General features: G+C 38.4%; 4 protein-coding genes, 1 long non-coding RNA gene and 1 pseudogene across 7 annotated transcripts in view; 5 read left to right on the top strand and 1 right to left on the bottom strand.

The window, feature by feature from the left end:
* Positions 1–2,770, top strand: part of LOC145489973 (isatin hydrolase-like) — a 3,539-nt gene extending 769 nt beyond the window's left edge. Inside the window, exons 2-4 of the mRNA XM_081469065.1 lie at positions 184–527; positions 1,037–1,208; positions 1,983–2,770. Of these exons, the coding sequence (XP_081325191.1) occupies positions 189–527; positions 1,037–1,208; positions 1,983–2,248 (777 nt within the window). The 5' untranslated portion in view covers positions 184–188 and the 3' untranslated portion in view covers positions 2,249–2,770. The remainder of the gene's footprint in view (positions 1–183; positions 528–1,036; positions 1,209–1,982) is intronic.
* A 2,258-nt stretch (positions 2,771–5,028) lies between these two features.
* LOC145490051 (isatin hydrolase-like) lies at positions 5,029–9,186 on the top strand. 3 transcript variants are annotated; one of them, XM_081469156.1, is made up of 5 exons: positions 5,029–5,125; positions 6,163–6,212; positions 6,458–7,515; positions 7,959–8,130; positions 8,579–9,186. In XM_081469156.1, exons 3-5 carry the CDS (start codon positions 7,171–7,173, stop codon positions 8,944–8,946), a joined length of 885 nt encoding a protein of 294 aa, XP_081325282.1. In that variant the 5' UTR covers positions 5,029–5,125; positions 6,163–6,212; positions 6,458–7,170; the 3' UTR covers positions 8,947–9,186. The 3 variants fall into 3 exon arrangements, with proteins under 3 accessions (XP_081325282.1, XP_081325284.1, XP_081325283.1); XM_081469158.1 differs by having other exon boundaries at positions 5,104–5,125; positions 7,162–7,515; XM_081469157.1 differs by lacking the exon at positions 6,163–6,212 and having other exon boundaries at positions 5,113–5,125; positions 7,162–7,515.
* Positions 9,187–28,385: 19,199 nt separating this feature from the next.
* Positions 28,386–30,544, top strand: LOC145490430 (uncharacterized). Its single transcript, XM_081469551.1, has 2 exons — positions 28,386–29,067; positions 30,027–30,544. The coding sequence occupies exons 1-2, from the start codon at positions 28,995–28,997 to the stop codon at positions 30,542–30,544; spliced, it is 591 nt and encodes a 196-aa protein (XP_081325677.1). The 5' UTR covers positions 28,386–28,994.
* Positions 30,545–31,069: 525 nt separating this feature from the next.
* Positions 31,070–42,616, top strand: LOC145491120 (fibroblast growth factor receptor 3-like). Its single transcript, XM_081470266.1, has 10 exons — positions 31,070–31,446; positions 32,136–32,400; positions 35,651–35,877; positions 38,000–38,184; positions 38,974–39,060; positions 39,258–39,449; positions 39,948–40,165; positions 40,616–40,656; positions 41,405–41,501; positions 42,008–42,616. The coding sequence occupies exons 1-10, from the start codon at positions 31,092–31,094 to the stop codon at positions 42,288–42,290; spliced, it is 1,950 nt and encodes a 649-aa protein (XP_081326392.1). The 5' UTR covers positions 31,070–31,091; the 3' UTR covers positions 42,291–42,616.
* A 17,092-nt stretch (positions 42,617–59,708) lies between these two features.
* On the top strand, positions 59,709–64,889 carry LOC145491126 (fibroblast growth factor receptor 3-like; annotated as a pseudogene).
* Positions 64,890–68,057: 3,168 nt separating this feature from the next.
* LOC145491168 (uncharacterized) overlaps positions 68,058–72,089 on the bottom strand; it is a 5,894-nt gene continuing 1,862 nt past the window's right edge. Inside the window, exon 2 of the long non-coding RNA XR_014049779.1 lies at positions 68,058–69,456. This is a non-coding gene — a long non-coding RNA (uncharacterized LOC145491168). The remainder of the gene's footprint in view (positions 69,457–72,089) is intronic.

Here is a 72,089-nt window from a genome sequence, read left to right as displayed (position 1 = left end):
TTTAGCAGTCAACGAGACGTTTTTCGTCTAATTACGTTCATATTGAACAGCACGGATTCTGGAGTCACGCACGGAGTCTCGTCACTTCTGCTGACAGAAAAAAAAAAAAAAACACTAAGGCAGCATGTGGCCAATAACATCTTTGAGGTCGCAGTAACTCATTTTCATTCGTTATCTCGACAGGAACCATGGCAACACTGATAAAGCTAGTATTGAGTGCATTGTTTTGGTTCCCAGTGCTGGGAGGTCCACTCAAACAAGAATGGGTTGAGCTATCGTATCCATTCAATAATGAGACCATTTATTGGCCTACTTCACTGACATTCAAGCATACTAAAGTATTTGATGGCTTTACTGATGATGGCTTTTACGTCTCAAAATATGACATAAGTGGTGCTGAACACGGCGGCACTCACTTAGATGCGCCGAGTCATTTTGGCGAGGGAAAATGGACAGCAGATGAAATTCCTCTTGATCGCCTCATTGGACCTGCAATTAAGATAGACATATCTTCCAAAGCTGCCGAGGTAGATGTAATTTTGTTGAAAAGTTGATTGGTAAAGAAACGTATTCAAGCATAATGATGTTCTGTTTTACGCTTCAAATTATATCATATTCAAAACCATTCTGTCCCCTTTCATGATAAGGTTTCACTACTTTTTAAAAGCCCAGTGCCCAGTTTCTCATGATGAGACGCGCCTGCAGAGAATCATGATAGATGTAAAACGTCCAAGACTTGGCGATGTGGAAAACCGCTATGTACTGATAAGTTTGTACCCGAGAGAAACGGGCGCAATATATTGTTGGCATACTTATACAATACATAAAATACCGAAATACGATAGATGACACGTGTGTGTTTCAAATCACATGTGGCCTGTAGTCGCAAAAGAGTTAAGGTCAGTTAAGAGTCGCTTGGCGTCTCGTGGTCGATACGTCATCATCTTTGAGGCATGAGTTTGCACGGACGTCCGAGTTTTCTAACACGCTGGTGCCACGATAAAATTAATGTATTCGTTCTTTTAATGTTATCAAGAATCCTGATGCCCAGTTGATGCCGAGTGATTTGGAGGCCTGGGAGAGAAAGCACGGAAAGATTCCAGATGATGTAATAGTGCTGGTGTTCAGTAATTGGGGAAGACATTGGCCAGACAAGAAAAAGTACCTCGGAACTGATACAGATGACTTAAGCTTGCTGCATTTTCCAGGTGCGAAAATGAGGAAACCTCTTTGCTGATTCACAGTGATTTCTGACAAATATTAAATAGTAGTGTATGATGGGAACATAAATCGAAACAACAAAGAAATGAGTGAAAATGTGTTCAGCTACTCATTATCTATCACAGATTAGTATAAATCTACTAGCATTCTATGACGAATGCAGTTTGCTGATTGGCTACGCTCCTCACTATCTATTCTGTTGTAGATAGTAAGCAGCGTAGCAGTGTGCGCGTATTACCAAAATGACGGTCGATTCTTTGTGTTTTCGAAGTGTCTGTGAAAAAGATTTAGATAAAGTTTTGACCGACTAGTAGATTTATACTAAAACAATTAGATTATTTGCTCTCCATTTGTATGCGCAATAGAAATCGAGAGCGAAAAATCTATAATAGTAATATATATGTTTTCGTTTTTTTTTGCACTGGTTAGGGGGGGGGGGGGGGGGAAAGAATGTTTCCGAGCCTCATTAGGGTGTAACTTTTAACCCTGGATAGGATACTAACTTTTCTCTCCCAGATTTCGATCATCCAGGCATTATGTGCTTTCTCTACCAATTTTCCGGCCGGTATAATATTAAACTGGCCACAGTGTGAGGTAGAACGATCTTGCCATTTTACGACAGCCAATACCAAAATAAAATATTCTTTGCATGTTAGGAAAACTTACCACATTCTCACTACATCTGAGCGCGGTACTGCAGTGAGAGGTTTCTATACGAGGCATCGATATTCCTGTTTAAAGGTACTGATTTTTTTTTGCAGGTATACACGCTAACGCCTCACGCTGGTTGGTCAAAAATCGAAGCCTAAAGCTTGTGGGAATAGACACAGCGTCACTTGATTACGGGCAAACAAAGATGTTTGAATCTCATCAAATTCTCAACAACGAAAACATCCCTGGGTTGGAAAATGTCGCCAATATGGATCGGCTGCCCGCTAAAGGTTTCACGGTGTACGCTGCGCCAATGTTCATCAGTGGAGGGAGTGGTGGACCATGTAGGGTGTTCGCCCTTTTGGACTGTGCTTGATATCTAATAAACTTGTGTAATGTTTGTGTAACCCGCTTACGGGTGTTATGAATTTCTTGTGAGAGACGCGCTATGAATGAATCAATTAAGCTTCATATTAAAACGTACTTTCTGTTAAAAGTCGCAGCCAAAGCCACCGTCGAGTGCAAGTAATTTTTTTTGTTTGTTTGTTTGTTTGTTTAATTGTTTTTTGTTTTTGTTTTTGTTTTTGTTTTCGTTTTCGTTTTCGTTCTCGTTTTTGTTTTTGTTTTTTTTGCTTGTTGTTTAATTTGTTTTCATTAGTCAGTTTTACTAGTTTCTAACGGACAGTTGTGCTGCGTAGAACAAACTGAACTGAACAAAAACAAAGAGAACTCTGGAATATACTCCCCAGCCGGAATGGGTATTAACTAGGAGGTTCCTCCCAAATGGGGTACTTATCTTTACATTTTCCCTAGGAAAGGAAATGATATATATACTAAAACCCGATCATTGGGTAATGCAATTCAAGAGTTTTCATTGGCTCACCCATCATAGTAAATAAGACGATTTTTATAACTCGGCGCTACGTGCCTCGTTGGCTATCTATCATCTCATATCCAGCGTGCGTTCGTGGAATAATTATCAAATGGAACCTACTATGAAAAGTCTATCTAATTTAATCCTCCCTCTATTTTTAAATCCACCGCTTCCCATTCTTCGCCCTATTCTCCGTTTTCGTCGACAACGTAACAATGATAATAACATTAAACATTAAAAATATTAAAAATTTTTATGGCGCGACTTTCTATGACGTGATCAATTGCACTTTATATCATAAACGTTTGACTCTATTACCACTGTTTTTTAACCATACCAAAACTTGTGTGCCGTATTCGTGCGCTGCAGGAGAAATGTAGGAGAAATTATTCACCATAACCTGGTTGTTATTCAGGCTAAATAGAGCGTCCTTCAGACTAACTGGAGCACTATTTATGTTAACCGAAGCACTACCTAGAAGTTTGGGCTAACTGGAGAACAATTTTGGCGAGAGGAAGAGCTATTTAGGCCACTAGCTAGAGTACTATTTGGGCCTATTAGAGCTTCGTTTATCCAGTACCTTGTTTGACTAGATCTTGTCTTTTATAAAATAACTGAGATACTACGCACGCTCTGATTGGTCAATAGAGTTGCTAAACCTATGTTCTATTGTACCGGTAAACCACGGTTCCCGATCTATGGCAGCTCTAGGCGGGAACTAGAGAACTCGGAACTCTAGCGATAACAAATGTAATAAACAGTTTTGCCTTTCACTGGCTGAGATATCAATAACACGAATATCTTTTCATTCAACATATACAAGGAAATTTGCAAGGAAAAACAGGACCAGAAGTTGGTCGTCATATAAAGCTTTTTATTTTTTTCCAGGGGGAAACTTTTACGCCGACTCCGGTTATGCTTTAAACACTTATTTCGGTGCTTTCCACGGTCTGTGGAGGACGAAGTCAGCTGGGCTTGACTGATCAATTTGGGTTGTCAAAAAGAAGGGAAAAGATTTCTTTCTATCAGACATTTTGAGGTTAAACTCAACGCATGCATGCATAACACGATAAATGAATTTGGTTTCCATAAGCTTAGCTTTCAAGCTTTCAAGCTTTCAAGCAAGTTTTCATTTAGCAAAATACGGAGAGAAACACGGACTTCCTAGCCTTCAGCATAAGTAAATAAATTCTGAATAAATTTCGGAAGCAGCGTTTCTGTTACTAACCTTTATTTCATCCACAAAACTTTGGAAAGTTATCATCAAACACTGGGTTAAATCGCTTCGCCAAGTACATGAAGTTTGGACTACTTGCACACTTTTCGTACAGCCTTCCACTTACGAATCCCTGCATTTCCCCGTCAGAATACTTTTGAGTTAATTAATATGCTTTTTGCCTTTTACCGATAACCTTTTCCTTTCATTTCTTACAAATTTCTTAGCGTGAAATGTTTTCGTCGCTTTGCTCTGCGAATTTCGAGTCCGGCGCGGAGTCTGTGTTTTCATTCTTTCGGTCGCTGTGATTGGTTTGTCGCGTCATCTCATGAGTTTGATGAGAATAAGCAACTTAAACCCAAAAGCACAATAAATTTTCCTTTCATTGACAGGCTTTTTCCATAGTTATTTCATGAAAGCGATAGACAACTCTTTCTATGGGTTTACCGGCGCAATAAACCACTTCGGATGTTGGGAGAACGCTCGAAAAGCTTGAAAATAACTCGCCTAACGGCTCGTGATTTGCAAGCTTTTCTCGTGTTCTCCCAACATCCCGCGTGGTTTATTGCGCCAGTAAACCCATAGAAAGAGCGGTCTATTGCTTAAATAAAACACGGAATCCCAATAGACCCAATAGAGAGCGTGGCTTTGTAAGTACTAGCGTTTGAAACTAAAAAAAAAAAACGACTAAACTTACTTTTTAGACTTCTCCTGTCTCAGTTTTGACACTTCGTATGCTTTCCTAAAGTAACTTCCGGGAACAATATCGCTGTTGTCTACGAGTATACACGTATAAAATTATTCATTATTTGATATCGTTTCACACACGTTTGGTTACTGTCAAACGTAGAATTGAGCGCTTTGCAATTGGGCTAAAATTATTGATCAGACGCTTGTTTCAACTCCTCAAAAGATATTGACCTCTTATTTTTCTATAGAACTCCTCCATTCAAAATGCTTGTTTATAAGTTTTATATTAAGATATCAGGTCAGAGTGTGCTCGGCTTTGTTTCAGTCGTAACCTATTTATATGTACTTAAAAGCACGCTGGCCGATATATATTTCTGTGCATAAATTACAGTCTATTTTAAGCTGGAGTCACACCTCAAAACCACCTAAACTAAACAGTGTTAGCTGATCGATTCACTATTCACCAACTGAAGGTAAGTTTTGTCTACAAATTCTATTGGAAAAAAAGGAGGCAGCAGTTTGATATCCATGTCTTAATTCAAGTTTGTTCGTGTGAAAGTTTCACTCGGTCGTTTCAAGTTTAATTTTTTCGCTGCTTGCTCAGTGCGATTAAAACATTTTGTAATTTTCACAGACGTACATTTACGAAAATTACACGCAACTTTGAAGTTATCGTTAATAGACCCAACGAACAGTTAACGAGCAATCTGAACCAGTCAAACACATTTTTGAAGAGCAAGTACGTATAGATGTCGTTTTCTCTTGTGATGTAACTTTATTGAGCCGCCGTCCATTCATGGACGAAAGGAAGAATCGCAGCGGTGGTTTTATGTATAGCCCAGGGCCCAATACAGAAATAGCAATCAAGAACAATCCTTGCGACTCACCATTTTCCCTTTAGGAATTCGTGCTGGATGTTTGTTGTTTAATGGTGAGGTAAACGGTACGCTCCAGGAAGAATTCGGTTTTTGACATGATGTTCTGACTAAATAATAGAAAACGTATAGGGTGTATATCTCAATAACATTTTACCAAAACCTTTATTTTATTTCTTTTTTTTTTTTTCGGAAATATATTTGCTTTATTTAAAATCGTTGTTAACCTAGAGTGAATAAGCGCCACGCTGGAAGCCCTTGAAATGCACACCAAGTCATGCAGATATGATGTGTTGTCAAGGGCTGATTTTGATTATCAGAATTCGCCTATGCCCAGTTGTTCTTTTGCATTAATGTACTGGTTAGGGAAGCTATTAGCAATTTTCCTTAATTAAGAATAAATTTTCTGTTTCACTCTCGACTTCTTATGGGAAATTTCGAGTCAAGTTTGATTCGCAAATGACTGAAACTGACTTTCACATACCACTTGCTAAAATTATATATTATTTCTTTCCCTGTCTGTAGCTACATCACACACTTTCATTGTTGTTGCTGGGTTCAATCATATTTATATCTTCACCACAATAGATATTGAGCACGTGTTCTTATCCAATACTCACTTTGCATTTCAATAGATCAGCTGTTGTGCGCTTGGTTGCAACACGTGTGGAATCAAAACAAAACAGTTAGTATCATGAACACTGAGACTTAGCCGGTCCCGGTCGGATTCGGATTATCTCTAATTATCACGTACAACACGTGCTTTAGTATAGGTCTTTGTATTCCTTATAGGCTTTTGTACATTATGCTAGCAGTTTTTCGAGCATTTTTGTGAGGCAAAAGCATTAAGCATTATTCGAGCATTTTAGTGGCATTTACCGGGGATTTTTTTTCCACAGAAAATATAAACATTTTTTTTTTTTTTACCAGAAAATGAAGGCTTTAACTCGAAATTGACAAAAATTCAAATGCCACAGTAATACAGCCGAGTAGAGACTAAGGAGAGGTAGCGGTAGTCAAATCAAATTAACGGCGGCCATATTTGGTTAGTCACCTTTGTGATAAAACACCCTATGTATGAGCATTAACCGAGCATTTTAGTGACTTTTTGGGGGAGTGGGGGAGGGAGGAGACCGAGTGTTTTAGTCAGAAAATTGGAGCATCAAGGTGGAGCATTTTAGTTAGGAAATTAAAGCATAGTGTACAAAGCCTAATTCCTTACTACACAACTGTGTTTCCTGTATATTTCGTCTCGTGTGTCGCAAAAGGCGACAGTCAAGGTAGATTTCAGGGAGGCGGTGGAGGTTATCCCTCACATTCTTGCTTCCCTCTCATAAATTCAATGGGGTTCACCAAATATTGGAAATTAATTTCCTATCATTGTTCTTAAGGCGTTTAATAATAGCAGTGCAGCGTCTACCAGACATAACTCAACATTTCATACGCAGTTGCAGCAAGTGTCAATGACTACTGTCGAATTTCTCGCGTCATGGGGTGTAAATGAGACCCCATTCCTGCAAGTTCCAGTTGTCTGGTTGTCACTGTTGGGTTTTTTATTGACAGCTGCATAGTAATATAGAAATTGCTCTATTCCTTATGGATATAAATCATCTAAATTGTATTCAATTTCTCAGCCAGGAAACATGAGAACCATTGTGGTGAGATTAGCGTTGTGTGCATTCGCTTTAGTTCCGAGGCTTCTTGGAAGGCCACTAGGGTCATCATGGATTGAGCTGACCTACCCATTTAACAACGAGACTATCTATTGGCCGGGAGATCCAACTTTCAAGCTTACCACAACATTTGATAACTATACGTCAGATGGATATTACCTCTTCATGTCTGTCATTAGCGCTCCTGAACATGGAGGCACTCATCTAGATGCGCCGAGGCATTACGCTAAGGGGAAATGGTCAACAGATGAAATCCCACTAGATCGCCTCATTGGACCTGCAATTAAGATAGATATATCCTCCAAAGCTGCCGAGGTAAAATTTATTCTGCAATCAATAAACGGGCAAAATACTAAGTAGAATGTGCTCTTGCCCTTTGTCAAAGGGACGCCTTGTAATCAACCGACAGTGGCCAAGGTGTAAAATACGCTCGCTTTATCTGCAGCAGGCACCTCCAATAAGAGAACGAGGACAGTTATACATCAACTGTTAAAAACATATATTAAATAATTTTAATAACGACCACTTCTGTTTACATTGGGACGGTGTTCGAGATTGGGCCGCTCCAGACCAAGAACTGCCACAGACGTTAGGACTGTGCTCATGTCTCAGCCTCTTCAGTTTGTTTTCTTTGTGTTTTCGATATTTTGCGTTGAATTGCGCTTCCCAGATCTTGGTTCCAGAGACAACTCTGGACCTCAATTTTTGTTGTTTGTTTGTTTGTTTGTTTGTTTGTTTGTTTGTTTGTTTTGCCATAGAACGCTGACGCCCAGTTGATACCGAGTGATTTACAAGCATGGGAAGAGATATACGGGAAGATTCCGGATGATGTGATTTTGTTGGTTTTTACTAACTGGGGAAAACTTTGGCCGAATAGGACGACGTATTTGGGAACTGATACAGCCAACAGCTCATTTATGCATTTTCCAGGTATATCATTGAGGATAAATGCGATAAGCCTCGCAGAAGCTTAAAAACTGAAAAAATGACATCGAACGAATGAGAACAAGGGTATACCAAGAGAAGAAAGTGGTCCAAGTGGAGGACTGCCGCAGATAAAAATTACCTTTTAACTCTTTCAAGATGCAGTATATCTGTTCAACGGCCAAATCCGAGAGGAGGAGGGGCCCGGTGGGTAGTGGCAGCGCCCAAACGTTTATGAAAATCAACTTACTTCCAAATAGATTTCTAGTTTCGAAAGAAGAATATTTTCGGACTTAAAATCACCACTTACAAATGAAGGCGCTAGACAATAACTGCAGAAAGGATGACGAGAGAAACCATGTCTAAGAGTTCTAGTTTTCTATTTTCGATCTTGGTGTTGTATTTCTATCAGAATTAGTCGCAAATCTTTAACGGAAAGTGTTTCTGTCCGCAGGGATACACTCTAACGCCTCTCGCTGGTTGGTGAAAAATCGAAAGATTAAGTTGGTGGGAATAGACACAGCATCCGTCGATCACGGTCAGTCAAAGTTCTATGAAACGCATCAAATTCTCTACAAAGAGAACATCCCTGGACTGGAAAGTGTCGCCAACATGGACAAACTGCCTGCAAAGGGATTCACATTGTACGCTGCACCGATGTTCATCACTGGCGGAAGTGGTGGGCCGTGCAGAATATTCGCCCGCTTGGATGAAAATGACGTGAAAGATTGCATAAAGAGTGGTGCTGTAAGGTTCCAGGACGAGGTTATGTATATGGGAATAACTTTGCCTCTGTTGCTGGGATTTCTAAAGTTTTTTTAGACTTTTAGAAGTTATTTAAGCATCACATCTTTGCGCGTAGGTTTTCCTATTGTTTAGACTGATGTTTACAAACCACTGTTTTTTAGACACTAAAAAGAAATAAATGTAAACAAATACTGCGTCCAGTTAATTATTCAAATAACGTTGGCACTGCACTAACAAGGAGTTCAGACTCAAATTTATTTTCCCAAATGAATTTATTTACAAATTGTAAATCCATCCCCTGTGTACTTATACACATGCCGGCCCACTTTTAAGCGCTAGCATGAGATTCTTAAACCTGGGCACGGTACCTTGTCCTGGTGGTGAAGGATACGTGTTTCAATGTTTCCAAGAGCAATATTAGACGTGTGCTTGTCCCTACTGGAATATACAACTATGACAGATTGGAGAAAGGGGAAAAGACTGGCAAAGAACAGTCGCAGGCCTCCAGATCGGAGGGTGGGAATAGGAAAACATTTACTAACCCTGTAAAAAACGACGCCGAGGACGACGCCCATTAAAAAAAATGAATTTATGTTTCACCTTCAAATGTCGCAATTGTTAAGACCTGTCCAGTAGGCTTATCGGACTAAAAACTTGACCAGACTCGATATGTAATGAAAGAGTTTAATTCCAAGGGTAAATATGAAAAATCATCAGTCGCAGTTCACGTATTTGTTTTGTTGAGGACGATTATGAAGTGTACAAATATTTATAACGCACGTGCACAGCCATTATTCAGCTCATAATTAACTTTTTTGTTTGGTGACGTTCTCGTTCTCGTTAATGTTGCCGTCGTGGTTTGCTTAAGAGCCAGTGCCCATAACTATGGACCAAACAACGGCACAAGTCGAAAAATCGATTTTGCTCGTTTTTTGCCCATAGATTGGCCCTAGCTAGTAAACAAACGGACCATAGTTAGTTTCTGCTAATGCAGCTTTTTTGGGGAGAAATTTGCGAAAAACGATTTTTTTCCGATTGGGCTCAAAATCTACTTCCGGTATTGCTGAATTTTCCGAATATTTGATTGCTTCGCGATCCGCAGAACAGCTACTTGAGAATCTTTCAATGGTCTTTACATTCAGCTCAGGTCTTCATGGTATGACTGAGCGGAAAATAAAATAAATCGAGTTTTCGTTTGAGCCCGAAACGAGATCGAACACAAACGCAAAATATTACGATGTGTTTCAAACGAATTATAGCACTAAAATATCGCCATATTTTTCTATGAGCTATAACTTTAAATGCCATAAAAACACTTTATACGGGTTAACTTTACACCCACCTGTTTGAAAATCAAAAAATATCTCTGGGCAAATGGTTTTAAGTCCCCCGCCTTGGCCTGTGCTTCTCATAAATTTTTCCCTGAACCGCCGTGAGAATGTAAACAATTGCGTGACGCTGGCGGTCACCCTGAATACATAATTCGTTTCCACAAACCGCAGATGGCTATCTTAGAACATTTGGGTGAAAAAAGAAAAATATAATGGACCACTTTTAGCTTTAATATTTTGAAAGTCATCGCTTTGGAAATTTCGTTAATTAAAAACGCCAATGAACAGCAATTTACTCGGAGTTCGGGTGTTGCTGCTATGTCGTTTTAGGCTGTCGTTCTTTCTTTGATCATTTTAATTACAAGAACGAGTTCTAGAAAGAAAATCGTTCTAAGTTCATTTGTTAAGCGCAATGACAAGTTGATATTGTTGGTTTGTAGCCTTACGTGATCTGAAGGAACGCGACAGTGATTAAATTTGTATTTGTTGATTACGACGGATCGATTTTCGGTTAAACCTTTTTATTTGTACCAGCACATTTAGTGCTTTTTCTCCTACTAAAAAGTCGGAAAAAGTAAAGTAAACAAATCCTAAAAGTCATAAATAAGAGGCATCGACAGTGCGAGCGTCTCGGTAAGCTGTTAATTTGAACAATTACTGTGCTGGACGGATTGCTTTCCTGGTTACCCACGTACTATACATTGGTCATTGTGCGAGAATGTTTCTGTTTCAAACAACTGAAAAACTCAATGTTTTTTTCCTTTTTTTCTTCAGTCTTAAAACTTAAGGTTAGAGTTAGGCTAAACCCTAAACTGTTTTGGCGGCCAACCTATTTTTGGCTAATTGCTTAATCAAATTATATATATTTCATTGAAATTCGCTCCTCTCTGACCGACTACCGCAAACAAAACAAGATGGATGTTCGCTGTTCATTTAAGACTACAATCCTGGTCAAAAGTGTTGGGACAGTTACGGCAGATGACTTCACAGGCAGCCTCTCTTAAGACCAAAACCGCGGAAGCCCGCGTACCCCCCTCCCCCATGTCAATGTTGATAAAAATCTTGAAGAAAAAAATCCTTGACAATAGCTTCAGAATAGCCACGTTTCAAGAACTGTTCGCCTCCTAGAACAGTATTCTCGAACGAAAGAGACGATAAGATAGATATTCACGTCTTATTCCAATAATAGCGATTTTTCAGCAATCGCGTTTGGTTCCAACACAACTGTCTAACCACTTTCTATTGTCCCTTTTTCCTTTTTTCCCACATCCGATCTAGTCTTCAGAATAGCTTCATTTTCATGCAACATTGCTAGGGGAGAGGGGGGGGGGGGGCGGGGGGCGGGGGTCAATTGTACTTGCTTCTATTTATCTTTTGTTCTAAAACGTTAAGGACGTAGTTGAAATCGTGGGTTTTACCGCGCAAAAAGGGGAGGTGTCCCAACAACGTATGGCCAGGGTTGTAGGTTTACACTAGAGGAAATTGTTCCGGATTCGTGATGAATCCGGAACGTTTTAGTGCCGGATTGATTTTGCCGTTTACACAAAAGTGGACGAATCCAAAATAAAAACTCCCCGGTTTGGTCGTGTCTCCGGAGATTTTGAATCCGGAATTTAAAGTGGGAACTTTGAATCCGAAAACTTTTGAATCCGGAGAGTTTTGCCTTGTGAACGATTTTCTCTCGAATCCGGATATTTTTCCGCCTGTGATCTTTTGAGTTTGCGGCGGAACGAAAATGGCGGATTACATGATCCAGTCGTAGTCGAGTCGTAGGCACATTGATGGCCATTTGATGGCGGTCGCTGGGTGATGACCTCGTGCTGTTTTAGGTGTAGGTAATTACTTTTATAATGAGTAATGCCATACTCCTCAGAAACTCAATTTATACTTTACTGCGCATGGCACGATGGCACGATTGAAAACCTCGACGGTTTTCGACCCTAAACCCTAAATAAATACCTGGAGGGACCTGACATGATGGACAACAGTACCGTGGTCAGCGAGTTGAAAGAAAACTTCAGACTGTCTCAACCTACTCCTAGCCTTATTTTCGGAGGCATTTTGTTTCTCGTTGTCGAGGCAACTAACAAACTGCTTGTTAACCATTCCATCATGAATGTTCCCGGAGTTATCGTCGTGTATAAACGGTTAAGAATCCGAATATCCTTTCACTGTAAACCCCTACTAATCCGAATACTCTAAAATTGATGAATCCGGGAACTCCTTTAGTGTAAACCTAGTCCTAGATCTACCACTGTGGTGTTTATTTGTCTACCAGTGTTATGATCTGCAAATTTCAGTTAATTGATCAAACAACCAAAGTAGAAAGATGGATTTTTTTTCCCAGTATGATTGAAACTTAAACGCAATTTCTTCCTCGGCTAATTCAATTCAAGAAATTCCGGGTTTTCTAGCTGAGTTTGAGCATATTGTGTAGGTACAAATTTTCTACACAGCTAGAAGAGCTGAGATGCCGTCACGCAGTTAGTAGTTTATAGAAATTATGGTATTTCCACTTGACTTTATTAGTCAGTCATAATTCAGTTACCATACTAAACCATAGAGGATTGGTTAAGTGTATCTCTAAAACTGCCACCGTATTGTAAGTTATCAGTGAAATCAATAAAATAAACAAGTGTTAAAATCATTTCCCGGAGTAATGTAGTAACGTTCTTTATCATGGATGTCGTGGGTGTTGCAATGCAAATGAAAAAACATATATATTTATACTAACTTAAGCAAAAAAAAACAAAAACAAAAAAAACATTTTCTATTATTTTATCCACACAACGTTTCAAAAATTACTTTCATCGGATTGCTGGAAACGAATATTTACTCGAGAGTGGCTCTCCGCGTCACGCAATTGCTTACATTCCAACGGCGGATTTGGGCAAAATCTATGACAAACACAGGCCAAGGCAGGCGACTTGAAACCATTTGCCCAGAGATATTTTTTGATATCTTAACAGGTGGGTGTATATTTAACCCGTAGAAAGTGTTTTTATGGTATTTAAAGTTATAGCCCATTGAAAAATATGGCGATGTTTTTATGCAGTAATTCTCTTGCGACATACTGTAAAATTTTGCGTGTCAGTTTTGTCTCTTTTCGGGCTCAAAACTAACTTTGATTTATTTTATTTTTCGCTCAGTCATACTACGAAGACCTGAACTGAATATAAAATCCATTGAAAGATTCTCAAGTAGTTGTTCTGCGGAGCGCGAAGCAATCAAATATTCGGAAAATTCAGCAAAACCGGAAGTAGATTTTGAGCCCAGTCGGGTCGAAATCGTTTTTGGCGTATTTCTACCAAAGAAAGCTGTATTAGCAGAAACTAACTATGGTCCGTTTCTATTCTTACTAGGACCTATCTATGGACAAAATACAAGCGAAATCAATTTTTCGACTTGTACCATTGATAGGCGATTTAGGGACCGTTCATTTTTTATAAGGTAGGGGGGCTGGTGGGATTTGGGGGGGGGGGGGCATGCGAAAAAAACTGGCTTTCGAGGGGGGACCATCCCAAAAAAATAAGGGAAAAAGGGGGGGTCACGTGAAATATTTTAGTAAAACTTTAAAATGGGATAATGTTTGAATATCAAAAAAATTGCTATAGAATAAACATAGAAGGCAGGATACAAATTTATTACAAACTTTCCTTCTGCTTTAAAAAAAACGTTTGGCGACAAAAAGCATTTGTAGCTATTGAAAAGAAGTATTTAACACTGTTATTTTTGAATGCAACTTTCACTGGCACTCATCTTCATCTTCGCTGTCGTCGAGTTCTTCGTCGCCGCTTGTGCTGCTATGGGAGTCTCTTTCACCAATGCTGCAAGAAGCAGCAATGCTTTCCGTCAGAGTGTACTCTTCAGGGTACATGAAGGTGTAAACATAATCTCTGACCTCCTGCTCAAGGTTGGTGGTGATTCTGCTTCTTGCAGCATTGGTGAAATAATTCCCTTCCAAGAGCTGTGCGATGTATGGCCCATCTCCTCTAAATAACGACGTGGCAACATCCTCAACTTTAATACACTCTTCCGGGACGGCCGTTCTAGGAGGGTACACAAGGCATTGTGGAAGATCATTTCCTAGCGGATTTCCAACACAGATTCCATAAACTTGTTGGACGTTGTTTTCAGTCCGCTTCCTCTTTCTTTCATTTGACTTTCTGCGGTTTTCTTTTTTCCTTCTCCTTTTGTTGATGTGCTGTTTGAGTATGCCCTTGAATATGCTGTTATAATTGCTCTTCTTATTTTCTAGTGCTTCCATGTCCTGCGTGACCTTTGTCAACTTAGCTTCTATACATTTGATCTGTTTTACATTAAAACTGTGGGCAAATTCTTCGCCCTGCTTTAAAGCAAGCCCATTGGACTGAAAGAGTGTGGAATCGTGTTCCTTTACATCTGTCAATATGACATTCAACTTTTCCACCATTGCTCTGTGCTCTTTGATGGCGAAGTTCAGTTTTCTTCCATCACTGGGCTTCAACTGGTACCCTGGCATGGAAAACTCACTCGCCCTTTCTGAACAGCCAACCACACTTAGAAAGATTGCTTCTTTCGCTTGTAAGATGTCAAACTTCCTGGATCGTTATGCTGCAAACCTTTTCTTAAACGACTCGTCGCTTTCGTCATTATTGCGCATTTTGGAATGAGCCTCTTTCATGATGCTCATGTAGTAAGGCGCTCTTTTCCTGATTGGATTAACAATATAGCCAAGGCTTGTTTTCCGGAGACCCTGAGGTATGGTTGTATCATCAGCAGAGGAGGAACTAGTGACCTACCAGAAAAGGAAAGACGATTTTTTTTATTTATTATATTGAACTGATATTATTGAATGATCATGGTTCGTGTAACCATTTAATGTTGTATTCGTGTAGTGAAATGTAGACCTGAGTCAAACGATATATTAAAAGACGCATACTATTTTTAAAATGTTCAAACAGTTTTAGGTGCTATCTTTACAATAGGAAAATACAGAAGTTTCTCATTATAAAAGTGAAGCATACATGCGTTTTTAATGTCCAGTTAAAAATAGGAACATTGACAAGAAATTAACACTTACCGGCTCATCTTCTTGTACTTCAACAGCTTTCTGTTTTACCTGCACAGGGCAACATTTATACATGCCTATCACTAGAGTAGAGGTAAAAACCTTCCAAATAAAGACATCTGTAAATTAAATGTAAGAATGTGTTTCACACAACACATCAACAGATTTCCAGTTTTTTCACAACACTTCGTACTTGGTTTAGTATCACAATGCAGGCGCAAGGAAAGACTTTGTTCCAGGCCACTGTTACTTCCGTAAGATTGAGAAGTTTATGAATGAGCACTATGAGGAGGGTGAGAACTACAGGGAGTTTCTAAAGTTGTCCTGTCAAGAAAAGGTAGGAAAAATTTGTTCTTTTTGTTGTGAATGGACTGGACCACCCATAGAAAGATACCCTAAACCAGTTCCTGACCATTCCTGCCTACCGGAATACCGCTACCTCTCCTACCAGAAGACCCCAAAAGAAGGGCGTGATCCAGATGACTGGCAGCCAAGGGTCCAAGCGAAGAAAGAGCATGGAAGTGGCAGGCTGGTTTTTATTTGACCCAGAGAGCGTTGCTCTATTTGCAGGTAAGTTTATTGTCAAATCAAAGTTTGTGGTGGATTATCTTCAGCATCTTGAAGTGCTGGAATTTAAAAGGAAAAAGAGAGCAGAAGAAAAGGCAAAGTTAAGTAAGGACGCGAAAGATAAATCATACGAGGATTATCCTTGGACTGAGTTGTGCGAAGATCTAACCAAGCTTAAAAAGCTACGTATTCCAGAACTAAACAAGTACTTGAACCACCACGGGCTGAAGCAGCATTTGAAAAGCAGCAAGAGTGAAAAAGTGAAGGCAGTTGTAAGATATTCATGCTTGCAGCAGAAGAGTCTTATCAGAGCTGGCCAACCAACACTGAGAAATGCAAGGACATTGACACAAAATGACAACAGGGCAAGTGCTGACAGCAGTGAAACGGCTGAAAGTGACAATGATGAGTATGACAGTGATGCCATTGACTCTGGGGGAGAAGATGACTCAAGTGGCGTCATTCTTGCATTCATCAATTCAGATGAGAGAGATGCCAATGAGAGGCCAAATGCCACACGCTCAGGGCGAGCCATAACTAGGAGATCCGAAATTGACTTCTCTTTCTTTTGATTTGTTTTTTAAACAACAGCTCCCTGTAGTAGAGGGATTGTAAATGTTGTCTTCATAGTGAGCACAATAACGTGAAGTAGGGGGATGATAGAGAAATGTTAAAAAAGTTGAAATCTAAATATTGTTTGTTCAAATTTTTTTTGTGAGGGGGGGTCATCCCAAAAAATGACTGCTATAAGGGGGGGCCATGTGAAAAAATTGGTAAGCTGAGGGGGGGTCATGCGATTTTAAAATGGTGCTTCCCAAATCCCACCAGCCCCCCGTCCCTCATAAAAAATGAACGGTCCCTTAGGTCCATTTTTATAGGCATTCACTCTTAAGCTCCCCTCTAGCGGTGTTGTGACGGCTGCTGTTGCCATAGGACTAGCTGTCTCTTGTTACATTTGTAGAAAACGAAACAATGGAAAGTTTCTATCATTCTTGTCAGTTCTTTGAGTATTTGGATATTTATTGCACATGGGCTTGACCTACATGTAAAATTTTTCGCAGAAGGCGAAGTGAGCATTCATCACCATTATTGGATATATTTGCTTACTGAATGACTGACTGACTGACTGACTGATATTGACTGACTGTCTGTCTGCCTGACTGACATATCCCGAACGAATCAGTTCAGATTCTAATGGCTTAATAAAATCGCGCTGTGATTGGTTAAAAACCCTCAGGTGGCCCAGGTTCAGTGATGACATTGCACTACCAAAATTATAGCGGAGCTCCGGCGGCCCGAAGGGCCGCCAAGCGGGGCCCCATACTCATATGGGAAAGAAAAGAAATCCATGGATGAATTTTCTCATGGTTTTCATGGCTAGCGGCATTGCTCGTGGGCGCGTACGCACGACGACGACGACGACGACGACGGCGACGGCGGAGTTGCCCAACATGGCGGCCATACTCCAATTAATAGGTCGACAGAGACATGCACCCTCGGTCTCTAGCAGAAGAATGCCATTTCTCTTGGCGGGATTTTTAAAGAAAAGAAAACGCATTTCTATTTGTTATGTCGACAAACGATAGCGGGGGTTGATCTAATGTTTTTAAGATAGGGTTGCACTGAAGGAATTAAAAAGAAAGCAAGAATTAACAGGCAAAGAAGTAGCGAAGAAGATCGCGAAAAAGAGCGGGCCAGCGCTGGGGAAGGAGGCGAAACAGTACTGAACAATGGCGTGAATTAAAGCGAGTCAAGGGCTAGAGAAAGGAAGTGAAATAATACCGAACAATGCCGTTAACCAAAGCTAACGAGGACCATAGATAGGATGTGAAAGTACTCAGAAGACTGCAGTGCCAAGTTTTTTAAAATTCGCGCGTTATACTGTGACGCTGAGCAGCCGTGCAAGAAAAGTTACATGATTTGGTCAGGTGATGAAGAAGAGAAATCAAACATGTCCGAGTGTTACAAAACAGTAAACACAGCGGGAAAAAGTGGTTGATTCGTTGATCTGTCGAAAAGATTAGTTCAGTTCAGTCTTCACAACTTTTGCTGCAAGTTTCTGCCTGGAAGATTTACACCGGCCGAACTGATGTTGCCAACTTGCGGTAAGTGACTTTTGTTGTTGCGTTTGCTATGAAAATTAACAAGTTGCCTCGGCGATATAAGCTTATTTTCAATTGGAATCCTTTGAAAGTCTTCCTTATTTGAAGCTATGCTGTGAGACAATTTATAAATTGCATCGTTTTAATTTCTCTCATCTCTAAACAATAGCAAGTGAATCGCTTTGTGGAGGTTGTTGTAAGTTGTAAACAAATTAAGCTTTCTGTCGATTTTCGCCGTCAACCTAAGCTTATAACCTCACGTCTAAAAATAAGCTTAACCAAAACCGTATTTGTAAACACGGCCGGGCGAGTTTTGAAGTTTTCTCTGTCTTAGTTGGCACAGCCGCCTCGTAGACTGCTAAAATTTCTTCTTCTGTTGTTGAAAACCAAGAAAGGTGTACAAACAGGATTTGCTAAATTTACTTTCAACGTTCCTATGTGAAGATTTGCATATTGTGATTACAAAGTATGGAGATTTCCTCGTTTTGTTAGTTCAGTTTATTCGGTTTGGCGAAATGCTTGGGTGAATTCCCAGGTTAATTTGGCTGAAGACTGGCAAAGCTACCGCCGATAAAATGACTGCAAAGCTAAATTAAGCCGTCGGCAAAAATGCACACTGTAATATTCAAATTTAAGCGTGAATAATTATTAAACTTTTAACACTGCAAGGTTAAACGAATTTTCTTTATCCTCTCTTTCATTCGGTTACCTTTCAACGAGAAGGATTTGCTTTTGATACTCAGATGAAGTGATATGCATAATTATTGTGTTTATAATGTAGATTTCCTCGTTTTATTTTGTTGTCTGTCCAATCAGTTCGGTTTGGTGAAATGCTGATATAGTCCAAATGTCGAGTAGACGATTGTGCATGTAAATCCTGTGTGCAAATAAAGCTCTACTTTCATTTTGATTTACTATTTCATTTTATTGGTGCCACTGCTTTTGGTTGGGGGTACATGGGTTATTCCCCAAATATGCAGTATTTACACTTAATATGGAAATGTTCCTCAAAAGTGAGATAGTACTAATGGAAAAAAAAAATTCGAAGAGCTTTACTCGGTAAATTGAACAGTGTGAATGACATTTAAGGAGTAGAAGTTCTTGCTCTGACCATTTCTCGGTAATAGAAATAAGTTTTACATACATACATACATGATGTATACACAATTTAGTTGGTGAGAGCACTCTCCTCTCTCCACACACACACACTCTCTCTCTCTGCTCTTTTCTTCACACTAATTTTGTTATTAACTACATTGTAACTCATTAACCGAATGTCACTCACTGTTTGCTTTGTTGTGCATGCATACTTGTTTTGCTCGTCAAAGAAAGTTTCAGTTTCTTCCTGGCTGTTTCCTTTGTCCTGTCCAGTACCAATTCCTTTGTAATATAACTTTGTGAATTCTCTATTCTCCTTAAATGTTATCTTGTCAGGGTGATAGAATGCACTCTCAGAGTGTTCAATCAAATGTTGTTTTCAGTCGCTACAATTTTCAGGAAAAAAGCAATAGTTTTCTTAATTTCCTTTTACTTTGTGTTAGGACCTTTTAGCATGCTCGTAATTGACCCATTGGCATAATTTTGAATAAAGTAAAGAATTAGATCTGTTTTAGTGTTAAGTATTTTTAAATTATTATGAATTACATGTAGGCATTTCTTCTTAGTTTTTATTTTTTATTTTAGTCACATGTGATGTTTTATGATTTTACCGACGTATACCATGTAAATGTAAATAATGCACTAGAATTAGCCAATCAGAGTGTGCATTGTATCAGCTTTAAACACAAACCATATGTAATAAATGTATGTAAATGATATTTTTATGACAGAGAACTGAACAGGGCAAGAACTTCTCTTTCTTTTGTAAATTTATATATTCATTCCTCTCATTGCTGTCAAAATGTCTTAGGAACCTTCATTTTTGATAGTCCATTATTTTCCACCATACCTAGCACAGAAGCTCACAAAATCCTAACTAATAACCAACATTTGTGTATCTCTGGCCTTTGCTGTGTACTACGTGTATATTCTGTTATCCTGCCTTAACTGCTAGAAACAATTTTGACAGAGCTGTTTCAACAGTTTCACTTAAATTAATTCCCAGTAACAGCGCTACATGTGGCAGTGTTATTGGGTATGAACTTTATGGAGGGGTTAAATTTTTATTTTTTTATGATTACAGGAGACAACAAAATATACATGTGTATACATTACCTGATGTTGGTGTTGGTTGCAAATTGTAGTTCATAATAGTCATCCCATTACAGGTAAGGGGGAAAAGTTCAGAATCAAAGTTTAGAACATCTCTTCCCCCAGCACACCTTCACCTTCTGTCTACAGGTGCAATTATTGGGAGGTTATATATATACATATACGAAGAGTAATGTAAAGTTATAAACTTAACATTAAAATCTGACATTTGAACGCCTCCTTTGCTAAAATTAGTCAAGATTTAATTGTTATCACTCCCTGTGAATTCATAGAGATTTCAGAGGCAAATTATCACCTAATGTGGAAGTCCTGTCTTCAAGTTAGGGAAAATGACACAAAAAAAGTTACAGTGAAAGTAAAGAGAATTGTGAATGTTGATGTGGTGTACTTTGTACATCATGTAAAGGTATTTGGTGAGTGCCAAAGGCATAACATTTCATGCATTGCTTTTTCAGGACAAATTATATAACAGTGATGTTTTAAGGTGTGATCACAAAAATAGTGAGTACAATGTCCAGGCAGTACCAGTTTATGGAAGGCATATGCAGACAGTAAGAGGAACTGTAAGCATAATACCGGGTAAGTTTGTTTTATGCTTTTGACTTCTTGTACTTGGATTTTGTGTCATTTCATCACAAGAATAGCTGATGAAAGATGCAATAGTTGTTGCAGTTTATTTTTGAAGGCAAACTTATAAGTCTGTCTATGCTGGATAACAGCCATGTGTAAACTGAATGTAAAGCAAACACTCTGTTAAAGGTGGGGCATCCCTAAAACCCAGAAACTGGAAGCCGGAATCCAGAACGAAAAACTGGAATCCAGTAACCGGAAACCAGAATCCACAAATCGAAGAAAACAAGTTCTTCAAATACTCGAAAATTGTTTTGCTTAGGTTTTTGCCTGTAAAAAATAAGCGGCCAAGTAAAAAGGACCTCAAACTGACACAAAAATTCCCCATCTGTTGAAATTCGTGCAACCGTTATTTCTAGTGAGGGCTATAATTATGAGAATCTTAGTAAAGTGCGTCATAATTTAATTCCAAGCACCCCAATTAACTGCACGGCCATGGGCCGAGCACAGTTCATGTTCTACCAGTGTTTTTTTTTTTTTTTTTTTTTTGTGGTCGGTGACCAGACCCAAACTTCCTCTCAGCCAAATTTTGAATCACGCAACCTGTGATGTTTATTCGCCATAAGCTGTTGAAACGTTAATACAAGGACAATGTTACGGATATTGTTTTCTTTATTTGTGTATAATATATATTTCTTCTGGTTTTATCGAAGCGTTGGATTCAAAGGGAAATAATAAATACGCTAAAAACGCTAAAAAAGGGTATTACGTCAGCCATGGAATGCGCTGACGTTGCAGCTTTCATTTTCGCTACATGACAAATGCACTGTAAGATAATGTTTACTTTGCAAGTTTATTTTGCCAGAAGCGATGGTCATTAATTTATGTGCAATTTTGTGAGTATTTCTTGTGGGTTTCGGCAAATGAAATGAATTCTTTGGCTGTTTCATCGCAGCAAGTTAAGAGATTTGAGGAAAAATTAAGTATTTGCCGAGGTAAACAAGAGCTTGCCGGAACTTGCAATGTTTAAGTCAGTGCTAGGAGAAAAAACACAACCGTTCCAAAATTAGCTGTGGATAACGTAAACCCCCCTGATTGTGTGACTTGCGTGACCACTTCAAAGCGCAAGCAAATTAAATTTTGACGTTTCAGGAAGAAAGCTGTTTATTAAAAGCATTATTAATAGCGTGACACTCGTTTCCTTTTGTATCATTCATGGGCATGTCCCGAGCGAACTTCCAGATTAAGACCATTACATCATCATAGATTTCGCAAAGGCTAAGACTGATGGTGCAATAAGATATGACACAGTTTGTGTTGATCAAGTGATGTGTTTACAGTAATCAATGAATCATCAAGGACTGCTTTGGAATGTGCACTGCGTTGTGACTGTAGTATTAACAAAACAGTTAAATTTTAAAAGCGCGGGTATAAGATTTAAAAGATCTTCTTGCCATTTTGTTTAATAAGTGATCTGCAATTTACCAGAGGTATAAAATTTACCCTTTATGTCTAGTAGATACTGAACAAGATAGAAAATGTCATAGAGAACAGGATGTCTGTCAGTGGCAGCCCCCTGTACATTGACGGTCACGCCCCCCACTTTTGAAGTTCAAAGGCTAACCTGGCTCATCTTAATATAATATTTGATTTGTCCAACAGATACCAAACTAGCTCCAGATCAACACTATTTCCACACCGATACTGTGACAAATCAGCATTTCATATTCTTGGCGGCCATCATATTAAAACAATTTATAGAAATGTTGCACACTTTAATTACCTCCATCTGCTTCTCACTTGGTAACAGATCGGACCACATGTTGTTAAAAGATGCTTAAAGACTGCCAGAAACTCACCACAATAGCTTGTTGTTATTGTGCTACTCACCAGTCTTCTCATAGCAATTTGATCTAGACAAGAACTGCACTCTCACCAGAACCAGGTTGAACAAAAGATGGGTAACTAAGCCTTTGAGCAGGCTCTTGTGTTTGGGCCGGGGACATGAGCGGTAAAGCTGCATGAAGGCACTTGCTGACATGCCCATGCAGAAAAACACTAGACACTTATTTAGCCTGCTCAGGCACTAGAGACAGATAGTAGAGCCTGCTCGCAGGCTATGAGTAACTATCCACCTGAAAAATCACTAACCCTGACTGGAAAGTGATTACCCAATGGATAGCTTTATCCAGCTTTTGAACAATTGGGCCAGATGTATAGCTAAGGGTTGTTCAGAACTAGTCAAAAATTTTTTAGCAATTACAGTTTGTAGCTGAAGTAAAGCCAAGAAAGTAAATAACAGCAAAATAGTTTTTCCCCATATTTATTTATTAGACATTGCTGAAATGAATTATTTCTATCATCATTCATAATATCTGGATTCAGGATTCTAGTTTCCAGTTCCGGATTCCGGTTTCCGGATCAGATTTTTAGGATTGTTCTTAATGATGTATGTGCATGTTAATCTTGAATAATCTGAAATTTCAGAGAGGTTAAGAATATCATATCATATCTGTGATGGTTCTGTATCTGTTGGTGTGCAACGATCTACACCAATATTTCAACGTAATAATGTACAGTGTATATTAATTAACCAAATTATGCTGTTTTTAGTTGACCAATGCTACTATTGTTGGACCCTGGAACCCTTAGCCTACACCAGAGCTAGTTCAGCTGAATTTTGCTACCCTATACTAGAGTAAACTCCCCAAATCCCCCCATCTATCAACACTGTTGAGGCTGATTTGCCTAAATTTAAACTTGCTGATTTGATTTTTTTATATTTTTGAGTGGCAATTCCTGATTTCCTTAGTCTAAATAAAATCTTCAACCAACTAGTCAATTTTGTGAAAAATGATATCCTATTCTAGACCCAAACGCTCTGATTTATATACCCTATCCTAGAGTAAACTGCTTGAAAACCATACCCTTCACAGCGGTACATACCTATATAGCCCATATATGGCAGTGCCCCCCCCCCCGGGGGTACCAGCCCCTAGCATTTGATTCACTAACACTCAGTAAACAACTAACAATGAAGTACACTGTATATCAAAGAAAGGAATGTCATCTGTTAGTGTGTAAAGATTATAATAAATTATAATCGATATGTTTTTATCTGAATAACAGTGGTGTTCAAGTAGCAGCTACAGTATGATTACATGTCTGTTCCTGTCATTCAATATATGAACAGTTTACACATGGGCAGCCTGTATTAAGACATCAAAGATTTTCAAAGCAACCATGGCCTGGTGAGATATTTCTGAAGAAATATAAATTTAAAGTCCTTATGATTGCTTATAGGCATTGATTTTTATTGTAAACAATATCTTACTGAGTGTATTTTTCTTGTGTACTAATTGTAATTGTAGAACACAGAGATCACTATAAGTATGACAGAGATATTAAAGTGTGAAAAGTTCTATAAACAAATGCATGCAGGAACAAATTAATTTATGATGGATGCAGCTTCTGAGAGATCCCCAATGTTAATGGAACATACACCGTACATACATGCAAAAGAGTTCAATAATTTATTACTTAAGATTTCAATGATTTGTTTGGTTTCTCTGTATTTACAGACAACTTGATGGGATTATAATTTCTGCACCAAGGTCATTGAATAAACTGGCTTAGAAGTTGAGTTCTGCAACCCATCCTGTGTTGTAATATCATGGCTGCAACATTGTGACACTGTATCACATTATTAAGAAACACAAATATTAACTAATTATTTAAGGTGCCTGTTAAATTAATCAGTTTTTCTTAGAGATAATTTACTCATGGTTTGTTTAAATAATTGCTTTTTTGGCTTTAAAATGATATTTATCGTGTTTGTAAATCAATTTTGTGATAATCTGCATTGGACATGGCATAAATTAATATTTTGCCAACACGAAATGGAGACAGACAGCCTTGCCATTCGCAACGTCCAATAAGGCTAATTTGTTCCCTACTGTTGTACAAATAGTGTTCTCTTGTTTATAAATTATTTCAATCTGTTGTTTAAATGATTGCCTCATAACCCCTATGTCCAGTTTGGTGCATGTAGGATATTGATGTATTGTTTATCCATTTTGCTGTAAGTTATCTTAATTGATGTGTCACTCAAAACATATCTTGGATATGCTGGGCTATTCTGACAAATGTACCTATGCCTCATAACCTTTGAGTGCATTTGGTTGTGTAGTGCAGACAAAATACATGTACATAATATAACTTACTCTTAGTTTGCTTATAATTCTTGGTATAATTTAATCATAGCAAAATTAATTAATGGAACCCAATAACAGCTCCTGTAGTCCACAATCTCAGTCAAGAAGAAGAACAAATCACATTGAAATTGAATAATAAAATTATTATTAGAAGCCTATGCAAGTATTCATGATCAGCAAAAAAAATATCATAATTACCATTCATGCAAGAGTGATTTTGCTTATTGCAAACCCTTTCAGCAGGATGAGACTCCAGACAAAAGTGAAGATGGCTAAATGTATCTTTGGGGACAAGTTAGAAAACAAAACTTTCCAACTTTTCACATATGTATACTATTTTGGTATTTTTGCGAGATTTCATTTGGTAGAGATTTAGGGACTGAGTATTGTAACCACTACATTTCAATCAGTCCCCACAGCAAAAAAATGTTTGAACTTCTTTTGTGTGGGAGTCCCCATGTTAACTAAGAAAGAATATAATGATTAATAACAATGTCTTGTCTTTCTGAATAAGGTAGAAAAGAACAGGAAATGCCACCAAAAAGCACAGAAGACAGTTCTGTTATGTGATCAAGATTTTTAGTGGCTTCCCAGAAATCCTGGAAATCATGGCTCTATATTTCACAATCACACCATCTTACACCTCGATCTGCTTATGTGATCCTATTTCCAGCTGAAACTATTAAATAGTTCGCAATTTACCTCACATACATGTTCGATTATTTTCATTAGTAACAGTATTCCGAAAAAATAACTGAGGAGTTCCGCTTTTAGGCTCGGCTAAATCTATATATTATCAACTGAATTAAACACTATTACGCTAAAACGTGAGTTACCAATTTTCACGGATGAAAATTAATACTGCATGATTACTCTACCCACTGACTCCTATACTTTTTGTCAGCTCTAAAATGCTTGTGGTACATCGTCACGAGTCTCATGATTATCTTCCTTCTCATTATTATTCATTAAATGTATCGAAAGCATGCGGAGAAAGAAGGCTTAATTGATTACTTTATGTATTTTGTAACTTACAATGTCTGTTTGGAAAAGTGCCTTGTTTTGCAGCCATGTTTATTTACTCAGCTGAAAAACGACAGGAAAAAATATATCATTCAAGCGCTATAAGTTTCTTTAGCCGACTGACAGGAGGAAGTTCAATTTCAAATCATGGCTAACTTTACTTTAGCAAAGTAAAGTTCGTCGTTTGTTTAAACTGACAGTTGATAACCCACAACCCCAACCTCAAGAATTCGCTGTTTTCTTGTAGAAAGAGAATTTAAAAAAAAAAGCCGCAACAGATCGATTGCCTGTGCACTTGTGTTTTAATATTGATTTTTAGGAGGCCAAAATCCCTGCTATCGTGTGCCTGCACTATCAATGACCAGCAGATCAAATCTAAAACCTGTCTGAGTTAACGCTAAACTAGTCATACGATGACACAGATAGCGGTCCGGCAATTACCCATCGACACTGCGTCTCCGTAGTCTTCTTAGGAACACTAGTGTATTTATTGATTTAAAAGCTAGACAGTGTATCCTAAAGCATCATTTGAGTAATCCACGGTACAAAAACAGCATTGTCTCTCCTGGTACAAGGTTCCCAACTAAGAAGGTAGGTTTTGCAACGATCTTTTGACTCACTCAGTGCGCTTTCTTTAAATACCCAAAACAAGTGGAAACGAACAATATGTTCGACATCCATACGTGAATAGTTCAAACCTGTGGCTTTAAACTGCTATTCTATTCTATCTGGAGTGGTTTTAACTCTCTGGCCCGTTTTATTCGAAGGCTGGATAACGCTATTCACCAGATAAATCGCTATCCAGTGGATAAGTGTTAACAAAACAAGCCACGCTATCCACTGGATAAAGCTTTAACCGGTGGATAGCGTTATCTACCTTTCGAACAACCTGGCCTTTTACAGATTCGGCCCGGGGGGAGTACTCCCTTATATGGGCTATATAGGTACGTGTGGCCCCAAAGGATATGGTATTTCAGCCGTTTTGGTCACAAAGAGGGTATCGTCTTTGCACTCTAGCCTTGATAGGGTAAGTTTTTAAGAAGAAGCCATTTTTTTCATCATTATCGAAAAGAAAATCAATAAAAGCCCTTCACTCATTATGTTCTGAACTAGGGAACTAATTATAACGCAGGTCTAAACAGGGTTTTGATTTAAGGGTCAGGTCATAAATAGGGTTTCGAATTTTTGGTAAGGTCAAAAATAGAGTAGGGAATATCGCAGATTTTGGTCATAAATAGCGTAAGGATTTTGGGAAGCGGGCCGCACACCCCCACCCAATTTTTCTGGGAATACCCTCCCGGGAGATCGCTCAATTGACTCGAATTTATCAGGACTTCTTTGTTCATTTTCCGAAAACCTTAGGCCTCATTGCCTTTCCGAATATCACAGCTGACCATATTTTGGTACCCATATCACCAAACTTTGGGGTGAAAATTCTACATGTTAAGAAATCGGAGGGGATTAAAGCCTCTTTCGAGCTGAAGCGATCCGTTGGGGCCTTTGCACCTGTCAGAAGTTTTAGATAAATAAGTGATCGTTATACGTCCTACGTGCTGTTTGTCTGTCCTTTAACTTTATCAAACTGAGCTAATCAGTCGACGTAAATTCATTTCTGACCAGAGATTTCTTTTGATATCCGTCCGTTAACAACAGTTCATTTCAAATTGTAAACATGATCACCATTGCTGACACTGGAGAAAGAGTTCCTTTCTAAAACTTTCCAGCACCTAGTGTTGACTTGTCTTTATATTTTTGATTGGTTTATACATGACTCTATTTCAGACCAAACTTTGTGGTTTTTGATCGTAGAGTCGAGATCGTATTTCATACCAGAAGGGCTCAAAACAATGTAAAATAAACAAATACCTATGTTGCTTATAATTATAAGGGAGCACTCCCTGCCCTCAGTGAGACAATATTTTCACTGACTTGTTAACTTCTCTGAATGTGATCAAATACCTTCTCGTATAGCTAACAGTCAAAGACCAACCGTCAAAAAAATTCACGAGGTTCTCTTACTTGTCAAACAAGGAGAAACCAAAATATAAGCAGCTGCAAAGATGAAGGTTTAAACTCAATGTTCCAAACGTCGCAGTAATACATTTCGTGGAAATAAAAACTAATTTGAAATGCCCTCCTTAATTGTAAGAAAAAGGAAAACAGAATGGTCGTAAGTCAGACAGAGAGAGCACAGTTTTCTGCACGCCAACAACCATTTTGATTTGAAAGCAAAATTCACGTGAAAATTTCAACGCAAATTTCCAATTTCCAATTTTCAATTTCAAAGCAAAATTCATTTTGTTTTTGTCAATCACTAATGCATACAGGGAGGACAAATATATAACATCGTGACAGTTAATCGATTGATTTGTTGCTAACTCAAGTCAACGATATATGTACTTAGAGACCGTTTAAATCTTTCTGGCTACGACTTCCCTTAATTTATTTCATTTCATCTAGCTTCTCAAAATCTGCGCCTGTCTTGTCAAAGTAATAATCTGCATGTGTAAGATGGGAAAGGAAATATCAAGGCGATTCAAATTTTACCTGTTGTAACAAAAATTCTGCAAAATTATGTAAGATTCTGGGACTTGCGAAAACCAATATCAATAAGTGCTTCGATCGTTTAGAATTCCGTGTGGACCATGCAGTTCGATTGACAAATGGGAGATATACTGCTGTCAATCTTAAATCTGTAATGGGACGAAAAAGATTTGGAAGTTTTCCAAGGAATGCTCGTTTTAACGCAACTTCATGTAAAGTGGAACTAGAATAATGCCCACCAAGAACCAGGCCAAAAATAGCCAATAGCACCCACGTCACACTCTTTCACTATATCAGTGTAAAGTTGGGCCGAGCAAACTGTGCCGTTATGGCGTTATATTCTGCATGCTCCAAAGAGCTTGACATTCCTCAACGTCTTATTGTTTTGAATGTTTTCCAATGATAAGTTATTGCGTATTCATTTATTTGAAAACAAAAACACATAATCTCTCGCCTTCATTTTTCACTTTTATTTCAGCTATTGGCATGTGCATCAGTTACTGAAGACAAAATGTCCCATGTCTACCTCGGTATCTTATGGCTGTATATAAATATCATTATTTCAAGCCAGACGTATGCAACAGGTAAATGATCTCGTAGAAAAACGAAAAGAAATTAGATTTGAGTCATTTGTGTTTGTGGCATACATGAAGTTACCGGCTCAACTACTCATCCATACTCTTTAGTCAGTCAAGTACTCAAAGTAAGGAGCAGGAATGGTTATGAAACTTGGAAAAGTTCTTTATTGAATGTTTTTGTTGGCTATTTTGGGGATTGACCCCGCACAAAATCTGGCAGAATACAAAAGGTGGTTATGTGTGCTCCTACAATTAACCAATAGAAACACTGCAATTAGGTAATTCATGCATACATGTCGTCTGTGAGCATAAAACAAGAGATGTGCAGGGTCAAGCACCTTCTGACCTAAATCTTAGCCTGTTTATTTGCTTCTTTGACGTCTACCGCGTTTCTTAACCATTTTTCTCTATTACCTAAAAAAGTAACAATTTATAACCTTTATTTACCCTCGGTAGTGTTACAGCACAAGTGCTAGTGGGGCCCAGCAACACAACTGAAACAAATAATTCAAATTTAACATATCATTTTTAAGAATCCCAACTGGCCGGAGGCAAACCAGTTGGCTATTTACAAGCGTGGCCGAGGATTTGAACTTGGGACTACCGAGAAACAAATCCAGGTAATCGTCAGAGCGGGACTCGAACCCGGGACCTCTGGATTGCAAGTCCGACACACCGACCACTCGGCCACGCTGTCACCACCTAAGTTGCCTTACCTGAGTTGAACATCAGTGCTTTGGATGGTTAACGAGCGCATGTGATGCCGGAGGACAACATCCTTTCCAGGGCCTCTCTCTCTCTCCGCCCCCAAGAGCGGGGGAACGAGGTTGGCCGGATGATCGATCATAAACATGAACTAAACAACATTCCCTGATATTCTTGGGCAGTTACACTAAAAAAAAAAAACTCTATGACAATTCACACACTTTTAAACAATTTATTATATATTTATTCATTTATTTCAGATTTTGCTGGCATTTTAGCCGGTGACGATAATCTCACAGTTTTTGCGGACGGACGTCTCGTTGGCTACAACGGCGGCACCTGGAACGCGGGAAAGTGGTTTTCATTCCCAAACGAGACGAAGGTAATTACCGTGTTTGTTTACAACGAGCCAAATGGGTTCGGCGGATTCCTAGGAGTGTTTAGTAACGGACTGGTCACAGATAGCAGCTGGAAATGCAACGAAACCTCTATTACACCAGACGATGGATGGGAGCAAACCAATTTGACCGATAACACATGGCCAAACGCCTTCGTCAGACATGATAATAGTGGTCGACACAATTCGGCTCACGTGTATGGAATTCCTAAAGATGTTCACTGGATCAGTGTAGAAAATCATTACGCTACCAAATTCACCTGTAGACGTCGTATTAGTAAGGAGGAAAGACTTAGCAATACATGTAGCAGTAAGTATTCAGTTTCTCTATTCCCGGCTTCAGCCATTGTTATAAATAAAGTTATCGAAACGTACTTTTAAACAACTACATAAAACAGTTAGGTCACTGAGATTCTTTCGATACTGTGTAGATTCGTTATTTGACTCACTGACTCACTGACTCACTGACTCACTGACATACTGGCAATCATGATTCATAAATTACGCAAATATGGAATTCAAGGAAAATTCTTGAATGTTATTAAGTCCATGTATTTGACTCACTATTTGCTCAGTGTCAGGAACAACCACATAGTCTGAAAAAAATCAGTTGCTGTTTTCCTTTTTTAACACTTTAGCATCAATAAACCCTCGTGAGACGACTTAGTCTTTTAGTTTCTAACATTGAAATCTGTAACCTCGTTGCCCAAATTTTGGTATTCTTCTACTTCTTACAGTTTTCTTATAATTCCATGGCGTTGAACTCTTGCTGCAATCATCAATATTCAGTTTCACGACAGCAGCGGGAGTTAGGTGCCAAAGATACTCGCGCTTCGCTTGGTAAATTCACGATTTTGACAATTTGATAAAGTTATTGTGATGAATTCTTCCCATTGCTTTGATAACAATCCTTGCAACAAAGCAAAGAATGACTGTCGAGCTGTATCTTGATGGAGTTTTCACAACAAAAGCAGTTGGCAGCTTGACGGTTGTCAAAGATCAGCACCAACTTCAAGCAGTACATGTGGAAGACAAGATTGGTGACGCCGATGTTTTCTTTGTGGCGTCGTCCAGCAATGGTGTTAGAACTAACAGATCGTGGAAATGTACAAACAAATACCACCAGGGTTGGTTTCTTCCTAATTTTAGCGACGCTTCATGGCCAAAGCCTTATGCGGATGATAACAATAAAGTAGTGTATTTCGTAGCACCAGATGCCAAGTGGATCGCATACCTTCCGGCCAAAAGTAATAAAATCTTCTGTCGGCGGAAAACCACTGTAGGTAAACACCATCCAACTGATTACCTACAGAATAGTTGATAGAAAGGCCCCGACTTAAAAATACGGTTGCTTGGCTAAGATAAAGATAACATAGAATTACCGTACTTACGAAGCAACGCACTCAGCTCAGTTGCAAATCCGAAAGACCTCCAGGTACGAATAAATAAAATACTTTCTCAACGGAGGCGATAGGAAGGCAAACGAATTCCTGAGCCGAAGATTAAGATCTTTGGTGAGTTGTTCAGCTGAAGAATTCAAGAATTTACACTCCAAGACAATGCAAGTTAAGTTTTGCAACTTACTACATGGATAGTAAGCAACTCAATGCAACGTTAAAAGTTTTGCAACTTACTACATGGATAGTAAGCTAGGGTCGCTAAGATACAACATACAACTGAGGGCCTCCCAGTTGGGTTGGGGGTAGCATGTTTCCCTGATCCCTTCAAAATTCCACTTTTTTTTCCATTTTTTCTGTTCCATATTTGGTCAAAGCTCCCTTTAGTAAATTATCATCTCTTCCCTTGAAATAAATGAACACGTTCTCTTGTTCCTCAAAACCCCTGGGAGGCCATTAGAAGCCAAGGTTTGCAAATGTAATCAGCGTTTCTAAATACTTCGGATTTCAACATTACACGGTGCAGAAATATAGAAAGTCCTTTACTGAAAACAGTTTTTGTTTGTTTCACTTAGAGCATGACCTCCATATAGTTCCCAGCTGCGTAACTCCAAGTTCGGTTATGATTGCTTCTTCAACTGTAGCACTACAAAATGCCACCAGTTCACCGACAATTTCCAGTGAATGGAACACGAATACGAACACGAACAGCCCGAACACGAACAGCCCGACCACAAATACGCTAAGTGCATCAGTGATCGTGCTCATAACTATTAGTGGTGTGACGGCTGCTGTGGTCATTGGACTGGCTGTTTCTTGTTACATTTGGAGAAAACGGAGGTTTTTATCAATCTTTTTAGTTCCTTGAGTATTTGGATAATTATTGTTGATAGGTTACCACAAACAATTGTAGAACGATTGACCGCCTAGCTCTGTATTAACTTGCTCACGGCTCGCTTCATTCTTTACTATACTTACCAATTTGCTAAAACAGTGACAGACTGACTGACTGACCTAAAGACTGACTCACTCACTCACGTGCGTCAAGAATGCACGATTAGTTATAAAGAAAACCCTCAGGAATCAATATTTACAGAACTGGCTTGCAACCCAGAATAGGTCATCACCAAGTTCAAGAGAGAAATTTACACAAAAGGAAGTAAAAAATAATTATCAATTTGAAATCTACCTGACATTAATTACAAAGCCAGCACGCAGAATTCGCCTGACTAGGCTTAGATTAGGATGTCATGCATTACGAATACAAAGTGGCAAATATGAAAATAGAGGAGCATTAATCCCAGTAGGAGAGCGAACATGTTTAATATGCAAAGGAAATTGCCTAGAACACGAACAGCACTTTTTGAGGTATTGTCGGGTGTATACCACATTAAGACGTGAGCTGTACTCACATATTTCAAACGATGACACCCATTACCCCAGTTTAAGTGATAACGAGAAGACGAAGTTTTTACTTAGAGCAGAAAACACAGTTACATCTAAAATTATAGGAAAATATATCCATTCAATGTTTCAAAAAGGAAAGAAATTATTGGCTCACGAATGAAATAAGTGCAATAAATTTTTCTAATTAGTTGTATAGGGATATGATAAATGCTATCTTGCATTTTTGTTAGTTAATGTTCAAACCTTTGTTCTATTTAGACCAATACCTCCCTTTGGAAAGTAACGCGCAATTAAGAATACTATTACTACTATTACTATTACTATTACTATTACTATTACTGACTCACTGACTCACTGACTCACTGACTCACTGACTCACTGACTCACTGACTCACTGACTCACTGACTCACTGACTCACTGACTCACTGACTCACTGACTCACTGACTCACTGACTCACTAACAAAGGCACTGACTCACTGACTTACTGACTCACTTACAAACTGACTCACTGGCTCACTGACTCACTGACTCACTGACTCACTGACATACTGGCAATCCGGTATGATTCATAAATTACGCAAATATGGAATTCAAGGAAAATTCTTGAATGTTATTAAGTCCATGTATTCGTCAATTAGGAGTTGTGTTAAAATTAATCAAAACACGCTTACCGAACTTTTTTCATGTAACAAAGGGATAAGACAAAGTGATGGCCTAAGTCCAGTTTTATTTTCGTTATTTATGAATGATCTACCGCAATATTTTAAACAGAACAAATCTCCAGGTGTGATGTTAGGGAATCGCTCTATAAACTGCTTAATCATGATGTGTGCAGATGATTTATTAGTAATCAGTCCTTCTCCGGAAGGGCTGCAACAATCGCTCAATGTAATTCATCGACACGCTCAGCAATGGAAGCTCAAAGTCAACACTAAAAAGTCGAACATAATCATATTTAGTGGTAACGGGCAAAACAAAAACAGTACAAATTTCAAATACAACAATGAAACTTTACAAATTGTCGATAAACAAACATATTTAGGTGTAGAAATGACTTCATCCGGTCGTTACATCTATTCAAGAGAAATTCTCAGCAAAAAAGCCACAAAAGTTCTCTCGATAATAAGAAGATCCTTTTCTAACTCAGATTCAGCAACTATTGCGATTAAGAACAAACTTGTTGATGCCCTTGTTAAACCCGTGTTACTTTATGCATGTGAAATATGGGGACCAGAACTGTTGTCATACAGAACGCATTTTGATAAAAGCACAATTGAACAAGTCCACATTAAGATCTGTAAACAAACAGTAAACATCCCAATATTGCCTGCAGGGCAGAGCTCGGGAGGTACCCTTTAAGCATTGATATAAAAGCCTCAATCTTTAGCTGTTGGCAAAGATTGAAGCACTCTTGTAGCAACGTTTTGTTACGTGAAGCATTTCAATATGCAACAACTTCTACACCTTCCTTTGATGTTACAATTAATGAAGAGATCACTAGGGGGTATCAAGTAACAGAATCAACAGAACCAGTAACACGGCAACACATCAAGAACGGTCGATTAAAAATAAACAAAAATCTTAGAAATCAGTATTCACAAAACTGGCTTGAGACTAAGAACACTTCATCAACAACTTCAAGGGAAAAATTTACGCACACGGAAGTTAAAAAGAGTTATCAATTTGAAAATTACCTGAAAACGGTTACAAACTCAGCACACAGAATTAGCCTGACAAGGCTTCGGTTAGGATGTCACGCATTACGAACACAAACTGGAAAATATAAAAATAAAGAAGCATCAATCCCAGTAGAGGAAAGAACATGCTTAGTATGCAAAGAAAATTGCGTAGAACACGAACAGCATTTCTTAATGTATTGCCAGGGGTACGCTACCATAAGAGTTGAGCTCCATTCGCACATTTCAAACAAAGATGCACTTTACGCAAATCTGAGCGATAACGAGAGAACTAAGTACTTACTTAGAGCTGACAATAGAGTTACATCAAAAATAATGGGTAAATATATCAACTTAATGTTTAAAAAAAGAAAAGAGATTCTCAAGTTACAAACGAAATGAGCATTATAATTTTTATTTAATTTTATTTAAATTATAAAAGAATCAAGTGAATGTTATTTCTTATTGCACTAGTTAATGTTAAACCTTTATTGTAAACAGACCAATACCTCCCTTTGGAGAGTAAGCCGCAATAAAGATATACTATACTATACTATACTGACTCACTGACTCACTGACTCACTGACTCACTGACTCACTGACTCACTGACTCACTGATTCACTGACTCACTGACTCACTGACTCTCTGACTCACTAACAAAGTCACTGACTCGCTGACTCACTGACTTACTGACACACTGACTCACTGATTCACTGGCTCACTGGCTCACTGGCTCACTGATTCACTGACTCACTGACTCACTGACTCACTGAACTCACTGAGTCACTTACTTGCTTATTCTCTTCGTGCCAGCTGGGATATAAGACCGCCATCATATCTTGCCACTAAGCACTACCCCGTTCTGTGGCCTGTGCTTCACCTCATGGGAGACCACATCTTCGCTCCTTCATCATTGTCCTCCGGCAAGTAACTTGTGGTATGCTTTCATCGGGCATCCTCAATTTGTGTACTTATGTGATGCCATTTGACAATGGATGTTGCAGGCAAAATAATGAAAACGAGCTGCAAATGAAAGATCCGACAAGAGATAAATGGGAATTGACGAGTAATGACGTCACTATATATGAAGAACTCGGTCATGGCGCCTTTGGTAAAGTTTGCAAAGGAATCATGCAGGTCCCTTCGTGTATGAAACGACGTCAAGCTGTTTATAACAAATCAGAGACAATTTCAAAATCTACAATAACTGTGGCTGTTAAGATGCTTCAAGGTATGCTAAATGAATCTGAGATATATATAAATTATACTGTAATTGTTCGAACCCTGGTCGGTAACATTGTGTAAGACATCTTGGGTAAGACATTTTACTGTCACAGTGCCTCTCTCCGCCCAGGAGTATACAAAAGTACTGTACGGGTCCGCAAATCATCCCAGGACCGCAAATGATCCCGAACCGCAAATGATCCCCAAATTGAACTGCAAATGATCCCGGACCGGAAATCTTCCCCATATTGGACCGCAAATGATCCCGACTAAAAAATAAGGAATGGCTTGGATTTATATCAGAGGTAGGTTAGGACATGTACAAAAATTATGAACTAAAAAAAATGTTTTATCATTTTACAAAAAAAAAATATTCCACAGTTGCTGTCTTGTTCTCCGAACAGTAAAGATCGTTTTCACTGCCACGCAATAAAAAAAAAAAATAAATCGAAAACCAACCAATGGAAAAAGCTAGGAAATTGTGATGTACGCGATAGAAGATAACTAAATATGACACTTCTCCAAGTTTTAGGCCTGTGCGTTTCTTCGAACTTCAGAAATTCGTCGTAAATGTTTCCCAGAAATTTACAGAGCCCAGTAAGAAAAGGCCATGTTGGTATACATCGTGGTACAACCGAATATGGCGGCTGGAATATAGTGTAAACCTCTGGAACTTACTTTGGCTTTCTAGGCGACTGATTATCAGTACTAAACAAACAAGCATTTATATAAGCACTTTTCCTAATGCTCTAACTTCTAAAATGGCTCAAAATCATGAGATAAGTATATATTTTTCAACAAACTCGATCGTAGCCTTGTGTCACGCAACCTCCAAAACCCTGAAATTCAAAATGCTCTGGTTTCCAAACGAAGCACCCTAATTGTAAACAGATATAAATATACCGCCTCTTATGCCTGATGAGGATAAAAATACGTCACGTGAAGACGATCTATTGAATAAGAAGTCTTAGAAAAACACATGCTTGTAAACATGCTCGAAATCCCAGTGACGATAGTATCAAACATCTATCAAACAGCTAACTTGTCAAAACGAAGCGCAAGCCTTGGCCTTGCTTGGTCATTAAGCTGAACCTCATAACTATAGCTTGGAATTTTGACTTCTTAGAATACTCAAGTAGCCATTTCCGAGGAATCAAAGCCAAAATACGACCGAGGAAAAATTACAAAATAAATTTGTTCAAAATTTCCAGTGCTACACACTAGGTGTTTTACAGAGTGATGAAGCGTTGTAGGCTTGTGGGTCTACTCAAGTGACAGCGTCTTCCTTAATAGTTGCTTCATGGTTAGATTTTAGTTTAAAACTTTAGACGAGTAGCGTTAGTATAATGGCTGATAAAATGTGATTTAACTATACCACCGAACTATCAATGTTTAACAAAGGAGGATATGTAGCGTATGTTGTACCGATCATAATTTTACTGAGAATTGCAAAGAAATGCAAGCCGAGTCGTGCTTTGATGATTGAGTGTTGATATTCATAACATCGTAGTTAGCAACAAAATTTAGTCGAAAGTATGAAGAAAAAGCAAGTTTTAAGCCACTATATTTATAAGATGGCTTTAATAAAAACATCGGTATTCACGTACGCCAATTCCCTATCCCCACCATGCAACCATCCATGCCATTCCATATTTTTTAGTCGGGATCATTTGCGGTCCAATTTGGGGATCATTTGCGGTCCCGGATCATTTGCGGTCCTGGGATCATTTGCGGACGCGTACAGTAACAGCTAATTTAATGCTTTGGGGCAACCCAGCGATGGACTAGCATCCCATCAAGGGGGAAGGAGAAATATTTTCTGAAACCGGAGATAAGCGCCGGCATGATGGGCCACTTAGCTCATATGCAGACTTTATAGCTTAAGATATGAAAAGCGCGTCAATTGCAAACTGATAATTTGGTATATCGTATTTGAAATATTTGTTTCAGATGCACGGTGCAATGAGGTATGCTTTGCTAACGTTTAAACAGAACCTTTTAAAAATCAAACTTGCGTCAGTATGGCATTAATTTTCTTAAATAGGCTGGATGTCCATATGTGACATGCTTAAACATGACATCACTACTAAGCTGTATTATTTCAAGGTCCTCTTGCTTAAACCTTTCAGACAATGCCACTCCAGACCAACTGAATGATTTCTTGGAAGAGATTACCCTTATGAAAGCAGTCGGTTCTCACAAGAACATCGTGAATTTGATTGGCTGTTGTACTAAGTCCTCGCCAAATTTTCTCGTCGTGGAGTATGCAGCAAAAGGAGACCTGCTTTCTTACCTCAGAGAACGAAGAAAAAAGGTAAACGCATTAGGATACCCTGAATTCGAGCAAAATCACGTATGAATGCTTGTGCTCTTTTCTGAATGAAATAAATGATCGGAAGCTGTTGGTGTGTCACCTGCCAAAACGGGTACACTTCAAATTTCAACAATCAATGGCTCAAATTACGTCTTAAATGACTCGGATCCTACTCATCTATTTTAAATGATATAATCACAGGTATAGACAGAATTACACTATCATCGAGTCCTTAACTACAGTGGCACACTAATGACACAGTGTAAAATTAAATGATAAGTTTACTCGCTTTGCCGTTTGCTCTCTCGTAATTTATCTCCTCAAGCATTTTGAGAGCTCGTATTGCCGTATCAAAATTTGTTTTAAAATAAATAGCAGGTGCTACAAACAATGGACTAGCATCCCAACCAGGGGGTTGAAATACCCCTAGTCGCTTCATGTCTCACTAACCGGGATCAGCTCCGGCCTGATGGGCTCGGCTCGTATACTTTACCTTACCTAACTACTCCAAAGAATGGTCTTATCGACTATTTTAGCACGTTAAGAAACGCTTTCAGATGAGAAATCGACTGAGTTTTTTTCGAGCCAAAAAACAAACGTGGCCCAGATAAAGACCAGGTATTCCTTAGGTACGGTCCCAGACTACGCCCTAGCAAGTTTATTTCGACTGCGTCCAACCACAATCTTTGAGCCTGCACCAAGAGATGAAAGACTATTTACCCCGGCTAATTAACCATAATTTAACAGATGGTTTGTAAGGTCTCGTAATCTTTGCCCTCTGATTTCCAGGTAAAACAAACCAATATGGGATACGTACAGATACGAGAAAACACGCCAGAAACTTCAAGAGAACTGAAAAAGGAGAGTACAGGCATTGTAAGACAGGTTTCACTTGGTATTATCATTATAACAACTAAAATGTAGACATTTGTAAAAATTCCCTTCCATCGAGGTCCATCTAATAAATTCTCCGGAACTAGAGAAAGTATGATTTTTTTTATTATTATTACTATACCCCGATTGTCGAATAATGTATTTTGAAGTTAAATTAACCTTCTCCATAATCCCTGCAGCATTGTGGGCCTGGCATAAACGACATTGGCGAAATTAACGTCGCTTTCCTGAAGACAGACAGCAGTATGGATATAAGAATTAACAGCACCCAGTCCTTGAGAGATGAAGAACAACATGAAGGAGACGAAGAAAACGGTTCTTTAACTCCGCAAGACATGATGTCCTTCTCCTGGCAAATAGCACAGGGGATGGCAAGTTAAAAAAGATTTGTTCCTTTTAAGTGTTTAGCGTAGGCAATTGTCCGAAGTGTGTTAATTGCTTTATACGAGTCGGGTCATCTTTTTGGACCCCAGTATTCATTTGGTTGGAAGACTTGACTGTTCAGGTTTGGTTCTTTTTTCTTTAAGAATCTCATACTGTTTAAATTGAATTGCTTTTTCACGACGTGTCATGTTCCTGACCCCCTATTTCTTCTTTCTGTTCTTTAGAAAGACAACGCTGGACTACGAGTAGTCTCTCTTCTGCTCGAAGATTCGCGAGGGAAGAAACACACTTGGCTTTCTTCCCGCGGATTTCCGGGCAAAATAGAGACCGTTCACAGTCTAAGATGACTGCACAGTTATTGTTGAGATTTGCTGACAATGTCGGTGTTCATTTAGTTGGCTGATTTTCAAAATCGTCCTTACACTACTGTAACGAATGCAAGATTTCCTGTGTCCATAGTGATTAACCAAATTTATCGTGTTTAGCAATACTTATCCACAAAGGGCATCGTTCATCGGGATCTCGCCGCCCGCAATATCTTACTCTGTGACGACAAACTTGTCAAAGTCGCTGATTTTGACTTGGCGCGGAGCACGCTGGGAGAGAATGTGTATCACATGACAGGTCAACACAATAAGCTTCCTGTGAAGTGGATGTCACCTGAAGCCATAAATGACGGTGTTTTTACCACAAAGAGTGACGTGTAAGTGTATCAGAAAGTGTACATGTAACTTAATCTTCCAGATAATTAACTTGATAAAATGATGCAATAATAGGACTGAGAAAATGGGTTTATTGTGATTGGCTGACAGCAGGCTAATTTTTAGCAGGCACTGTAGTGCAAATTAACGCTGGAGCGTACGTAATTTTTTCAGTCATATGAGTAAGTCATATCGCAGCTTGAGCAATTAGGGATTAACCCTACTCGCGATATTAAAAAAAAAAGTAAATAGCAACTGCCTACTGAAAGGTTCGTGGAATTTTTAGAGAAGTTTTAAATATTAATCTTTCGATAAATTCTCTATTGTTCTCGTGTTTATACAGCTTTCTTGTCTTAATACAGGGAAAATCGAAAAACTAGGTTTCTAAACACTAGTGAGTCCCAAAATACGTCAAATAGATAATTTTTTCTTCGTCTATATTTTGTGCTTAGGTGGTCATATGGTGTCCTTCTCTGGGAGATAACGACTCTCGGTAAGTATTTTAATGTACTAGCCTTATATGGTTGGACTCGCCTCCATATCGAACCGTCCGGGCTCGAGCCCTGGCTGATGACATTGTGTTGTGTTCTTGGGCAGGACACTGTACTCTCACAGTGCCTCTCTCCACCCAGGTGGATAAATAGGTACCGGCTAATTCAATGCTTCCGGGTAACCCTGCAATGGACCAGCAGCCTAAGCAAGAGGAAGTAGAAATACTCCTGGTCACCTCATGTTTCTGGAACCGGAAATAAACTCCGGCCGGATGAGCTTCTTTGCTCGTATGTAGACTTAACCTTATGTTATGGAATTTCGTGTCTCGCTGATATATTTTTGCCTATATATTAGTTGCCCTAAAACGTATAACAATGTATGTCGTATGTGTTACGACAGGTTATTTAATCGTGAAGCACACTGCTGGGAGTTACTGATCCAGCTTTTAAATACAAAACTGACAACCAACCGCACAGGATAATATAAGCAGTGAATACATTTTACCGGACGACTGGACCTACTCAGTGGTTCGTAACATTGTTCTTTGCAATACTCCAAGTATTGTTCAATCATTGTAGATCTGGTCACTGTCCTCACAACATTAGGCATCTGTATTCTGTCGCCACTTTCGAGGATTAGTATTTTACTACCATAAGAAACGTCTCGATAGAAGTACGGTCTATTTGTAAATTCCACAAAGTGATCGACCTTCATGGAGCGATAACAAACGAGATGTATTTCATTTTTAGGAGGGTTCCCGTACCCCGGCATAAAAAGCAGAGAACTCATGAGATTACTGAGAAGAGGATACAGAATGGAAAAACCAGATACATGCTTAGAAGAGTTGTAAGTCACATTGGTGGGGGAAGAAGATGGGATGGGTTGCTATGTTAGATTATTTCTCACAGAGAAAAAAAACGGATTAGAATGATAATGCAGGGATGAGGTTTTGTATTTCAAAATATCAAGGAACTAATTAGCCGCACCGGCCTTAAATCGTCATATCAATATAGCGTATAAAAAAATCATAGAATATCTTTTTCGCTCAAAGGTATGTGAAACGTATTGTCAGTTTGAAATGGGAAGTAAAGGGAACGTGTTTTGTTGTTTTTTGTTTTTGTTGTTGGTTTTATTTTCTCTTGTTTTTTTTTTTGTTGTTGTTGTTTTTTTAATTTATTTTTCGTTATTGTTGCTCTTGTTGTTGTTGGTTTTGGTTTGTTTTTTGATTTTTCGTTTTTATTGTTATTGTTGTTGTTGTTTCTATTTTTTTTTTTTTTTTTCAGAGTCGGGAGTTTGAGCCAAAAAAACCATTTCACGTATTCAAAGTATTTCTCATGTGCTTTTTCTAACAGCTATCAATTGATGAGGCGTTGTTGGGCGGACAATCCCGATACGCGGCCAACCTTTACCGAGCTGTGCCAAGATCTAGAAGACTGGATGCAAAGAGAAGTTCCTTATCTTGACATGGACCAGCTAGATGAAAATCAACCTTACTATGACGCGTCAGCAGTATCATTGTCCAGTGGATCTTCATGCGAGGGGCATTCTCCTGGTCAGAGGCTCACTTCAAACATCGATGCAGACAATTTGGCTCACGACGAAAACCAAGTTACGTCTGAATTTACAAGCTTTTGAAAAGACATCATAAAATCAACGCATATAGAGACACAGGCAAAATCAGGTCTCTAATAAACATGCTCTAGCTTAGTAGATTTATCTTGTTTGCTGAGACACCCGACTAGGAATAAAAGATTCCTCGAAATAGTAATGAGTTTAACCACACAATTAAAACGTCAGGCGACTGTGACACCTTACGATGGGACTGTGTTTTGCATCTGGCAACATTTCTTGGGAAACAACGGTGCAAAATGCCATGAAAACTGAAAAGGAGAACAACTAGAGACATGAAAAGCGTAGCATAGGCCTACAGGTTTTATAAGAAATAATAATGATTATAACGAGCGCACAAGACTTGACGTAAGTAAACTTTTTCTTAAAATTTCTTTTAAAGTCTTACCCGTTCCTCTTTCTAATATTGTAAACTGGTTGTTAAACGGGAATAAATTCTTGCTTTACGCAGAACCATGGCTGGTAAATTATTGCTTCTTTCCAAAACAGCAATGAAATAATTGCAGAAATTTTTACTTCCAAGCGTATTAAGTTATGTGAAGTTTAGAGTCTCAGTTTGAATGTCTTTGAATGTCTTTTATGTTACCCCCGGGGGAGCTGGGGCACTCTACAAAGGTTTACATGGGGAGACTCCGCCCCGAGAGCCAGCCCCCTACCCTTTGTACCCCTTTCGTATATATATATATTTTTTTATTAAAAAAGCTACCCCTTTTACAAACCTACTTAAGAAAACCGCATCCCTTTTCTAGAGCCTTGAAATGAACTTAATGAGAAATATTACGGGGGGAACATCAAACATTACCAAATACAGCCAGAAGGTGCGTCTGTTCGAAATATTTTAATTTAAGTCCCTTTTTGATGCCCAAATGCTAGATTTGCCCACCCTTTTATATACCTACCTCGTATACAATAAATAGATCGTGCAGCCCGAACACGAATAAGTTAACTACTTTAATGTTCGCGGTGAGGCTATTAGGGAACTTAAGCAATGACGACGGCGACGCCGAGGACGACTTTCATCAAAAAAATGAAATTATCTTTCACGTGACCTCCAAATGTCGGAATCAGTGGGCCTATCGGTCTAAAAAAAAGCTTGTCCACTCTTAATACGTAATGACAGAGTATTATTTCAAAGGAAAATACGATCAATGGCCACTCATAGTTCACGTTCTCTTTTTGTTGAGGACGGATACGAAATGTACAACTATTTATAACGCACGTGTAAATCCACTATTCAGCTCAGAATTCAATCTTTTGTTTGGTGACGTTCTAGTTGTTCGTTGGCATCGTGGTTTGCTTAATTAAACTCCCTACTAATGGTGTTGTGACGGCTGCTGTGACCTTAGGACTGGCTGTTTCTTGTTACATTTGGAGAAAACGAGACAATGGAAGGTTTTATCACTCTTTTCAGTTCTTTGAGTATTTGGATATTTATTGTACATGGGCATAAGCTACTTGTAAAATTTTTCGCAGAGGGCGAAGTGAGCATTCATCAGCAATGTTGGATACATTTGCTTACTGACTGACTGACTGTCTGTCTGTCTGTCTGTCTGCCTGACTGAGTGACATATCCAGAACGATTTTATTCAAGTTTTTATGGCTTAATAAAATCGCGCAGTGATTGGTTAAAAACTCTCAAGTGGCCCAGGTTCAGTGATTACATTGCGCTACCGAAATTACATCAAGTGAATGAAACACTGTTACGCTAAAAGCGTGTTACCATTTTTCACGACCCAGTCATTTGAGAATTAATACTGCATGAGTACTCTACATACGGATTCCTACACTTTTGTTTTTATTTTAGCTCTAACAAGCTTGTGGTATATCGTCATGAGTTGCATAATTATCTTCCTTCTCATTATTATTCATTAAATGTATCGAAAGCATACGGAGAAAGAAGGCTTTGATTATGTATTTTGCAACTTACAATGTCTGTTTGGGAAAGCGCCTTGTTTTGCAGCCATGTTTATTTACTCAGCTGAAGAATGTATCGCAAAAAAATAGATCATTCAAGCGCTGTAAGTTTCTTTAGCCGACTGACAGAAGAAAGATCAGTTTCAAATCATGGCTAACTTTACTTTAGCACAGTAAAGTTCGTCGTTTGTTTGAACCGACAGTTGATAACCCACAACCCCCACTTCTAGAATTCGCTGTTTCCTTGTGAAAAGAGAATTTTTAAAAAAAGCCGCAACAGCTCGATTGCCTGTGCACTTGTATTTTAATATCAATTTTCAGGAGGCCAAAATCCCTGCTCTCGTGTACCTGCACTATCATGTCACTATCACTATCATGTCACTATCACTAAATCATGGCTAACTTTACTTTAGCACAGTAAAGTTCGTCGTTTGTTCAAACCGACAGTTGATAACCCACAACCCCCACTTCTAGAATTCGCTGTTTCCTTGTGAAAAGAGAATTTTAAAAAAAAGCCGCAACAGCTCGATTGCCTGTGCACTTGTATTTTAACATCAATTTTCAGGAGGCCAAAATCCCTGCTCTCGTGTACCTGCACTATCATGTCACTATCACTATCATGTCACTATCACTAAATCATGGCTAACTTTACTTTAGCACAGTAAAGTTCGTCGTTTGTTTAAACCGACAGTTGATAACCCACAACCCCCACTTCTAGAATTCGCTGTTTCCTTGTGAAAAGAGAATTAAAAAAAAAAGCCGCAACAGCTCGATTGCCTGTGCACTTGTATTTTAATATCAATTTTCAGGAGGCCAAAATCCCTGCTCTCGTGTCCCTGCACTATCAATGACCAGCAGATGAAATCTAAAACCTGTCTGAGTTAACGCTAAACTAGTCATACGATGACACAGATGGTCGGTACGACAATTACCCATCGACACTTTGTCTCCCTACAGTCTTCTAAGGAACATTAGTGTATTTATTGATTTAAAAGCTAAACACTCTATCCTATAACATTATTTGAGTAATCCACTGTACAAAAAGAGCATTGTCTCTCTTGACAAGCGGTTGCCAACTAAGAAGGTAGGTTTTGCAACGATCTTTTGACTCACTCAGTGCAGTTTGTTTAAATACCCAAAATTAAAAACGAACTAGATGTGTTTGAAACCGGCCGTAAATAATTCAAACCTGTAAGCTTGCATCTGGCTTTAAAACGTTGTTTTAGTCTATCTGGAGTGGTTTTAAAGCTCTGATGCCAGTTTTTCGAAGGATGGATAACGCTATCCTGTAGGGCAATTGCCCATCACACTTTGTTTCTGCATGTTCCTTCAAAGATTTGTGTATTTATTGATTCAACACGCTGCATCCTACAAGATCACTTAAGTATTCCAAGGCCGGGTACAAAGAAAAACAGCATTGTCTCTCTTGACAAACGGTTGCCAAGTAAGAAGGTAGGTTTTGCAACGATCATTTGACTCACTCAGTGCACTTTCTTTAAATACCCAAAATTGTATAGGAACTAGATGTATTCGACATCCATCCTTGAATGATTTAAACCTGTGAATTTGCCTCTGGCTTTAAACCGCTGTTCTAGTCTATCTGGAGTGGTTTTGACTCTCTGGCCCGAGTTTTTTCGAAGGCTGGATAACGCTATTCACCAGATTAATCGCTATCCAGTGGATAAGTGTTAACAAAATAAGCCACGCTATCCACTGGATAGCGATTTAACCGGTGGATAGCGTTATCTACCTTTCGAACAACCTGGCTTTTATAGATTCGGTCCGGGGGTGACCCCTTATATGGGCTATATAGGTATGTCCGGCCTTAAAGGGTATGGCTTTTCAGCCGTTTTGGTCATAAATAGGGTATCGATTTTAGCTGATTTTTGTCATTTTGGTCATAAATAGGGTATCGTCTTTGCACTCTAGCCTTGATAGGGGTAAGTTTTAAAGAAGAAGTCATTTTTTCATCATTATCGAAAAGAAAATCGATAAAAGCCCTTCACACATTATGTTCTAAACTAGAGAACTAATTATAACGCAGGTGTGAAACAGGGTTTTGATTCTAGGGTCAGGTCATAAATAGGGTTTCGAATTTTTGGTAAGGTCATGAATAGGGTAGGGAATATCGCAGAGTTTGGTCATGAATAAGGCAAGCGAGCCGCACACCCCCACCCAATTTTTCTGGGAATACCCCCCGGGAGATTCGGTCAATTGACTCGAATTTATCAGGGCTTCTTTATTCAGTTTTCGAAAACCTTAGGCCTCATTGCCTTTCCAAATATCACAGCTGACCATATTTTGGTACCTATATCACGAAACTTTGAGGTGACAATTCTATACATGTTAAGACATCGGAGGGGATTAAAGCCTTTTTCGAACTGAAGCGATCCCTTGGGGCCGGTGCACCTGTCAGAAGTTTATAATAAACAAGTGAACGTTATACGTCCTACGTGCTGTTTGTCTGTGCTTTAACTTTATCAAACTGAGCTAATCAGTCGACGTAAATTCATTTCTGACCAGAGATTTCTTTTAATATACGTTCGTTAACAATGGTTCATTTCAAATTGTAAACATGATCACCATTGCTGACATTCACGGCACGAAAAATCGCCTTTACCGCGCGTCAAATGTGTTGTTAAAGGTTTTGTAAAGGTCGCCTTTGCACCCTTTTGACGATCTGTGACGCGAATCAAAGATCGTCTGTGAATAAACCTTTACCACCAAATCAAAGGCGTGAAAGGCCGTTTTTACTCACCTTTGAACGCCTGTATTTTTAAGGTTAAAGGTGATCCTTTGATACGCCTTTGCGCACTGTCAAAGGCGGGTCAAAAGTGTAATCAAATTTGTCTGCGATTCGAGTCAAAGGTTTGCTAAAGACGTGGTCGAAGATGCCTGTGACGCAGGCCAAAGGTTTGTCAAAGGTACTCTGCGCGTTCCGCGCTCGCGCGTCTCGCCCGAACTTCTCGCTCGCGCTCCTCTTTCGCGCTGCGCGACCGTTGATCACGTTTCGCGCGATCCACATCGCTACACTAGCTTTGTAGCTCCGCATACGAAAGATGGAATTAGATCCGTACTCTTGATTTATGTCTGACAAGTTTTGAAGAATATATCAGCTTTAATAAGGTTATTTTGTACCAAACTATTGACAAATGTTAACGGGAAAGCGGCCCGGAAAGATCATTGCGCCTAATTTTAAGAAAATAAATATGTTCAATTTCATCTCAGTTTCAATTTTTTCCCCCGTTTTTATCAAGAGTAAATACCTTCAAGTACCTTACATAAATGTTTTGGGCTTCAGGTTTCAAAAAGCCACGTTACAGGCTTGGTTTCAAACTACACGTAATGAGACTGATCATAAGGAAAACATTGTTCTGTCTATCGTGAAAACAACAGTCAACAAATCTTCCATGGTACAAAGTGCATTTATCTAACATTGAAGTACTATGGCTAAATTCTCAGTTCCTTAAATTTACTAGACCAGACTAGACAATAGGGAAGACAACCGCAAAATTTCGGGAAAGATGTAGCAAACTTCGCACAAAAGTCAACTAGTGTATAAGCGTCCTTTCCAGATGGCACGTACAGTCCGTTGCATGGAACTCCTTATGTTTTGACAGTTCTCCTTTTCTGCTTCTTGCACATGCTCATTCTTGCATTATAAGTGGAATGGAATACAGTGTTTTCCACTTCTTTCTCATCAAAGTGGTTAAACTGCCTTGTTGGGGGTCAATGCTAACTAAATCCCCATGATTTCTAGGGAAGACACATTTTGACAAAGTCTAAGGCGTTGACGAAATTAATCAATGCATCTTCACTGGATAAGTCCATCCTGTCGACCACTGCTTGTCCGCATTTGTCTAAACAGAAGCAAACAGACAAAAACGTTGGAAATGAATATTAAGGGTGAATCTTGGCGTTCTATTCCTTAAAGTTTGCCTATAGTTTTTGCTAATATCACATTAATAAAACGTGACCAATCAGATCATTACTCCTCCGAATAGTTTGTGCTTCTGTCAATAGTAGCCTTTTTTTGTATTTCTCTCCACTCTACTCAGAGATTTGGTCACACAGGTATGTCATTAAGAGCCAGTTTAACAAGCTAATTTCACCAGCTGAACAAGGGTTATCCCCAGCTAGAATTTCATAAGAGAACAAAGACTTGGGGTCATTTTAAAAGTGTACAGCTTGGCACAAATAAACAAAAAGCCTAGAGCCAGTTTACCAGTCCATCTGTCTGCCTGTCTCTTAAAGACATCTTACAGACCTCTTACAACAAAGATCTTTTATGGTTGCAGAATAGCAATCTGAAAATCAACAAATCTGACATAAACTGTGACAAGAAATGAGGAATACACAAACCTTTGGGAATATTGCTGTTCCTGTGTAATTTCCACAGATCTCCTCATGTTCAGTAGCGTAATCTTTTTCCTTATTTTCATTGTAGATCATATGTGAAAAGGAGCATATAAACATATCAAAATAATTGCACATTTGATTAGTAAACAGTTAGCAACTACTTGTACACTTTTTTCCACTGAAAAAAATTCCTGAAATTAAATAATTTAACATGAGACATGCCTGCATGGAATCGCATGGCTCATTCATTGAAACAAAAATCCAGTCCAAGATGATGAATACAACCACTATGATTCCCAGTGCAGCCGCATCTCATTTATCATCATTATCCAGTCAAATTTGCCAACAAAATTTTCAATTGAGTAAAAGCAAATAAATGTCTTTGTCAATTTACTTTTACTAAGTTATTATCAAATCCTCTATGCCTTAAATTCTCTACTGATCCCATCAATAGTTATGAATTAACCATATTATTAATTTTGCTTGGAAATATTTGGTTTGGAAACCTGATGGCCAAACCAAAACAGTCGATATTGCAGACAACCACTCAAAATTTAGATTCAAAACTCAGCTTTTACCAGTCAAAAACCAACATTTCCTGAGACTGGTTTGCAACATTCTGCAACTTTGATTCATTTACCAAAAAGATTCCCGCCCCTTGCATGTTTTCAATAACATTTTAATTACTTAATTTTCATCCAGGTGAGCCAGTTGATGTATTTGTCCCTTAAGAAAGACAACATTTCCTCACTTGCCCTTAAATGAACCAAAAAGAAACAACTTTTTTTTTCACAGAGTGAGACTGTAATAAAAATGATCAATTAAAATAATATTAATAAGCTATAGCCAGGTTTTCAAAATCTATTTATATCCTTTCTTTGCTGGAAAAAGATATTAAAAGTTGTGGCTGAAGAAATTATAAGATGGTCTATGCTACAAAATATAGAAATAACAAATGAATATTCCAGCCTTTTACTTACCAAAATGTTCTGATGTTTGCACGATTTAACTGCATCTGAGTTGACTATGAACTACAGAGTTGTATATTGTATCCTCTCCCAGAATTTATTGTTAATTTCTTCAGTTCTTCTAGAGTGGCTAGCTGAAGGATAAAAGCAACCTTCATCAGCAAATTTCCACTAGTCACATATTTATTGGCATTTAATTGTCTACTGCTCAAAAGACCAAGACATGAAACTCTAAAACTACTGGTATTGTCCAGAGAGGTCACATAATAATATTATTATGGGGTCAGCTTTTTAATTTGCAACTAATGGCAAGTTTGATTTTTTATCAAACATTGTAACAATTTCACCTACTAAAGATAAGCTGGATAATACGTGTACTAAAGGCATCCGTGGTCGAGTGTCGATCGATACCCTTGATCAATCCTCTAAATTGACACTCTATCAACACCCGATCGCTTTTCAATCAACACTCCATCGACACCTCGGTTGACACTCAATCTACATTTCTATTACTCAGTTTTGCAAATGTCACAGGGTAGGTGCATTTGATCACCTGGTATGACACCATTCTTAGCCCTGGAGACAGTTCAAAATGTCAAATGCCTGGCAGGTTTGGGGTGGGTGGTTGGGCAGGAGATAGTGGAGTTCCAAATGATTGATCCATAAGCCTGATACAACAAACATCAAAACATATTTTTACTCCAAAACATTTTGACCACTGTGATGATGCATATCATTGTCGATAAGAGTACAGAACACACTAAACCACATGCAATTTGTTAAATTCAACCCAGTGAAGTCATTTATCAACATTAATGAACATTAATATCATCATAATTTCAACTGTGGCAACAAACAGAGCTTTTTTTCAATAGAATGGTAACTAGAGACAAAAGCAGAAACTTATCCATAGATTAAATTTTCAGAGTCAACAACTCTTTTAATGGTATAATGAATATGATAATTAAGTCAGGTCGTGATGGACTGTCATGCATGGCTGACTGAGTTTTTCCTTCAATGCAAATTTCCTTTATATTGACATGAGCTTTCTTTCAAGGGAATTGTTTAAGCTCAGAAATTACCAGAGGCATTGTGCACAACAATTTATACGTACATAGAGTTAAGTTTAAGCTTAATTCTTAAGTTACGTTTATTTCAAGCACTGATCATGCTAAAATCTATGCTATGACAGACACTTCAATTTAATGCACAAGACTTGACTGAGTGAGAAAAAAAAATTATGTTTGTCAACTTTTGTAAATAAGTATATGTGAATTGAAAATAAAGTTCGGTCTTTCTTAACGAAGAGCTTTGCCGATCAACTGTGATTCAGTCAAGTGCAATTAATCTTCGACCAAATTGTTTTCACTCCCGAGCATCTGTCTTGCCATAAATATATGCAATTCACAGCTCTTTATGTAACCATTGCTGCGTTTAATTTACTTTTTCAACTCCGTTATTCTCTGAACATTGAAAAAAAATGAACGAAATTCAAAGACTTACCTTTTCCTGGTCTAAAACACAACGAAAATTTCACCAAAGCCGCCATAATGAAGCTAAATGAAGAAAAATGTCTGCTTTCCTCACAGCCGACTTCCTTGACCTTTATTCCCTTTATTCTGATTGGCCAGAAAATGCGGGAAGCCGCTGGCAGCCGCGTTTTCCCGCTGTTTTCGAGTTGTTTCCTTGTGCCACCTCCAGGTCAAGTGAAAACTTTTTTATTAAAAAAATACACATTGGCAAAAAAGCAAGCTTTCATTTTATCGTTAAAACAGAAAAAAAAAATACGAAAAACGCAGGTTATTAGGGCATTAAAAGCGGAGTCGCAAGATATGACCATATTTGACCTCGCCTTTGACATGACATGACGTAGGATCAAAGTTGTACAAAGCCATGCCGCCTTTGAACGCCTTTGACATAAGAGATCAAAGGTATTCAAAGCCGTGATGTCTTTGAACGCCTTTAACGCACGTCAAAACTGTAGTCAAAGTTATTGACATGTTTGACCTCGCCTTTGGCAGGGATCAAATGTATGGCAAATCCATAAGATATTTGACTCCCCCTTTGACGTGCGTCAAAGGTGGAGTCAAAGTTAAGATCACCTTTGCCCTCTTCTTTGACAAGGATCAAAGGTATCGGCAAAGCCATGACCGGCGTCGACAAAACCTGGATCGGATCACGGATCGGATCACGGACCGGATCACGGACCGGATCACGGACCGGATCACGGATCGGATCACGGATCGGATCACGGATCGGATCACGGATCGGATCACAGAAAAAAAAAAGTTTTAAAGAAAAAAAAATCAAAAACTAAAATCAAACCGTTTATAAGATAATGATAAATAAAAAATAAAAGTGGAAAACTAAAATATGTTAAATGAAAATAAGAATCCCGAATTTGACGCAATGACATGTTAATTACAGAGAATGACAAGAGGTCATTTAAAAAGCCACATAAGCGCCTAATTTACGACGAATTTAAATTGTAATGAACAGGCAGATGTAGTTATATTTGAACGTTAGTTGGCTCGAAGCTTGCGTGAACCTCCCATTCTCGTTTTTGAAATTGTTATCAGTGGCTAATTCTCAGCTACATTTTCGTGTCAGATGTGAGCGTTACAGTTGGCGTTACAGTTAAATGAGAAAACTTACGTACGAAAGCTTAAGGACATGACTTGTTTTGAAGGAGCTACGTCACGATTTGCACATCTTGAAAAAACTAGCCTAGTTTTTCAAGTTCGTCATTTGCAATCCCCGTTAATCTTTGCCATCCTTGACGATCCTCATTCCGTTTTGATTTGTTCTTGCCTCTTAAGTGTTTTCTATCCTAGAACACGATCATTTTAAGGTTTTATTCTATTTAAAGGCAACTCTTTACGACCCTAAAAATAACTCTAAAACTCGTGACGTAACTCCTAAAATGTTGTTTATTCTCGGGTTGCGTTATCGTTCACACTATCGATGTCATTCCTAGAATTTTTTGTAAAACAGCTATATTTCCTTGAAATACAAATGGTTTGTTTCGTTTTATTCCAGTGCGAAATATCGTATTCCAAACTCACATCTTGTAAAAGTATAGACTTGTCTCAAAAACGGAAATTGTTTGAAATCATCAGGTGTTTAATTTTTTAGTGTTTTTAGTTTTTGTGTTTCTATTCATACGTTCGTCCTATTATTACCATGCTGACTCGTTTTATGACAGTTTGATGCAAGTGAATACACGAAATCTCATTTATCTGAACTGCGGAGAAAGATATAAAGACATGATTGATCATCGCAATCAAAACCCAACAGCCTGAAAAAAATTCATCTGTGACCAGCTCCCAGTTGGCTTGATATTATAAAAGAATAAAGGAATATCACACCTGAATTAAATAAAACTTTCTGCTCACAGTAGTCACTCTACTGCAATTTGCTCAACAAAATTTTGAATTTTTTTCCTTGATCCGATCCGTGATCCGGTCCGTGATCCGATCCGTGATCCGATCCGTGATCCGATCCGTGATCCGGTCCATGATCCGATCCGTGATCCGGTCCGGTCCGATCCAGATTTTGTCGACGCCGAGCCATGACAGTTTTGACATACATTTGACGCGCGTCAAAGTCTGGATCAAAGCTATGATCATATTTGACCTCGACTTTGATCTGGATCAAATTTAGAGTAAATCCAATTTTTCGTGCCGTGATTGGAGAAAGAGTTCCTTTCTAAAACTTTGCAGCACCTAGTGTTGACTTTATCTTTATATTTTTTTACTGGTTTATACGCGATTTTATTTCAGACTAAACTTTGGGGTTTTTGATCGTAAAATCGAGATCATATTTCATACCAGAAGGGCTCAAAACAATCTAAAATAAACAAATACCTATGTTGCTTGTGATTATAAGTAAGTACTCCCTCCCCTCTGTGAGACAATATTTTCACTGACTTGTTAACTTCTCTGAATGAGATCAAATATCTTCTCGTATAGCTAACAGTCAGAGACCAACCGTCAAAAAAATTCACGAGGTTCTCTTACTTGTCAAACAAGGAGAAACCAAAATATAAGCAGCTGCAAAGATGAAGGTTTAAACTCAATGTTCCACACGTCGGAGTAATACATTTCGTGGAAAAAAAAAAAACCTAATTTGAAATGCCCTCCTTAATTTTAACAAGAAGGAAAACAGAGTGGTCCTAAGTCAGACAGAGACAGCACAGTTTTCTGCACGCCAATAACCAACTGTGATTTGAAAGCAAAATTGACTTGAAAATTTCAACGCAAATTTTCAATTTCCAATTTTCAATTTCAAAGCAAAATTCATTATGTTTTTGTCAATCAGTAATGTATACAGGGAGGACAGATATATAACATCGTGACAATCAATTGATTTGTTGCTAACTCACGTCAACGATATACGTACTTAAAGACTGTTTTAACCTTTCTGGCTACGACTTCCTCTAATTTAATTTCATCTAGCTTCTGGAAATCTGCGCCTGTGTCATCAAAGTGATAATCTGCATGTGTAAGATGGGAAAGGAAATATCAAGGCGATTCAAGTTTTACCTGCCGTAACGAAATGTTTGCCAAAAGTATGTAAGATTCTGGGACTTGCGAAAACCAATATCAATACGTGCTTCGATCGTTTAGAGTTGCGTGGGGACCATGGAGGTCTGATTAACAAATGGGAGATATATTGCTATCAGTCTTCAATCTGTAACCAGACGAAACGAAAAGGAATTGGAAATTTTCCAAGGAATGCTCGTTTTAACGCAACTTCATGTAAAGTGGAACTAGAATAATGCCCACCAAAGAACCAGGCCAAAAATAGCCAATAGCACCCACGTCACACTCTTTCACTATGTCAGTGTAAAGTTGGGCCGAGCAAGCTGTGCCGTTATGGCGTTATATTCTGCATGCTTCAAAGAGCTTGACAGTCCCCAACGTCTTATTGTTTTGAATGGTTTGCAATGATACGTTATTGCGTATTAATTTATTTGGAAACAAAAACACATAATCTAACGCCTTCATTTTTCACTTTTATTTCAGCTATTGGCATCTGAATAAGTTACTGAAGACAAAATGTCCCCTGTCTACCTCGGTGTCTTATGGCTGTATATAAATATCATTATTTCAAACCGGACGTATGCAACAGGTAAATGAACTCATAGAAAAACGAAAAAAAATAGATTTGAGTCATTTGTGTCTATGGCATACATGTAGTTGCCGACTGAACTACTCATCGATATTCTTTAGTCAGTCAAATACTCAAAGCAACGAGCAGGAATTGTTATGAAACCTGGCAAAGTTCTTTATTGAATGTTTTTGTTGGCTATTTTGGGAATTGACCCTGCACAAAATCTGGCAGAATACAAAAGGTGGTTATGTGTGCTCTACAACTAACGAATCGAAGCATTGCAGTTAGGTGATTCATGCATGCATGTAGTCTAGCAGCATAAAACAAAAGATGTGCAGGGTCAAGCACCTTTTAACCTAAATCTTAGCCTGTTTATTTGCTTCTTTGATGTCTACCGGGTTTCTTAACCATTTTCCTCTAATACCTAAAAAAGTAAAAAAATATATAACCTTTATTTACCCTCGGCAGTGTTATAGCACAAGTGCTAGTGGGGCCAAGCCACACAACTGAAACAAATAATTCAAATTGAACATAACATTTTTAAGAATACCAACTAGCCGGAGGCAAACCAGTTGGCTATTTACAAGCGTGGCGGAGGATTTGAACTCGGGACTACCGAGAAACAAATCCAGGTAGTCGTCAGAGCGGGACTCAAACCCGGAACCTCTGGATTGCAAGTCCGACACACCGACTACTCGGCCACGCTGCCTCCACCTAAGTTGCCTTGCCTAAGTTGAACATCAGTGCGCTGGATGGTTAACGAGTGCATGTGATGCCGGAAGACAACTTCCTTCCCAGGGCCTCTCTCTCTCCGCCCCCAAGAGCGGGGGGAACGAGGATGGCTGGATGATCTATCACAAACATGAAGTAAACAACATTCCCTGATAATTCTTAGTTAGTTACACTAAAAAAAACCCTATGACACTTCACACATTTTAAAATAATTTAGCAAATATTTGTTCATTTATTTCAGATTTTGCTGGGATTTTAACCGGTGACGATAATCTCACAGTTTTTGCGGACGGACGTCTCGTTGGCTACCACGGCAACACCGGCTGGAACGCGGGAAAGTGGTTTTCATTCCCAAACAAGACGAAGATAATTACCGTGTTTGTTTACAACGGGCCAAATGGGTTTGGTGGATTCCTGGGAGTGTTGAGTAACGGAGTGGTCACAGATAGCAGCTGGAAATGCAACGAAACCTCTATTACACCAGACGATGGATGGGAGCAAACCAATTTTACCGATAACACATGGCCAAACGCCTTCGTCAGACATGATAATAGTGGTCGACACAATTCGACTCACGTGTATGGAATCCCTAAAGATGTTCACTGGATCAGTGTAGAAAATCATTACGCTACCAAATTCATCTGCAGACGTCGTATTAGTAAGGAGGAAAGACTTAGTAATACATGTAACAGTAAGTATTCAGATTCTCTATTCCCGGCTTCAGCCACTGTTATAAATAAAGTTATCGCCCGAAACGTGCTTAAACAACTACATAAAACAATTAGGTCACTGAGATTCTTTCGATACTGAGTAGATTCGTTATTCCAAAATTTTTGCTTAGTATTAGAAACAACCACATAGCCTGACAAATCAGTTGCTGTTTTCTGTTTTTTTATTTTATTTTATTTTTTTTAACACTTCAGCATCAATAAACCCTCGTGAGACGATTTAGTCTTTTACTTTCTAAAAAATAAAGCAATAAACATTGAAATCTGTAACCTTGTTGCCCAAATTTTGGTATTCTTCTACTTCTTACAGTTTTCTAGTAATTCCATGGCGTTGAACTCTTGGTGCAATCATTAATATTCAGTTTCACAACAGCAGCGGGAGTTAGGTGCCAAAGATGCTCGCGCTTCGCTTGGTAAATTCACGATTTGGACAATTTGATAAAGTTATTGATGAATTCTTCCCATAGCTTTGATAACAATCCTTGTAAATTATCTGAGAATGACTGTCGAGCTGTATCTTGATGGAGTTTTCACAACAAAAGCAGTTGGCAGTTTGACGGTTGTCAAAGATCAGCACCAACTTCTAGCAGTACATGTGGAAGGCAAGATTGCTGACGCTGATGTTTTCTTTGTGGCGTCGTCCAGCAATGGTGTTAGAACTAACAGATCGTGGAAATGTACAAACAAATACCACCAGGGTTGGTTTCTTCCTAATTTTAGCGACGCTTCATGGCCAAAACCTCATGTGGATGATAACAATACGAAAGTGCATTTCGTAGCACCAGATGCCAAGTGGATCGCATATCTTCCGGCCAAAAGTAATAAAATCTTCTGTCGGCGAAAAGCCACTGTAGGTAAACACCATCCACCTGATTACCTACAGAATAGTTGATAGAAAAGGCCCCGACTTAAAAGTACGGTTGCTTATTAGCTAAGATAAAGATAGCATAGAATTACAGTACTTACGCAGCAACGCATTCAGCTCACTTGTAAATCCGAAAGACCTCCAGGTACGAATAAATAAAATACTTTCTCAACTTAGGCGATAAGAAGGCAAACGAATTCTTGAGCCAAATATTAAGATCTTTGGTGAATTGTTTGGCTGAAGAATTCAAGAATTTACACCCCAAGACAATGCAAGTTACATGGATAGTAAGCAACTTAATGCAACTTACGTTTTGCAACTTACCTCATCGATATTAATTTACGGTCGCTAAGATGCAACATACAACTGAGGGCCTCCCAGTAGGGTTGGGGGATAGCATATTTCTTTTATCCATTGAAAATTCCTCTTTTTTTCCATTGTTTTACTTCTACTTTTTGTCAAAGTTCCCTTTAATAAATTATCCCCTGTTCCTTTGAAATAAATGAACATGTTCTCTTGTTCCTTAAAACCCCTGGGAGGCCAGTACAAGCCAAGGTTTGCAAATGTAATCAGCGCTTTTAAATACTTGAAATGTCGACATTTCACAGTGCAGAAATGTAAAAGTCCTTTACTGAAAACAGTTTCTGTTTATTTCACTTAGAGCATGACCTCCATATAGTTCCCAGCTGCGTAACTCCAAGTTCAGTTATGATTGCTTCTTCAACTGTAGCACAAAATGCCACCAGTTCACCAAGAATTTCCAGTGAATGGAACACGGATACGAACAGCCCGAACACGAACAGCCCGAACACGAACAGCCCGAACACGAACAGCCCGAACACGAACAGCCCGAACACGAATACGCTAAGTACATTAGTGATCGTGCTGATTACTATAAGTAGTGTGACGGTTGCTGTGGTCATTGGACTGGCTGTTTATTGTTACATTTGGACAAAACGGAGGTTTTTATCATTCCTTTTAGTTCCTTGAGTATTTGGATTATTATTGTTGATAGGTTACAATAAGCAATTGTAGAACCTTTGATCGCCTAGCTTTGTATTAACTTGCTTACTGGCTCGCTTCCTTCTTTGCTATATTTGTTCATTTACTTAAAGAGTGACAGACTGACTGACTGATCTAAAGACTGAATCACTCACCCACGTGCATCAAGAATGCACGATTAGTTAAAAAGAAAACCCCCAGGAATCAATATTTACAGAACTGGCTTGAGACCCAGAATAGGTCGTCAACAAGTTCAAGAGAGAAATTTACACAAAAGGAAGTTAAAAATAATTATCAATTTGAAAACTACCTGACATTAATTACAAAGCCTGCACGCAAAATTCGCCTGACAAGGCTTAGATTAGAATGTCATGCATTACGAATACAAACTGGCAAATATGAAAATAGAGAAGCATTAACCCAGTAGAAGAGCGAACATGTTTAATATCCAAAGAGAATTGCACAGAACATGAGCAGCATTTTTTGATGTATTGTCGGGTGTATACCACATCAAGACGTGAGCTGTACTCACATACTTCAAACGCTGGCACTCATTACCCCAGTTTAAGTGATAACGAGAAGACGAAGTTTTTACTTAGAGCAGAAAACACAGTTACATTTAAAATTATAGGAAAATATATCCATTCAATGTTTCAAAAAGGAAAGAGATTATTGGTTCACAAATGAAATAAGCGCAATGAATTTTTCTAATTAATTGTATAGGGATATAGTAAATGTTCTTTTGTATTTTTGTTAGTTAATGTTTAAACCTTTGTTGTATTTAGACCAATACCTCCCTTTGAAAGGTAACGCGCAATTAAGAATACTATTATTACTATTACTATTACTGACTCACAGACTCGCTGACTCGCGACTCACTGACTCACTGACTAACTCACTCACTAACAAAGTCACTGACTCACTGACTCACTGACACACTGACTCACTGATTCACTGACTCGCTGACTCTTTGACTCACTGACTCACTGACTCACTGACACACTGACACACTGACTCACTGACTCACTGACTCCTGACTCACTGACTCACTGACACACTGACTCACTGACACACTGACTCACTGATTCACTGATTCACTGGCTTACTAACAAAGTCAGTGACTTACTGACTCACTGACTCACTGACTCCTGACTCCCTGACTCACTGACACACTGAGTCACTGATTCACTGACTCACTGGCTTACTAACAAAGTCAGTGACTTACTGACTCACTTACTCATTGACTCCTGACTCACTGACTCACTGACTCACTGACTCACTGACTCACTGACTCACTGACTCACTGACTCACTGACTCACTGACTCACTGACTCACTGACTCACTGACTCACTGACTCACGGACTCACTGACTCACTGACTCACTGACTCACTGACTCACTGACTCACTGACTCACTGACTCACTGCCTCACTGACTCACTGACTCACGGACTCACTGACTCACTGACTCACTGACTCAGTGACTCACTGACTCACTGACTCACTGACTCACTGACTCACTGACTCACTGACTCACTGACTTGCTTATTCTCTTCGTGCCAGCTGGAATATAAGACCGCAATCATGTCCTGCCACTAAGCACTGCCCCGTGCTGTGGCCTGCGCTTCACCTCATGGGAGACCACATCTTCGCTACTTCATTATTGTCCTCCGGCAAGTGATATATTTAGCCTGCCTATATTTCTTATTCCAGCTGGATTCCAAATAAAAGTAACTTGTGGTATGCTTTCATCGGGCATCCTCAATTTGTGTACTTATGTGATGCCGTTTTACAATGGATGTTGCAGGCAAAATAATGAAAACGTGCTGCAAATGAAAGATCCGACAAGAGATAAATGGGAAATGACGAGTAATGACGTCACTATATATGAAGAACTCGGTCATGGCGCCTTTGGTAAAGTTTGCAAAGGAATCATGCAGGTCCCTTCGCGTATGAAACGACGTCAAGCTGTTAATAACAAATCAGAGAAAATTTCAAAATCTACAATAACTGTGGCTGTTAAGATGCTTCAAGGTATCTTAAATTATTCTGAGATATATGTAGATTATACTGTAATTTTTCGAACCCTGGTCGGGAACATTGTGTAAGACATCTTGGGTAAGACACTTTACTGTCACAGTGCCTCTCTCCAACCAGGCGTATAAAAGAGTGCCAGCTAATTTAATGCTTCGGGGCAATCCCGCGATGGACTAGTTTTCCATCAAGGGGGAAGGAGAAATATTTTCTGAAACCGGAGATAAGCGCCGGCCTGGTGGGCCACTTAGCTCATATGCTAACGTTTAAACAGAACCTTTTAAAAATCAAAGTTGCCTTAGTCTTGCATTAATTTTCATAAATAGACTGGACTCCATAAGTGACATGCTTAAACAATGCATCACTACTACGCTGTATTATTTCAAGGTCCTCTTGCATAAACTTTCAGAAAATGCTACTCCAGACCAACTGAATGATTTCTTGGAAGAGATTACCCTTATGAAAGCGGTTGGTTCACACAAGAACATCGTGAATTTGATTGGCTGTTGTACTAAGTCCTCGCCAAATTTTCTCGTCCTGGAGTATGCAGCAAAAGGAGACCTGCTTTCTTACCTCAGAGAACGAAGAAAAAAGGTGAAGGCATTAGGATATATACCCTGAATTCGAGCAAAATCACGTATGAATGCTTGTGCTCTTTTCTGAATGAAATAAATGATCGGAAGCTGTTGGTGTGTCACCTGCCAAAACGGGTACACTTCAAATTTCAACAATCAGTGGCTCAAATTAGGTCTTAAATGACTCGGATCCCACTTATATATTTTAAATGATATAATCACAGGTATAGGTAGAATTACACTACCATCGAGTCCTTAACTACAGTGGCACACCAATGACATAATGTAAAATTAAATGACAAGTTTACTCGCTTCATTTATCTCCTCAAGCATTTTGAGAGCTCGTATTGCCGTATCAAAATTTGTCATAAAATAAATGTCTGGTGCTACGAAAAATGGACTAGCATCCCATTCAGGGGGTTGAAATACTCCTAGTCGCTTCCTGCCTCAGTAACCGGGATCAGCTCCGGCCTGATGGGCTCGGCTCGTATACTTTACCTTACCTGACTACTCCAAAGAATGGTCTTATCGACTATTTTAGCACGTTAAGAAACGCTTTCAGATGAGAAATCGACTGAGCTTTTTTTCGAGCCAAAAAACAAACGTGGCCCAGACAAAGACCTGGTATTTGTTAGGTACGGTCCCAGACTACGCCCTAGCAAGTTCATTTCGACTGCCTCCAACCACAATCTTTGAACCTGCACTGAAAGATGAAAGACTATTTACCCCTGCTAATTAACCATAATTTAACAGATGACTTGTAAGGTGTTGTAATCTTCGCCCTCTGATTTCCAGGTAAAACACACCAATATGGAATACGTACAGCTACGAGAAAACACGCCAGAAACACCAAGAGAACTGAACAAAGATAATACAGGCATTGTAAGACAGGTTTCACTTGGTATTGTCATTATAACAACTAAAATCTAGATATTTGTAAAAATCCGCCTCCATCGAGGTGCATGTAATAAATTCTCCGGAACTACAGAAAGTATGCTTTTTATTGTTATTACTAGTATACCCGATTGTCGAATGATGTATTTTGAAGTTAAATTAATCTTCTCCATAATACCTGCAGCATTCTGGGCCTGGCGAAAACAATATTGGCGAAATTAACGTCGCTTTCCTGAAGACAGACAGCTTTATGGATATAAGAATTAACAGCACCCAGTCCTTGAGAAATGAAGAACAACATGAAGGAGACGAAGAAAACGATTCCTTAACCCCGCAGGACATGATGTCCTTCTCCTGGCAAATAGCACAGGGAATGACAAGTTAAAAAAGATTTGTTCCTTTTAACTGTTTAGTGTAAGCAATTGTCCGAAGTGTGCTAATTGCTTTATACGAGTCGGGTCATCTTTTTGGACTCCAGTATTCATTAGGTCGGGAGACTTGACTGTTCAGGTTTGGTTCTTTTTTCTTTGGGAATAACATACTATTTAAATTGAATTGCTTTTTTACGACGTGTCATGTTCCTGACCCCTATTTCTTCTTTCTGTTTTTTAGAAAGACAACGGTAGCCTGCGAGCAGTCTTTCTTCTGCTCGAAGATTCGCGAGGGAAAAAACGCATTTGGCTTTCTTCCCGCGGATTTCCGAGCAAAATAGAGACTGTTCGCAGTCTAAGATGACTGCACAGTTATTGTTGAGATTTGCTGACAATGTCGGTGTTCATTTAGTTGGCTGATTTTGGAAAACGTCCTTACACTACTGTAATGAATGCAAGATTTCCTGTGTCCACAGTGATTAACCATATTTCTCTTGTTTAGCAATACTTATCCGCAAAGGGCATTGTTCATCGGGATCTCGGCGCTCGCAATATCTTACTCTGTGACGACAAACTTGTCAAAGTCGCTGATTTTGGCTTGGCGCGGAGCACGCTGGGAGAGAATGTGTATCACATGACAGGTCAATACAATAAGCTTCCTGTGAAGTGGATGTCACCTGAAGCCATAAATGACGGTGTTTTTACCACAAAGAGTGACGTGTAAGTGTATCAGAAAGTGTACATGTAACTTAATTTTCCAGATAATTAACTTGATAAAATGATGCAATAATAGGACTGAAAAAATGGGTTTATTGTGATTGGCTGACAGCAGGCTAATTTTTAGCAGGCACTGTAGTACAAATTAACGCTGGAGCGTACGTAATTTTTTCAGTCATATGAGTAAGTCATATCGCAGCTTGAGCAATTAGGGATTAACCCTACTCGCGATATTTAAAAAAAAAGTAAATAGCAACTGCCTACTGAAAGGTTCGTGGAATTTTTAGAGAAGTTTTAAATATTAATCTTTCGATAAATTCTCTATTGTTCTCCTATTTATACAGCTTTCTTGTCTTAATACAAGGAAAATCGAAAAACTAGGTTTCTAAACACTAGTGAGTCCCAAAATACGTCAAATAGATAATTTTTTCTTCGTCTATATTTTGTGCTTAGGTGGTCATATGGTGTCCTTCTCTGGGAGATAGCGACTCTCGGTAAGTATTTTAATGTACTAGCCTTATATGGTTGGACTCGCCTCCATATCGAACCGTCCGGGCTCGAGCCCTGGCTGATGATATTGTGTTGTGTTCTTGGGCAGGACGCTATACTCTCACAGTGCCTCTCTCCACCCAGGTGGATAAATAGGTACCGGCTAATTCAATGCTTCCGGGTAACCCTGCAATGGACCAGCAGCCTAAGCAAGAGGAAGTAGAAATACTCCTGGTCACCTCATGTTTCTGGAACCGGAAATAAACTCCGGCCGGATGAGCTTCTTTGCTCGTATGTAGACTTAACCTTATGTTATGCAACTTCGTGTCTCGCTGATATATTTTTGCCTATATATTAGTTGCCCTAAAACGTATAACAATGTATGTCGTATGTGTTACGACAGGTTATTTAATCGTGAAACACACTGCTGGGAGTTACTGATCCAGCTTTTAAATACAAAACTGACAACCAACCGCACAGGATAATATAAGCAGTGAATACATTTTACCGGACGACTGGACCTACTCAGTGGTTCGTAACATTGTTCTTTGCAATACTCCAAGTATTGTTCAATCATTGTAGATCTGGTCACTGTCCTCACAACATTAGGCATCTGTATTCTGTCGTCACTTTCGAGGATTAGTATTTTACTACCATAAGAAACGTCTCGATAGAAGTACGGTCTATTTGTAAATTCCACAAAGTGATCGACCTTCATGGAGCGATAACAAACGAGATGTATTTCATTTTTAGGAGGGTTCCCGTACCCCGGCATAAAACGCAGAGAACTCATGAGATTACTGAGAAGAGGATACAGAATGGAAAAACCAGATACATGCTCAGAAGAGTTGTAAGTCACATTGGTGGGGGAAGAAGATGGGATGGGTTGCTGTTAGATTATTTCTCACAGAGAAAAAAAACGGATTAGAATGATAATGCAGGGATGAGGTTTTGTATTTCAAAATATCAAGGAACTAATTAGCCGCACCGGCCTTAAATCGTCATATCAATATAGCGTATAAAAAAATCATAGAATATCTTTTTCGCTCAAAGGTATGTGAAACGTATTGTCAGTTTGAAATGGGAAGTAAAGGGAACGTGTTTTGTTGTTTTTTGTTTTTGTTGTTGGTTTTATTTTCTCTTGTTTTTTTTTTTGTTGTTGTTGTTTTTTTAATTTATTTTTCGTTATTGTTGCTCTTGTTGTTGTTGGTTTTGTTTTGTTTTTTGATTTTTTGTTTTTATTGTTATTGTTGTTGTTGTTTCTATTTTTTTTTTTTTTCTCAGAGTCGGGAGTTTGAGCCAAAAAAACCATTTCACATATTCAAAGTATTTCTCATGTGCTTTTTCTAACAGCTATCAATTGATGAGGCGTTGTTGGGCGGACAATCCCGATACGCGGCCAACCTTTACCGAGCTGTGCCAAGATCTAGAAGACTGGATGCAAAGAGAAGTTCCTTATCTTGACATGGACCAGCTAGATGAAAATCAACCTTACTATGACGCGTCAGCAGTATCATTGTCCAGTGGATCTTCATGCGAGGGGCATTCTCCTGGTCAGAGGCTCACTTCAAACATCGATGCAGACAATTTGGCTCACGACGAAAACCAAGTTACGTCTGAATTTACAAGCTTTTGAAAAGACATCATAAAATCAACGCATATAGAGACACAGGCAAAATCAGGTCTCTAATAAACATGCTCTAGCTTAGTAGATTTATCTTGTTTGCTGAGACACCCGACTAGGAATAAAAGATTCCTCGAAATAGTAATGAGTTTAACCACACAATTAAAACGTCAGGCGACTGTGACACCTTACGATGGGACTGTGTTTTGCATCTGGCAACATTTCTTGGGAAACAACGGTGCAAAATGCCATGAAAACTGAAAAGAAGAACACCTAGAGACATGAAAAGCGTAGCATAGGCCTACAGGTTTTATAAGAAATAATAGTGATTATAACGAGCGCACAAGACTTGACGTAAGTAAACTTTTTCTTAAAATTTCTTTTAAAGTCTTACCCGTTCCTCTTTCTAATATTGTAAACTGGTTGTTAAACGAGAATAAATTCTTGGTTTACGCAGAACCATGGCTGGTAAATTATTGCTTCTTTCCAAAACAGCAATGAAATAATTGCAGAAATTTTTACTTCCAAACGTATTAAGTTATGTGAAGTTTAGAGTCTCAGTTTGAATGTCTTTGAATGTCTTTTATGTTACCCCCGGGGGAGTTGGGGCACTCTACAAAGGTTTACATGGGGAGACTCCGCCCCGAGAACCAGCCCCCTACCCTTTGTACCCCTTTCGTATATATATATTTTTTTTTATTAAAAAAGCTACCCCTTTTACAAACCTACTTAAGAAAACCGCATCCCTTTTCTAGAGCCTTGAAATGAACTTAATGAGAAATATTACGGGGGAACATCAAACATTACCAAATACAGCCAGAAGGTGCGTCTGTTCGAAATATTTTAATTTAAGTCCCTGTTTGATGCCTAAATGCTAGATTTGCCCACCCTTTTATATACCTACCTCGTATACAATAAATAGATCGTGCAGCCCGAACACGAATAAGTTAACTGCTTTAATGTTCGCGGTGATGGCTATTAGGGAACTTAAGCAATGACGACGGCGACACCGCGGACGACTTTCATTAAAAAATGAAATTACCTTTCACGTGACCTCCAAATGTCGGAATCAGTGGGCCTATCGGTCTAAAAAAAAGCTTGTCCACTCTTAATATGTAGTGACAGAGTATTATTTCAAAGGAAAATACGATCAATGGCCACTCATAGTTCACGTTCTCTTTCTGTTGACGACGGATACGAAATGTACAACTATTTATAACGCACGTGTAAATCCACTATTCAGCTCATAATTAAATCTTTTGTTTGGTGACGTTCTAGTTGTCGTTGGCATCGTGGTTTGCTTATTTAAGCTCCCTACTAATGGTGTTGTGACGGCTGCTGTGACCATAGGACTGGCTGTTTCTTGTTACATTTGGAGAAAACGAGACAATGGAAGGTTTTATCACTCTTTTCAGTTCTTTGAGTATTTGGATATTTATTGTACATGGGCATAAGCTACTTGAAAATTTTTCGCAGAAGGCGAAGTGAGCATTCATCAACAATATAATGTTGGATACATTTGCTTACTGACTGACTGACCGACTGTCTGTCCACTGGAGAAGTTGAAAATTTACAGAGTATGTAAATAACATGTAATTAACATGTAAATAATTAAAAAGAGACTGTAAAGATTAATTTACATGATTTTTCCCCTTTTACATGTTTTGGAGGTTTCATGTAAAAAACATGTAAATATTTCAAGTGAAACATGTAAATGATGAAGAAAACACTGTAAATGTTTCAAAGCAAAGGGCTAAGATCATGTAAATAACATGTAAACTGTTCCTGCAAATACTGTAAATAGCCTGTAAATTTCTTGTGATTGAACCTGGAAACCCGTAAAAAACATGTAAATTTAATACAGGGAGGCTGCCATAATACTGTAAATAACATGTAAATAAAAAGGGGAAGCTGTAAACAACATGTAAATAAAAAAAATGGAGGCTGTAAATAACATGGAAAATGAAAACAGGAGCCTGTAAATAACGTGTAAATCAAAAAAGGGAGCCTGTAAGTAACATGTAAATCGAAAAAGGGAGCCTGTAAATAACGTGTAAATCGAAAAAGGGAGTCTGTAAATAACATGGAAATCAAAAAAGGAGCCCATAAAGAACATGTAAATCGAAAAGGGGAGCCTGTAAATAACATGTAACTCGTAAAAGGGAGCCTGTAAATAACATGGAAATGGAAAAAGGGAGCCTGTAAATAACATGTAAATCGAAAAAGGGAGCCTGTAAATAACATGTAACTCGTAAAAGGGAGCCTGTAAATAACATGTAAATGGAAAAAGGGAGCCTGTAAATAACATGTAAATCGAAAAAGGGAGCCTGTAAACAACATGTAAATCGAAAAAGGGAGCCTGTAAATAACATATAAATGGAAAAAGAGAGCCTGTAAATAACATGGAAATTGAAAAAGGGAGCCTGTAAATAACATGTAAATCAAAAAAGGGAGCCTGTAAATAACTTGCAAATCGAAAAAGGGAGCCTGTAAATAGCATGTAAATGGAAAAAGAGAGCCTGTAAATAACATGGAAATCGAAAAAGGGAACCTGCAAATAACATGGAAATTGAAAAGGGGAGCCCGTAAATAACCTGTAAATTGAAAAAGAGAGCCTGCATAACATGTAAATCGAAAAAGGGAGCCTGTAAATAACCTGTAAATTGAAAAAGGGAGCCTGTAAATAACCTGTAAATTGAAAAAGGGAGCCTGCAAATAACCTGTAAATTGAAAAAGGGAGCCTGTAAATAACATGTAAATCAAAAAAGGGAGCCTGGAAATAACCTGGAAATCGAAAAAGGGAGGGAGAAACCCTGTACGATAAATAACTTGTAAATAATAACTTGAAGAAAAATGCATGGAATGTACTGTTTTATTGTAATCAAATCTGTTGACCTTAATTATAATAGTAGAAAACATGCAAATTTATACAGAATCAGAAATTTATTGCAATCAGAACAAACTCAGTAAAATTCAAATAGTTTTTATATGCCATGAATAAGGTTTACAATGTACAGATTACAACAAATAAAACATGTTTTCTTTTCTTTCTATCCATAACAAGACGACTTAAATGTAATTTTGTGCATGGCCAAAATATTTTAAAATACCATGACTGAGCTCCTTTAACCGAATTCAAGCACTTTTCAAGAAGACTACTAAAATTCAAGACCTTTTCAAGATTGTGCAAAACCATGTCATATTCAACTCTATTTAATTCATAAATAATAAAATGATTAAGAACTATACTGTTGTCAGCTACAACTAGTGAAAATTTTGCAATTTAGGCATATTACTAAATTAAAATTGTTTGCAAATGGATACCTGTCTTAAATATATACTAAATTCACAAAGTCAAATTTAACATAATGATAATACCTTTGTCATAAAATGAATGAATAAATTGTTTTTTTCCTACTAAGTAATTAATGTAGGATTAAATTAGCCTTAATAATTATTATGAAAAATGTGGGAGGCACAATGGCCTCATAGTTACATGTAGTGCGCTCAACTCCTGATCGAGCGGTCCGGGTTCAAGCCCTAGGCGGGTACATTCTGTTGTGTTGTTGGGCAACACACTTTACTCTCAGTGCCTCTCCACCCAGGTGTATAAGTGGGTACCAGCAAATTTAATGGTGGGGTAACCCTGCAATGGACTGGCATCTCATCCAGGGGGAGTAGAAATAGTCCTAGTTGCTTCCTGCTACAGAAAGCGGGATAAGCTCCAGTCTGTTGGGCCACGTGGCTCATATGCAGACTATACCTTATTATGAAAATTACTGCAATGTAAGTGTGAAATATTGATCAACTTTTTTCATAGAGTGAATTGTTCTTTTGAAATAACAGAAAATAGGGAGAAAAAACATTTACCACAAGATAGAGATTGACATTTTAAATTCATCATAAAAACATTCATGCCAAAGGAATACTACATTGCATAACATAAAACAAGGCTTCTGACATCTTTTAGGCTATGTTTACAAAGTCACAGTTTCCTTCTTTTTCCAAAACTGTACGGAATCCAAACAGGACAAACATTTTGGACCCCTGACAAAACATTCACTGTAAACAATATTCAAAATTTTACTTTTTCTTTTTGTGATAAAAAAAACTGTACTGTAAAACAAAAATTCATAGGGACCTGTTGAAATTGAAAGGCCTATCTAGTACCATAGTTCCCATAACACATCATAAGTTAATAAATTATTGTTCTGGTACTACATGTATGTAAACATAGCCTTTGCTTTTTATGATGAAATCTTATAGCTGCTGTATTGAACAATAAGTATCAACCTAGCAATCTAAGATATTCAAATTTAATGCTAATTCACTAACACCGGTACAGTGTAGGTGATACTTCAAAGCATTAAAAATAATGTTTAAAGTGGTTGAATTTATGCCAGAAAGTGTTGAAGGTCACCATGTTAGACTGTAATGCACCAGGGGCCCATTTCTCGAAGGTCCCAAAAAGTTTTTGCACCCAGAAAGCTATACCAAAATCTGAAATCTTATGCTTACAGAGCTGTTTTATTGGCTTATTCTCAATATGAACAGAGGTTTCCTTCACACAAGAAGTTTCAGGCATATACAGCTCTTAGTTTTTAGACACAGCTCAATTAAAGATGGCTTTGTGGGCCTGAAAAGTTTCCAGGGCCTTCAAGAAATGGACCTTGGACCCCTTATAGAGTCATAGGTACTGTAGACTTCTCAGTGGCTGATTTTTTCCTGATCAAGCATCAATGCCAAGGAGTATGCATGTATTGACCACTCTCAATTTTACTTCATCCTACAAGTAACATAAAACATTTCGTTAAATAAGATAAGTTATGTCTGAGTATGAATCAGCAAATTCTATGTATGATATCAATCAGCGAATTTTACACTGGAGTTATTATTTTGTTTCTTATCATTCCAATTTATACTGTGACATTTGAAATCGGACTGTAGCCGGTCATGTTGACCGGTCAAAGTAATTTTAGCTCAGTCACGTCTTATTTCTGACTGGTCAAGATATTTACGAAAAAATCAAGTACACATAATGTGAGCCAAATTAAACCCACAAACATAGTTTGTTTGTTCCAGTCACTGCTAGACCGTTTAAAGATTGGCTTAATATTTTTCTGAACAGATTTAACCCCAGTCACTCGAATGGCATTCCTATCGATCTTGAATGCATGACAAACAGCAAGCGAATGGTCTTTAGCCGTTCGAACAGATACATGTATGCATTGGTGTATGTTTTCGTTAGAGGTCATAATAAAAAAGAGATAAAAACTCTCAGATTTACAGTTGGGGATTTGATTGTTTATTCAAGAATGAACAACATGACCGTCTCAACATGACATGACTGGTCAACATGACCGGCGAGTGAAGTTTTTGGCCGGTCAAGTCACCATTCTGGCCAGACATTGCCCGTTGACCGGCCATTATTTTGAGCCCTGAATATTCATCAATCAAACAGATCTTACATCTACATCTGTAGCTACTGTGTGACAAAAAATTTGCATCTCTGATTGGAAGGCACTGAATGTCAGAGGATGTAGAAGAACTAAACTCAAAATCTGTGACAGTAACTATTCAATGTTCACTATCTCCTACATTGTAATATTCATGCACAATAAATCAAACTCCTATCAAACAATGTTTAAATAATAAGTCGAGTTATTTGCAGGCACAATTTGATTGTTTCTTACGTGCACTTATGCTCTATTGGTGGACAAAGGTACAGATGATGTCATAAAAGTTTGTTTTTGTTTCTTTGTTATGTATTACGAAGCAGACAGATTCTATGTTGTCGTGCATCTGTTCAGTAATAGATCACAGAAGACATCAAAATGTGGTAAAAACATCAGTGACACATGCCTGAAAAATTCACAAATTCTGTGACACACTCTGGTAATGGCTTTTGTGATTATTTTTTGTTTTTACCACATTTTGATGTTATCTGTGATCTACTCAAGGCAAGAAAAAACCCAGGTCTGATTTCCTCAGCCAAGTAAATTTTGCTCTTGGGCAAGCGAAAATAGAAGTCCAGTGGCCCAGTGGGGAAGTGAAATTACAGTGTAGCGTCAGTAGTCTTGTGAGTCTGACTAAAAATGCCAGCTTGATAAATGATAATTTCCAGTCATTCCATTTCAAAACTTAAGACCTAAAGATTAGTTAATTATTAGGTTGAAAGCAAGAATTAGTTTGGAATCCGAGTGTACCTCATTCGCATTTGTCCTCTGATTTCCTTACTGGCCACCACACTGGCAACTAATATTTAAGTGGGGCAAGTGAAAACTGAAATTGACTGGCCCACTGGGCAAGTGACTTACAATTTTTTTTTCCTGCCCTGCTACAGATGCATGAACAGATGCATGACACATGAAACCTACATGTATTTGGTAAGAGCCCAATTTTGTACAAGTAAAATGTACAGCTGTGACAGGGCTCTAAAGTGCTGTCTGGTCATCCCAGGGTAAGGCAATCGATTGAAATCGATCCATAAATTGATATAAATCAATAAATTGAAATTAATGTAAGTGTTATCAGTGCTATCGATCAATTGAAAGAAATTCATACTCACATGCTAGAAAAGTTTAAAGTTATTAGTTTGATTTTACCAAATTTATCAGTCATTAGAGAATCAATTGAAAGTTGGTCTCTCTTTGTTAGTTCACCTAAACTGTAGAAAAATTGTGTCCCTCAACACAATGTTTGATTGTAACTTTTTTTATGTAGATTTCAAAGGCACTACCAAAAACCCCCAAAACATAGTCCCTGATACATGTATGCCAGCAAAATATTGTTTACGAGATACAATGTTATGTTTTTACGCAATTGTATTCATGATTTCATATTTCACTTTAAATCTTTTGTTCATTTCTTTCTTATTAAATGTTGCTTAAAAGATAAGCTAGTATCAGATAAATTGATAATGCTTATTGAAAATTTGATCACAATCAATGACTCATGACGAATCCTTTTATTGATTTCTGATATCATTGACTAATTTCTATTGATTGTTATGAAATAATCGATTGACTATACTGTGTCGTCCAAGACAAGTAGATTTTCCTGCCTGGGCAAGTTACTCTTCCTTTTTTTCAAGTCCTGTGTAGTTTTCACGACAGTTTGAGGTACATGCCTACCTCTTTATAAAGTATCATAGTGTTTTTTTTTTGTGAAAGAAAATACCACAACATTTAACTTACTACAGTATCAGCACCAAGTGGGTGCAATGTCCATGTACAGTTGTGTATAACAGGATATTGTAACTTGCATGTAGGTACAACTGTAGACACTTGGGTAACTTCAGAATACTTACTCTAGCATAAGAGAAATTTATCTGCTGAAGATGGCACATTACATTTTAGCTTACTAGCATTCACATCAGAGGGTAACATAACCTTACAAGAGCATGCATCAGAAAGAATC

The sequence above is a fragment of the Orbicella franksi genome, chromosome 6, assembly GCF_964199315.1.
Source record: "Orbicella franksi chromosome 6, jaOrbFran1.1, whole genome shotgun sequence".
Taxonomy (NCBI): Eukaryota; Metazoa; Cnidaria; class Anthozoa; order Scleractinia; family Merulinidae; genus Orbicella; species Orbicella franksi.
Note: the sequence above shows the minus strand (reverse complement) of the source record. Positions and strands in the feature narration are given on the sequence as shown.

Bases quoted from the DNA above. Each gene is read 5' to 3' on its own strand.
- LOC145490051 (XM_081469156.1), top strand. From the start codon at position 7,171: ATGAGAACCATTGTGGTGAGATTAGCGTTGTGTGCATTCGCTTTAGTT. The intron at 7,516-7,958 runs GTAAAATTTATT...GTTTTGCCATAG, and splicing joins TATCCTCCAAAGCTGCCGAG to AACGCTGACGCCCAGTTGAT. The intron at 8,131-8,578 runs GTATATCATTGA...TTCTGTCCGCAG, and splicing joins CTCATTTATGCATTTTCCAG to GGATACACTCTAACGCCTCT.
- LOC145490430 (XM_081469551.1), top strand. From the start codon at position 28,995: ATGTCCCATGTCTACCTCGGTATCTTATGGCTGTATATAAATATCATT. The intron at 29,068-30,026 runs GTAAATGATCTC...CATTTATTTCAG, and splicing joins AAGCCAGACGTATGCAACAG to ATTTTGCTGGCATTTTAGCC.
- LOC145491120 (XM_081470266.1), top strand. From the start codon at position 31,092: ATGACTGTCGAGCTGTATCTTGATGGAGTTTTCACAACAAAAGCAGTT. The intron at 35,878-37,999 runs GTATGCTAAATG...TAAACCTTTCAG, and splicing joins GGCTGTTAAGATGCTTCAAG to ACAATGCCACTCCAGACCAA. The intron at 39,450-39,947 runs GCAAGTTAAAAA...TATCGTGTTTAG, and splicing joins GGCAAATAGCACAGGGGATG to CAATACTTATCCACAAAGGG.